This window comes from Perca flavescens, chromosome 15, assembly GCF_004354835.1.
Source record: "Perca flavescens isolate YP-PL-M2 chromosome 15, PFLA_1.0, whole genome shotgun sequence".
In the NCBI taxonomy this organism is placed as follows: Eukaryota; Metazoa; Chordata; class Actinopteri; order Perciformes; family Percidae; genus Perca; species Perca flavescens.
In genome coordinates, this window is record NC_041345.1 from 3633720 (window position 1) to 3704077 (window position 70358).

Genomic DNA, 70358 nt, shown 5'->3' on the forward strand with positions numbered 1-70358 from the left:
CGCCCTCATACTCTGCTTCTGACTGGCTAGTAGTCCTTACTTAGGTACTGTCAGGGCACGCCTTCATACTCTGCTTCTGACTGGCTAGTAGTCCTTACCTAGGTACTGTCAGGGCACGCCCTCATGCTCTGCTTCTGACTGGCTAGTAGTCCTTACCTAGCTACTGAGCATGTGCGACTCCCAACAAAGATGGAACAGAAGTGAGATGTCTCACTCTGTAGCTAAAACAGAGAGCTCAACACACAGGGTGAAAAGAGGAGCTGCAGCAATGTGCAGTATAACTAAAATATGGTGTTTTTTAAATTAAACATGTAAACCTTTTCTGATACAACCTCTAAATAAAATTATGAACCTGAAGATGAGCATAATATGAGCACTTTAATAAAAGTATGAGTCTATTTATTTACATAAAAAAAAAAAAAAAAAGTTGCTGTATGGCACAAAACCAGAAGAGGGTGCTGTTCTTCCATAACTATTCAACAGTCCCACAATGGCTGAACAAGGATGAGTAAAGGCCGGGGATGGTGTTCATGCTGGTCAGTAAAGATCTCTTGTTGCAGATAATGTAAAGGTAGTCCAACAATTGGTTCAAATATGGCTTATCTGCTAAACATATTGACAATGACATGACAGTGACAATGATCGGCTGATCTTTATAAATGTTACACAAAGGACTTTTCATTGCAAAACCTCTGGAAAAATTACACACTACCATTTTGGCAACATAAATTCAATTCACTATGTCATCAGGCTGCACCAAAGCAAGCTGTTCTTAACGGCGGAGCAGCTAAAGTAGGGCTGCAACTGATTCATGTCATTATCAATTAATAAACCAATTGTTTTCTCTATTAATCATCTACAGAATGTCAGCAAAGAGCAAAACATTCCATTACGTGAATTTGTCATTTTTGATTAAAAAAGGATTCATCAGCTAGGGTGGCAACTAACGATTATTTTCATTGTCGATTAATCTGTCAATTATTTTCTCAATTAATCGATTAGTTGTTTCGTCTACAAAATGTCCAAAGCAAAATGTCTTATTTTGTCTCAAAGACATTCAGTTTACTGTCACAGAGGAGAGAAGAAACTAGAACATATTCACATTTAACGAGCTGGGAATCAGAGAATTGTTTTTGTGACTCAAACCGATAAATCGATTATCAAAAAAGGTGGCGATTCATTTAATAGTTGACAACTAATCGATTAATCTTTGCAGCTCTATAATCAGCAGACATTTTCTGTCAATAGACCATTAATCAACTATTCATTCCAGATCTAAAAAAAAAATTAATTTGGAGAATTGATTTCTATTTACAAAACAGGCCTTATTGTTATTATAAACCATTTATCAAATATGTGTGGACAAAGAGAGGCAGAGCATGGTACGTGTGCAACACTGTACCTCTGTCATCAAAAATATTACAGTTCAGTGTATAACATTATACTACAGGTGGAAATTAGCAATTGTTGCTATAACCTGGCCCAAGACATATTCTCTTGTTTAACAAGTTTAATCTTTATTTGTGCATTGTCCCGGTTTCAAATAAATCTATTTCCAATTGATGCTAATGCCTCAGCCCAAGAGCTCAGCGGAAAAATGTTAACACATTTAACACCGAGTGAATGAGTGAGAGTCAGTCAGTGTCTGTAGCTTTACCTGACTCATCTGGCCATGAAGAGGGATAGCGGTGATGCCAAGGTTCCTTAACAACAGCGCCACCCGTTGGGCATTGTTACACGTGCTGCAGAAAATAATAAAGGAGTTGCCGGCCAGCTCGTTGAGGATGGACACCAGGTAACAGTCCTGCCACGGAACACACACACACACACACACACACACACACACACACACACACACACACACACACACACACACACACACACACACACACACACACACACACACACACACACACACACACACACACACACACACACACACACACACACACACACACACACACACACACACACACACACACAGTGTGAGAAACTCCAACTACACGCCATTACAAAGGGATTGCGGTTAGCAGAGAATATGCGTCTGGTTTCAGAGAACGTGCCCTACCTTGTACTTGGATGGTATGAAGACGTAGTACTGCTGGAGTTTGTCTACTGTTGAGTATTTGGTGGACACCGCACACATGACGGGGTCTTTCAGAGCGGCTCTCTGTAGTTTCTGGACCTGTAACCAAAACAAAATAATGTCAGCGAAAGAAGAAAAGCGCGTCGGCTCTACAAGTGGTCATTTCCCGGGTAAAGCTGCCGCGGTAGCAACCAGTAACAGCGAACAAAGTGAGACTAGAAACACTACAGGTCACCTACTGCGACAACTATGCCTGGTTAAAAGCCTTCTCGGTACGGTTACGCGTTTCTCTACCTTTTTGGTCATGGTGGCAGAGAACAAGAAGGTGCGCCTCTCTCTGGGAATCACCTTCAAGATTTTATCCACCTGGCAAAAACAAAGAAAACTCATACTGTCAGACGTTTAATCATTTTTGTTGCAATGTTCCAAGTTAAAAAGGTATAATACAAATCAGACAATCTGATTGGTCCGAACAGCTCTGGTTCGAGCATAGTGGCTCCACAATGGATCAAGTCCAGACCGAACTTCCCGACCTCAAATGTTGTGGGCGGGGCTAAGTTTGGCTGGCATCCAGGCTAACATATTCTACCTTGAAATAAAAGGTATATTTCCACTCAAGTTCCTTAATACTAAATACATTACAAGTACATTACAAAGAGAAGCAAAATAGAAGCGTAAACTGATAATCAATAATTGAAGAGTTTCCAACTGCCCACCTCCGTCTCAAAGTCCATGTTGAGGATTCTGTCGGCTTCGTCCATGACCAGGAACTTCAGAGCTCGTAGGGAGAAGCCCTTTGTGTTCTCCATGTGGTCTATCAACCGACCGGGTGTGGCTGGAAACACATTTTATTCACTTCATCACGGTAATGCAAAAAAGTAAATAAAAAGATCACACCGGTTCAGCACTAGCGAATTTACATACACATGCAGAGGACCATGAATTGACTGTTAATGTGATACAGTTTAAGATACCGGTATATAAATACATAAATACTGATCATAGTTTGACTTATGGTCTTACCAATAACAATGTGTGGTTTTTTAGCCAACACCAAGGACTGGGACATCATATCGATTCCTCCAACTATGACAGCTGCAGAAGAGATGAGACAAGTTTTAGGAACAGAACCATAAAAATAAAAAAAATCATCTGCATCACTGTAAACCAGTAAACCTTTAGTTGACACTTACCACACTTAATGCCAATGCTGGAACCCAGGGCCTCAAACTGCTCAGAGATCTGAAAAGCCAACTCCCTGGTAGGGGTGAGGATGAGAGTGTGGAGCCTCTGGGGCGAGGCCAGCAGCGACTGCAGGATGGGCAGCGCAAAGGCCCCAGTCTTCCCTGAACCCGTCTCTGCCAGGCCGATAACATCCCTCCCTACAGATCAAGAAGAAAGGATTGTTGGGTCTTTGTAAATGATTGAGCGGGGTCTAGACCTACTCCAAGTGTTCCGGGAAAACTCCCGTTGTGATTTGACACTATAAATAAAATTAAATTGATGTCACGAGAATCCATGCTTCGCCACCACGCAGGTGCCAAAATTCTGAAAACATGGCGGTACTCGCTTTTCTACAGAAATAACAAAAGTAAACAGATGCAATTCTTCTTCCGGAACCTGACGGGGTGCAATCATTGTGAAATATAAAGTCTACTTGTGATACTTTGGGCGGTTAAAGAACACAACAGGACGTTAAGTGAAACTCCAAATGCTGCACAACCCGGTTGCTTTTTCTGGTCTGGGCCCTTATCCTGAAATACACATCATAAAGCAGTGCTTTATGTTGAAGTTCATGGGATTTTTTATTTTTTCAATGTGGGATCAAATTGGTATCAAGAACCTTGGAATTTCACTGGTATTGGTATCAACAAAACATTTCTGATATCGTGCATCCCTAGTATTGAGCAGTGGAGGGGAGTACATACATACATTTTTCTTTTTTTTTTTTTTTTCTTTATTGTATGTCTACTACATGGGAAAAGTAACTTCATTTACATACTGTGAATCGTTTTTTGAATGAAAAATCGATTCTGAATCGAATCGTGACATTTTCTGAATTGTGTACCCCTAATACATACTGTATTTCAGTACAATTTATTGCACTTTACTTGAGAATTTCCATTCATTTTTCTTTCTAATTCTACTCCATTACTTTTCAGAGAGCCCCCTGAGGATGAATAAAGTGATTTGAATTGAATTGAGAGCTGTGTACTTTTTCACACACGTATTTGGATCATTATGTTATTATTAAAGATCTGAATGCTTCTCCCACCACAGTTGTTTAGCGTAAGCTGCACAAAAGACACAGTTAGGACTGGGCGATATGGAGAAAATCTGATATGGCAATATTCTTGTCCTAAAGTCGATATTGTACTGATATTATAGGGTTGACAATTGGTGCATTAACAAAATATCTTCACAATGAGATTTAAGATAAATAATCAGTAATGTAGATATAATGACTAAGGGGGTAAAGGTACAAATAATAGAAGATCTAGAACAGTCTGGTAACAGAAAATGACATCACTTTACTGTAATGAAGCATTTAATACCAGGAAAAGACACCACTTTAGCCATTTACGATATTACGATTTCCAAAATCAAAGACGATATCTAGTCTCATATCACGATATCAATATAATATCGATATATCGCCCAGCCCTAGACACAGTGTCAGCGATCACTCACCTTGCAGGGCTACTGGAACAGCTTCTATCTGGATCTTTGTTGGACTCTTCCATCCCAGCTGATCACAAGCCTCACAGAGAACCTCGGTAACACCCTGGGAACGGCAAAGACACCAGGTACAGACAGGTTGGAAGTTGCTGATCATGTTTTGCTACCAGGTCACACAGTCGTCAGCGTATTTCATATTTAAAAATACAGATGAATTTAGCCTAGCGTTAGACTAGCTAGCTTAAACTGCTATGCTGCTGCTTGTTTATGTTGCTAAAATGACGCCTCTTCTTCGTCCTGTTAGATAAACTTACCAAATCCTTGAAGGTCTTTACTGCCTCCTCGTTTTCTACGCTATCTAAGTGACTGTTATCACAGTCACTACTCAAACCTTCGAGGGTTTCGTCTGTGTTTGGCTTCACGCTTTCCACAACGTCGTCCGCCATGTTTTCGCCCCAACGTGTCTTCAGCTGAGCTCCGGAATGCGCAGATGCGGTAACGAGTTCGAGCATAAGCCGCAATGGTTGACGGGAATTGTTGTTTATGTGCAGTTCAAATAGTTGGCCAACTAAAATAAAGGAATATGCCGTTGAATTAGTTAAACTTGGCCAAATTAAAGTTATCCTAAACAATGGCCAGTTTAAAGTGTATGGATAATATTGAAAATAAAATGTATGAAACACATTGTGAATAGTGTTGAATAATATCCAGTTAATGATAAATTAAAATGAATACATTTGGATTTGTTAATCAAGAGATACTTCAGTTCAACTGATAGAGGTGCAGGGGTAGATCTTAAAGAACTAAGGTTGGGAACCAATGCCCCATTAAACTTAAAACACCTACTTAAAAAAAAAAAGAGGACACAAAAATGAAATAATAAAACAAGTGGTTTTTGAATTTAGAAAAACATTTTTCTAACCTTAACCCGGGCAAAAAGCACCCAGACACAAATTGATACAATATGGATTGAATTATTTTGGCCGTGTGTTGCTCATATTGTCTCCTGTATTACAGCACACTGAAATATGAGGTAAAAAGTATTTATTTAGCTGCAGATCAAATAGTTTCAGACATGTATATTGTCAGTGGTTGACTTTCAACAACTTTATTTTGATGTCCAACATGTTTAGGAGATGGAGATCACTGATAAAATAATCATACGAAAAGCTTTTCTTGGTCATGGTAAATCACAATAGTTGGCCGGAGGAAAAACACAGTTTAAAAAAAAAAAAAAAAAAAGAAAAAAAAAACATACTGGAGGACAAAAAAAAAAAAAAACTTGGGTTGTCTCTAACAAAAAACTTTTTATAGCGTTATTTTTTTTTTATTGAGTTGCCTCCTCATAGCAACCAATCTTTACGTACATCAAATTCACATTCTCTTTGATACAACAAATAAAAGTCCAGATCAAATGAAAATGAACCTGGTGAGACCAGTGCTGAGGGTGGCAGCCTTTCCTTATTAAAGAGAAACTGATCTAGTCGACTGTCTTGAACACAGCTACCTACAGAACTCTGCACAGAAAACAAATAACACTCCTTTTGTTTAGAGCGCCCCTCTGAACATCTGCCCCGAATACCCTCTCGAGTCTCAGAGGAGCCCTTCCATCTCCCTCATGAAGGCTTCATACATCTGGTCCTTAGTCTTCATGTTGGGCTGAGACACAGCACCCATCTGCGTTTGGTGAACCAAACCCATCGGGTAAGCTGCCGACTGCTGTTTCTGCCCCTGTCCCCCTCCCATGCCTTCATCTCCCCTCCTTCCTCCGACACCACCCCGTCCCTTCTCCATTGGCCCCGGTGCTGCCCCGGGCATCGCTCCTCCTTTGTCCCTCCGCACCCTCAGCGCTGTGGGCACGAAGCGGGTGACCTCCGTCTTTGGATTGATGATCTGAGGTTTGGCCGAGATGGTGGCCCCCCCAGAGCCGGCGCCCGCTGCCAGGCCGCCTCCGGCTGCTGCGACAGAGGTGATGTTGGGCCGCTTTTCGATGGTGGCTGCGTGGTGGTGGCTGGGAGGGTTGCCACCCGAGGAGGCGGCGGCCGTCCCTGGGGGAGGAGGCATCTGCATGACGCCCTGTCGCATGGACATGGGCATGGCGGGGGGCGGCATGTTGCTCTGTGGACCATCCTGGTTGGATCCCGAGCCTTTTTGTCGCTGGACAATGTTGGGAGGAGCACTGAGCACGTTGGAGTTGAGAGGTGGAGGAAAAAGGGAAAGTGGTGGGGCAAGTGGACGTGGGGGCCCTCCTGCTCTTGGGGGAGGAGGGGGAATACCTGTAAAGAGACACAAGATGTATTTTGATGAAAAATGTATGAGACATTCCTACTAGGGCTGCTCGATTATGGAAAAAAATATCACGATTATTTCGGTCAATATTGAAATCACGATAATTTAACACGATTACTCGTTGACTTCTGGAAAGATGTTGCAATTATTGAAGTTAAAAAAAAAAAAAGTGGAAAAAGTTAAATAAATCAAAAGTAAAAAAAAAAAAAAAAAAAAAAACTCAATACTTTTCCTATTTAAACTTGATTTTTTTTCATTCAGAACACAAGAGAAAATAAGAGTTTACTTGCAAACGGAATGAGCTAATTAAATTTTTTTCTTGATTATTCTTTTTTTGTGATCGTGGGGAGCCAAAATCATAATAGCGATTAAATTTCGATTAATTGCACAGCCCTAATTCCTACTTCACCACTCCATAGATTTGGTTGAAACAAAGTATGCTACCATATATTTAATGCGGTATAGAAATATATCAAAGCTAAAGACTTATCTTTTTGATGTTGCCTTTCTTTAAATAACTGTTCATTTGTTATACTGAAGTTGCATTGATGACACTGTATGACACTCGATAACTGCTCTTTAATGTTTAATTTCTTATACTGCATTGTAACTTTTATTCACACATTTTATCTCTGTTCTTTAAATTTTTATACAGCACTATCAATTTTATTCTTGTCTTAATGTTTTAATTAGTTTTTTTAATCGTTTTCTAACTGCTCTTTAATGTTTAATGTAAAGCACTTGGAATTGCCTTGTTGCTGAAATGTGCTATACAAATAAAGCTGCCTTGCCTTGCCTATAGAAGTCTATAGATCATTTTGGCATTTGTAAATAATGACGTTTTTGTGCGCGGGGCTTAACTGGTGGCAGAAAAGCGACAGTTGTGGTGGGATCTATCGATTTCCCAACCCACTTTAGATGAAAACACGGCCACTTAAGCCCTGACAGCTAGCTACTTTTTTTTATTAATTTACCGTTTATCATACTAAAATTTAGACTGAAGTAGTAGAGCTGAGAGATTTGTTGGCTGATTTTATTTAGCTAATTTAAACGTTAACGATCACAGCCGCCGCTGGTATTAAAAGAAAGTTGTCCATGAAAAACCATGGATGTATTGTGATATATATTCACCATTGTTTCGGCTGTTTTTCTGCCACCACAACTGCAGTGACGTAACTGTGACGTCCACTCGAAATTTGAGTTTCACTATATTTATACATACATGCTACAAGCCGTTAGCGGAGTGAGACTTTGTATGCAAATTAACCTACATACCAACATGCGTAGCACACACACACACACACACACACACACACACACACACACACACACACACACACACACACACACACACCTGGTGGTGCTGGGGGTGGAAGTCTGGGAGGGGGTCCCCGTGGTGGGGGGCCTGGCGGGAGGCCAGGAGGGGGGCCTGGTGGGGGCCTGGGGGCCGACCTGGCGGAGGTCCAGGAGGCAGAAGACGAGGCATTGGACCCCTCATGCCTCCAGGCATACCAGGAGGCCTCAGGAACGGAGGAGCACCTACAGATGACAGAATATATCCTCTAAATGATGAACAGTGTACGTGTGGATGATGAGGGCAACCAGCACATCTTTAAAGCAACAGGTCCAGGAATTTGTTCAGAGCTGGAGCAAAGTATTCCAGCTAATTAATGTTGTAAACTAACCTGGTGGTGGGCCTGGAGGCGGGCCAGAGGGTGGGCCAGGAGGTCTCATGGGAGGAGCAGGGGGAGGGCCCAGTGGTGGGGGGCCAGTCATCGGTGGACCTTGCAAGTGTGGAGGCCCTTGCTGTCCACCTGGCCCAGCAGGAGGGGGTAGACGCTGATTAGCCATCAGGTGGGGCTGGTTTTCCCCTGGTGGTCCCCTGTCTTCGATGTCTGAGCTGTCTGATTCATCTGTGTATTCCTCCTCTACCTCTTCTTCTTCCTCGTCTTCAGGAATGGACTGACCTGAAGACCAAAAAAGTACCGTACCATGTCATCAGAAAAAGAAATTAGGATGCACTAGCTTAGCAGGTATGAAGCAAAGACAGTGGTGTACTACAGTACCTGCCATCCTTAACATCATGGCCTGCAGAGGGGTAATGGCCTTGGTCTTCTTCACCACCCTCTTTTTCTTTCTCTTTCCATCACGGGGTGCCTCTGGAGGCATGTCCGCGAAACGTACACTGCGACCTGAAGATAAGATAAGATGAGATAGACTTTATTAATCCCACACTGGGGAAATTCCTATGCTACAGCAGCTCAAAAGAAAAATAATGTACACACATCACAATAACACAAATGCACATAAAAAAAAAATATACAGAAAGAATATGAACAAGAAAAATAGAATGAGTAGTGTGACATCAAAATATTCATCAAAAGAATATATTAGTGGTAGAACACAAATTCTAAACTGTATAATTTTTCATGGATAACGGTTGTGCATTGCAAACACATCCCAAAAAAGACAAAAAACAAATCACTCTGTTTCCTCCCAGAAGATGATCATCTTTAGTGCTTTTGCCAAATAACAGAATCATTCTCTGTGATATCCCAAATTAAATTGTTTGGAAATTGCACCTAAACTGTCGTGATAATAGTGCAGTTTCACTTAATTTGACCTAAACCTATAATATAATAAATACAATACAATACAGGAGAACAGAAGCCACTAGTACATAAATACAATTAAATAAACCCTTTTAATCTGAAAATGTATATTGAAATATGTTGAAGCACTTTTGAAACACTCACCAGCATTTCTTTCATTTCGGTCTCTCTCCTCCTCCCTTTCCCTCTCATCATCCTGCCTGTCCACACTCATTCTCTGGTCACCGTCTCCCCCTTCATCTCTTTCTTCTTCGCTGTCCTCCTCAGAATCGCTTTCGTCGTCGTCCAGATCATCCCGATCTCTGTCGCTCTCACTGCCGCTATCCCGATCTCTTCCCAACTTCATTGCAGAGTCCTTGTCTAAGCCAGGAATGGAAGGCTCTGTTCAGGTTGGAAAAAAAAATAAAAAATAAAAATAAAAAAAGAGTAAGAGCAACCACTTGCAACACAATTATGAAAGCAAAGTCTTATTATTATTATTAAAAAGGAAATTAAGCATTCAAAAATGTAGTTATTAAGGGTTTGTGTGTTACCTGTGTCCATGCTGTGAGCTCGTCGAGCAAGAATGCCGTACAGTGCCAGGACCTGTGGAGGGGGGGGCCCAGGTGGGGGGCCAGGGGGCTTCTTCCCTGGAGGTAAACGTGGCACAGCTGGCACTGTCGGCAAAACGGGTCCAGAAGATGCCAAAAGAGGTCCTTTACTGAGAGATACATAAAAAGATTACCTCAAAAAAGACTTACCTCAGTTGCACAGTTATACTCAGTCACATCATGTACTTAAGTTTATCCAGAAAAACCTCTAACAGACACAGGTTCATGCCTACCCAAAAGAGGTGTTCTTCTTCAGTATGGAGGGAGGCTGAGCTCCTGGTAGTGGGATGTCCTGGATGTGGATGTTGGAGGGGGCATGAGGCATATCTGGTAAAGGGATACTGTCGACCTCCACAGACTCTGCATTCTGAAAAAGAGGACATAAAAACACATGATAGTAAATAGAGAGTCACCACAAAGCATAAGCAATGTAAATAAACTAATATTGAGAGTTGAAGCTCAGCAAACAAACGAAAAGACACAAAACAAGCAAGTGTTTCCCAATAAATAATTCCCTGGATTTCATGCCAATGATTCAACCTCAATTAGTCGAAAGTGATCAAAATCTAAATTTACCACTACAGGGCTTCATGTCTGCAACCAAATTCATTTCCATATTGCTGCATTGAGTCCAACCAGAGGTAAACAAACACACTTTTATCAAAGTGTGCATATTACAGCCCCTCATTCAAACATACATGTATACAAATCTCTGACTTGTAATACAGCAAATAAAATACATGCATATGAATCCAAACAAAGACACACATAAACACACCTTGACTGAGTCAAAATATAGAGCCAGCTGCCCTCGTTTGGTCTCATAGTCTAATTCCAGTTTGCGTAGCTCCTTGTATGTGTCGGGATTCTCTCTCTCGTACAGACGGACAATGCGCTCAAATGTCTCGCGTAGCTTCTTTCTCTTGTCCCTCAACACTTTCTCATTCAGCAAGGGCTGCTGAACTGGGTTAAACTCTGTTGAAGATGTTACAGAAACGCTTATTTATTTGTGTTAAGCAAAAGCTATACAAAAAATGGAGTGTTGAAATTAGAGCTGCACGAAATAAGGAAAACGTGATTACGTTGTTATTACTTGCTAAGATATTAAAATGTACTCAAAAACAATATAATGTGCAGCCCCAGTTTGAATAGTTCAAAAGTCTTAAATCTTGAAAGAATAGTAACTTTAATTTTACAGTAAAATAACTATGGATAGTTAACATGTGTACGGTAATTTTTTAAAATGCACAAAAGCCATTTCAACAGCAACATAGAAATTCAGCTCTTACCCATCTCATCCAGCTTCTCCATGTCCCTGATGATCTGCCTGGGATCCTTCATCTTGAGCACCGCTGCTCTCACCATCATTCTCTGCTTCTTGTTCTATCAGGAGTGTTAACAAACCAAGCAACATGTTATCAACACAATACCATTACTGTTGTATTTAAGATGAAAGGGTACAGTAAAAGGAATTGTGTTCCAAGACCACAAATACCTTTTTCAACTCTCTTTTCCTGGCCTCCTTTCCTGTGAGGGAGGTAGAAAACGAGTATACACTAGTTATCATTCTGACACCTGGCAGCAAAAGACTCTATTCTTTAGGTGCTATCCAGCAGGCAGGTGTCATGCCAAAAAATTATTGCTGCCCGTGGAAGCGTGCGCAGCCTGTTAAAGCTGTATCGCCCAGTGTATAAATGTCCCCAGCAGCTCACTTGGAAAACTGTTCTACTGGATGTACTGGCCCTCTAAAAAGGTGTTTCGACAGGTAAAAAGTTGAATTATACCAAGTCATTTTGAGGCAGAAACAACCTTCCAAACACAAGGTAGGATCTGTAATCACTTTTAGGCAAATGCAAAAGTGCATTTTAAAGGTTGCATTACCCACTTAAAAAGGCATTTCAACAGGTAAGAAGTACTGGGTGGGCTATAATCTGTCAGATATAAGCCTCATGAATGAAATCAAGTCATTTTAAGGCATAAACAACTGAATCACAAAGTAGAAGCTGTAATCAATTTTGGGCAAGTGGAAAAAGGATAGGATTGGTTATAATCTAGGCACAGGGCTTTCCCTCCCACATTTTGACAGACAAATCACTTTTTGGCACAACACCTGTCCCAGGGGAACCAGCTCTTGATAAATCGGTCGGTACTTACTGGCCTGGTCGGTGGGGTTCATAAACTTTCCACTCTTGGTGGAGGAGGTTGAACGTCGCCCCATTGTGCCGGTGCGTCTCCTTCACCCTGCCAAGTATAACAATGCCAACAATGACAGGTGAAATGAAATTAACCATCTGGGTCTGCTGAAAGGCTTTTCTCCAGATTACATGTAAATCACACTCTCGTGCCCTCAAAACCCTTCAACAGTGACAAAAATGAAAAACTGAGATGGGGAAACACTGCAACGTGACTTTGATTAATAATCTGGGTATGCCAGGCCTGATTTAAATAGGGCTGCTCCCTCTTAGTCGATTAGTCAACTAATCGGTCGTTTTGGTCTTAGTCGACTAAGATTTCTTTAGTCGATTAGTCATGTTTGATGCTTTTTTCATGCTGAATGACTTATTTCCAAGAAACGTACGAGCATATCTCTGGTAAACACAAGAATTAAAGTGGTGCTTTTGCATGACTCTTTGCAGAGAAACTCAGATTTACAGATCTATAGTTACCCCATGTTTCTCAAATTCCCTAAAATAATGACCTCTTTTAGATTCTTTAAAATCGATTCGATCAGAAAATGCTTTTCATCATTAGGAGTTTGTCAGACCTTTCATTTAACCTGACCCCAGACAGAAATCATTTTATTCTTATTTTAGGCAGTTATTCTTTTTTGTTATGGTTTGTTTATGATACACTGTAATACTGACTTTTCAAACTATCTATGTGAGAAATGTTTTATGCTTATATTTGTATTCTGAAAAAAACCAATTAAAAAACACTGCAACGTATTCAAACGCAACGTTTTATGTGGCTAGTCATCATTATAAAGCCAGTAAAAGTCCTTGCGATAGATATCTAAATGTTAGCGGATTATGCAGCATTTGGCTGGCAACGTCCAGCTACGTTAGCTAGCTAACTGTTAGCTTGCACTTGTAGCTAGGGCCGCGTTAGCATCGAGAGCAGCAAAGGAGGCAAAACGTGACTATACCTTTTATCCAAGTAAAACCCGCAGAGCGTAACGCTCTACAAACGCACCTCTGAGTTAACAGAAAAATAAAGTAAAATGTATTGCGAACGCTCTGGGAGAGAAATTAAAAAGGCTTCAGGATGGAATACAAGAAAGGTCTTCGTTAGCCGGTCGCCATGTTTACTGCCGCGAGCACGAGCGGACGCGAGAACGAGGCTAATTCGACGTCATCAAAACGCGTTCTATCCACCGATGGGAGGCCAGGCAGCTTTTTTTTGTAGAGAATAAAAAGCTGTATTTTAAATCTTTACATTTTCCCGGAAAGCATTAATAGTTGATTTTAGATCTTGAATGCTTTTATGTGTATTGGAAAGTATACAGTCTACGTAACAATATAAATATGCCTATCCATGGCACTGTGTACATTTAAATAGCCGTGAACTATTTTTATTTCGTGTTTTCGTTGATATTACGTCCACTTTCACCGCGTGTTTTCAGTTGATAAAAGTTAATTTAAACATTTCGGTTGCCTCAAAATGTCCTGTTCAGCGTTCTGTTGTAAAAATACACAAAGCAAGGACGCGAGTGTTCTGTTTTTTAGGTAAGTACATACTGTTTTTGACTAGCCAAATTACGATTAGGCGTAACTTTTCTCATTTAATTTTATCCCTGCTGAGTCAACACACACGTACTGTATGTAGGCATGATTTGATTGCTGGTTGCAAGGGACTTCTTATCTGCTCTTGTTGCGTGCTGTTTTTTTTGCATAGTTTTACAATTTGTCTGTGCTTATGTATGTTTTAAATGTGTCTTTTACAAGTCATCAACTTGCAAGGGACTCCAGAAGAACAGTAGCATGTACGGGCTATATCTGTGACATTTACATGATTTACAAGTGCTCATGTTTACTAGTGGGCATAGAGCTGGGCAATATATGGATATTATATCAATATCGTGATATGAGACTAGATATCGTCTTAGATTTTGGATATTGTAATATAATATGGCATAAGTGTTGTCTTTTCCTGGTTTTAAAGACTACATTACAGTAAAGTGATGTCATTTTCTGAACTTACCAGACTGTTGTAACTGTTCTATTATTTGCCTTTACCCACTTAGTCATTATATCCACATTACTGATGATTATTCATCAAAAATCTCGTTGTGTAAATATTTTGTGAAAGCACCAATAGTCAACACTACAATATCGTTGCGGTATCGAGGTATTTGGTCAAAAATATCGTGATATTTTATTTCACCATATCGCCCAGCCCTAAGTGGGCATGTCGCCTCTTATATTATAAACCTAAACCATTCTTATTTTCATTGCAGATGTGGGGCCTTGTTTGTGTCAACAGACATCATTCTGATAGGGAGAGTCTGAATGCTCAACAGTAAACGCTTCCCTTTTTTGTCAAACAGATTTCCTTTATGTGATCCAGTCCGGCTGAAACAATGGCTGACGAACATGGGGAGAAATAAATGGATCCCATCTGCATCGTCACATCTGTGCAGTATGCACTTTGAGGAGGATCAGTTCTTGTCAGACAGAAAGGTACACAGACACCAGTTATGTACCAGTTACACAGTACATTTAAATGTACCAATACTTAGTGGTGATGTTTGCTCAAATAGAAAACTTAACATGGGGTAACTTTTCAGTAAAAAAATTCATCTGAATGTGTGGCTAGCAACATACTGATACTTTCTGTATTTACCGTTAGGTCAACAAGAGGCTGAAGACCACCGCTGTGCCTACTATTTTCATCAAACTACCACATTTTGCCACACAGACCAGGGCCACACAGACCATGGCCACAAAGACCAAGGCCACGGCGACCAGGGCCACGCAGACCAGGGCCACAAAGAGCAGGTCGACACAGACCATTGCCACACAGACCATGGACTCACACATCATTTCCACACAGACCATTGCCACACAGACCGAGTGGGTTAGTGTAAAAATGGAGGAAAGTGAAAGTATGGTTTCTAGTTTAGTCTCTTCTTGTTCTTCACCCAGTTATCTTGCTGAGCTTCACAGGGGGTCTGGTCCGGTTGCACATTTGTGTCCTGTGTTGGATAGTGAGCCTGTTACCAGCATTGACATACAAGATAGTGGTAGCATTCCTTCTGCTGATTATAGCGACGTGAGCGTCGGACTTGGGGTGGAAAGGGGACTGAGTACCCAGGGCCCTCATGTGAGGAGGGCCCCAAAACTTGCTAGAATGAATAGCTGTGGATACGGTGAGGGGCCCATAGACAATGCCTTTCTACAGGGCCCAGAATTTCATGCTACGCCCCTGTATAGCGACGTCAGTGTGAAACTAGAGCCTGCCGAGGAGTCCGAAGTCGTTGTGAAACTAGAGCCTGCTGAGGAGTCCGAAGTCGTTGTGAAACTAGAGCCTGCTGAGGAGTCCGAAGTCGTTGTGAAACTAGAGCCTGCTGAGGAGTCCGAAGTCGTTGTGAAACTAGAGCCTGCTGAGGAGACCGAAGTCATTGTGAAGCAAGAGCCTGCCGAGGAGACCGATTTCGTTGACAGTGTCCTTCCTGATTACATTTTTAAGCTTGTCATCAAAGCTGATGTTAATGAGGCCGCCGCTGAGGACAATGCTGACGTTGATGAGGTCGCTGCTGATGACATAACCGAGTGTACCACAAGCGGAGATTCAAAAACAGCTATTCTTGATCACGACTACTTGTCCAAAAAACAAAAGGAAATCCGCATGTGCTCCGATCACACGTACGGGATTTCGGAGTCTCCCGTAATACTCAAACGTAGAGTGAATGAACTATGTGGTAATCTTGTTGAAGATCGTAAAAAGTTCCGGTTGAAGTGTCAGGAGATGAGTAGAATGAAATCCAGACTGATGTCCTTAAAAAGTCTGAAAAAGGGTCTTCAGAAGAAGTTGAATTTGTTGCAGAAAAAGTTTAATGCGTTGCAGAAATGCAGACCTTACAGAGGTATGGTGCAAAATGTCCAGGAGCCATTTTACCTCTGGGTTCCTTGTGTGTGAGAGAGTTTAGATAGCTTACAGCTAGGGCTGGGCAATATGGAGAAAATCAATTATCACGATATTTTTGACCAAACGCCTCGATATCGTTACCGCAACAATATTGTAGTGTTGACTATTGGTGCTTTCACAAAATAGTTACACAATGAGATTTTTGAGAAATAATCACCAGTAATATGGATAAAATGACTAAGTGGGTAAAGGCAAATAATAGAACAGTTACAACAAACTGGTAAGTTCAGAAAATGACTTCACTGTAACGCAGCCTTTAAAACCAGGAAAAGACAACACTTATGCCATATTACGATGTCCAAAATCTCAGACGATTTCTAGTCTCTTATCACAATATCAATATAATATCAATATATTTCCCAGCTCTACTCCCAGCACTCAGTAATGTTACTTTTTCTGGAAAAGAGAGAGAGAATGATTCCAATAGATGTTTTTGATGCCGTCCTCAACAATGGAGCGAACAGGACCTGCAAAAAATAGCATAAAAAAACAAACCAAAGAACATTAATCCCTATGGGCCATTTTTTTTAATTACTTTTTTTTACATTTTACTCAGTGGTGGCCTCGTTTTTCCACAGCAATATGTATGTCCTACAACTCTACGAAAACAGAATAATCATTATTTAAAGTTAAATAGTTTGATTACACTGTGTCACTTTGGATACCAGAAAGTAAAGCTACAGTGTTAAAAAAAAAATAAATAAATAAAATAAATCAGTGTGTCCTTCCTCTCAGTCAGAAAAGAAACCCACACACACATGAAAGTGACCGTGAGACTGAAAGCATGCAGGTGGATATGGAGATTATTTTATGAATATCGGAGCATTTGTTTGTTTATAGTGGAATATTTTCCCCAGATTTGAAACGGTTCAACGTCTCAGTCAGACTTCTAATGAAGACCACAGAGAGCATTAGGCAGCCCACTTTCATTTCCGTTTAACTCTTGTGTTGTCTTTCCATTGCCCACGTAACTTTTTGTTTTTCTGCGTCAACATTTCAACTTTTGCACATTTTTTTCGACACTTTTGTTGCTTTTCCACCGATGTTTTTGTCCCTTTTTTTTCATGTTTTTTTTTCTGCACCTTCTTGACGTTTTTGTGTGTTTTTTTTCCCCCACGTTTTTGAAACTTTTCACAACATTTTTGTCACTTTTTTCTAACGTTCTTTTATAAAAACTAATTTCAAATGCTATGAAATTGAATGCAACTTATGAAGAGTGTTGTAGGGAGCCCTCCAAGTTATTTCTTTTGAAAATTTGGTTGAAAGAAACTCAAATTTCTGATGTAATAACTTTTTGAAAATGGGTCAAATTTGACCCGAGGACAAACAGGACGGTTTAAAAAAAAATATATACTGCAGAAGGGTTAGGGCACATATTGCAGACGGTGAATATTTTTTTAATGTTTTTTTTTTTTCTTCTTCAGAACCAGCTTTTATTGTTTATATACCAACAATGTTTGACATACATATGGGTTCATTAGGCATAAATGGTTCAAGAGAGGATGTAAGAAGACCTTTACTGTTTAGTTTGATTAAGTCTAAGAAGTTAAATGTTACTTTTCTTCAGTAAAGGCCCAGAACTGCTGACCGTGAAACTGAATGGTGACAAGTTAACACGTTTGTGTCTTTTATTCATGTAAATGTCAATGACAACTGTCCTTTTTGCACACAAAGGAAACGTGGTTGACTGTTTTTCTCTGTTTCAACAGTTAAATCACTGACAAATCTTTTTAGTTTAGTGAGACTTTTTCAGATCAGCGGTTTATTTTGGGTTATTGATAACCAAAAAAAAAAAGGAAACTTTGTCTCAGGTCAAGCAAAGGCAGCCATTTACCTCAGTAGGAGAAATAAAATGGAAGATTATCTGGACTGTGATGCAAAGATCGTTTTGATTTGAATGTTAGTAGACTGAAAACTGATCACAGCTTTTATAGTTTGACAAATGTTGTAAAACAGTTCAGAAACACATGGTGCATTAAAATGTGTTATGCTCTGTGGTGAAAGATGATTTTGTTTATTTCAGTTAACTTTGAAAATATTGTCATGAGCAAATAAAGTGGTTTTAAAAATTTTAATTTTCTCTCTGACGAATCAAATAGGTAGAATATACTGAGGTACTGTTAAGTACAAATTTGATGGACTTAACTGAGTTCCATGTTATGCAGCTTTATACTTCTCCACTTTCTTATACAAATATTGTGCTTAACAAATCACAAAAAAAATTCTAGCCTTTCCTGTCCAGTTAAAACCATGCATCTCCAAATTTGGTGATTTTGAATGTCAATATTTCTATAAAACTGAAGGAAACCATGTTCCTTTATGTCTGGGATAAGGTCAAGTACTTTGAATAGTCTTCAGCATCCTTCAGCCCTTGTCAATGTCAATCCACGCCCTAAAGAATACTCTGCTTTATCAACTGTTATACTCTAAATGGGACCATCATTTACCAAATGAATACCATGCTGTATTAATGAAGACTTGAAATTAGCGATTGGGATCATAAACTAATTATGAAAATGTTTACTGGGGGTATGAATTAATTGAGAAATAGGGTCATTTTCTCATAGACTTCCATACAATCGGACTTCTTTTTGCAACCAGTGGAGTCCCCCTTTGCTGCCGCTGGTTAGAAAGAATGCAGGTTTAAAGCACTTCCGTTTCCGCATTGGCTTCACTTTTCAGAAACGGAGGACCCGTTATTTTTTCAGTTCATGGACGTTAATGTAACATTTTGGTCGCCTAAATGTCTTGTTCAGCGTTCGGTTGCAAACAAAGACAATATCAGGGGTGTTCTATTAATTTCTTCCGGTAAGTACACCTTTTTTTAGCTAGCCAAAATTAGCACCCCAAAAGTTAACGTGAATTAGGCTACGGATGCATCTTGCTAACCGAGCTAGCTAGGTAGCGCCAGAGCCATAGAGATGTCTTTCTCTATCACTCTGGGTAGCGCTAGCTTTCAGCGCTTTTAGCGTTAGCTATGCTAACGGTACTCTTCACTGGGGTTAACGTAGCTATGCGTCAAAGCCTGATTAAAAAAAGGTACATTTAACCAACGTTAAGCTACGTTTATGAACAGGTTAGGGTAAATTGTGTTATAACCTGTGCTTGGAAAAGACCACTTGGCAACGAAGTTTCCTCAGAAAACGTTAGCAAAGGCTGGCAACTTAAATGGTGTCACAGACACTTAGCTTGTTCGCGCTCTCCTCACAGGGATTTATTATGATGCTGTCCTCTCGTGACCCGGATATAGTTTATCTTCCCCCCCCCGCCCCACTAAAGAGAGTTCACCAGTAAACACAATACAAGAGATTTGCCCTTGATTTTTGATTCTCTATATTTTGCACGTACAAACGAGAACATATCAGAGAGAGAAAAAACTATGAGGAGGATCTTCCAATCCTTGGATACATACATCCATGATTACATGCAGGTGTTTCCTACAAGGAAGTCTTTCATCAATGCGGCAACTCCTTTTTTAATCTTTATTTTAAACTGTCATCAGAATCACGCACAAATCCAGATGAAGCATTGAGAAAATAAGACCAAAAGCAGTGCTACATAAAACGACAACAATACATGAATGTAAAATAAGGAACGTTGAAATAAATACACGAGTGTATGACAAAAAGTTCTTGTAGGAACATTAAAGATACTGCATACATCCATTGTTTCTATAGCTTTTTTTATTTTGTGAGAAAAAAATGGTTGGCATGTAGACTTCCATTTCCTTCATCAATAAAAGGAAATGTGTTTATAAATTTATATTTGTAAATGTGGAATTTGGCAAGAAGTACAATTAGATTAATAAGGAAAATACAATAAATATTCCTAGGGTCTTTTTTTTTTTTTTTTTTTTTTTTTTTTTGCTAATGGTTGCTAGTTTCATTATTTAGCCCTGCTTTTGGGCTGTTTTATATAAATATTTTTTATAAGCAATTATCCTACCAGAGACTGTAGATGAAAATCAGCCTGAATGACTATATCTGGCACAAAACTTAAACTTCTTAATGAAAATTTTAATTTTCATTGCAGATTTGGGGCCTTGTTAGTGTAAATTGTTAACAGCATTCTGGACTGTGGAGTCTGAATGTTTAACAGTCAATACTTTATTTTTTCCCGAACAGATTTCCTTTACGTGACCGCCGCAGGCTGAAACAATGGGTGATGAACGTGAGGAGACAGAACTGGACCCCAACTCCAGCCTCACGTCTGTGCAGTATGCACTTTGAGGAGGATCAGTTCCTCATAGACAACATGGTACCGAGACACACATTTGGCACAGATTGACACGCCAACTTATTGAGACTTTAGCTTATTCACCGTATCCCCCAGAGTTAGATAAGTCCATACATACCCTTCTCATCTCTGTGCGTGTCATAACTCTGTAGCACCTGAGAAGCCCCGTGTTGAGGAGCAGAGAGTAACAACGGTGTTTTCTGTTGCACGACTAAAACTACTTTTGAATGTACACATGTTCCACCAAAACAAGTTCCTTCCTGAGATTATTTAGCAGAAGCGCCATGGCTCTGTCCGGAGCTTAGCGGCACCCAAGACGATTGTGATTGGTTTAAAGAAACGCCAATAAACCAGAGCACGTTTCTCTCCCATCCCGGAATGCTGTGTGGACTAGTCAGACCCTCCTCCGCAGCGCTGTGGAGGAAGGTCTGGCAATGCAAGACTATTTTTGAGCTAAATGGCTCGTGTGGTTTGTAATGACGCATTTTGGTACGGTTGGATTTTTGTATAAATCGAAACCGAACCAAGGGGAAGCTGCTCCAAGTTTACAAACTCATCAACGGATTTGGACCGGAGCAAACGGAACTATCGGTGTGAAAACGCCCTAAATCACAAAACACTAGAGGTCGACCGATAGTGGATTTTACCGATACCAATAGTTAGGTTGGGCCGTATTTGCCGATAACCGATTAATCGACCGATAGTATTTACAATTGATGCTGGATAAAACAGTTGACAAAATACATAAATTTTTTTCAAAAAAGTCCAGATGCTTTTGCCAATAATCAAAATAATAATGTCATATTTATTGATATTACACCCACAGCAATGCTACACAAGCATGTGTGTTGTCTAAAACAGTTCTCCTACATATTTGGAGTCATCCAGTGCAAAAATAAACATAATGAGCATTATAAATCATATAAAAGGACAAACTATTTATATTTCTTCAAAAAAGACCCAAATGTATGCCAAATCTCAAAAAAGTGACGCCATTCTTCACTGTAGAACGGTTTAGGCCTAGCCTGACGTGGTCCTACTCAGATTCTAGTCTGAAACCTCTCCATTGGGCTGTGATTATGTGGCGTGATCCAACCGAACAAGGAAAAAAAATGCCTCTGCATTCATTGGATAGACCTCCAACCAATCAGAGCAACGGAACTCAACACTGTGTATCGTCTCCATAGCAACCACTCTGTGCACAATGCATTCGTTCTAACTTCCGACTTTTAGACTTTTTTGAAGCTGGATATATAATTTGTTGCGTGTAAATATAAATGTGGATAACGTTAGTTAACGTTCGCTACAGTCGCATTTCTAGAGATGGATCGGCGAAAACACGTTTTATATCTCTGATTCACGGCTTTGTTCTAGCGCCGGCGCTCCCTCTCTTCAGTCTCTCTCTATGTCTCTCCACCATATAACTCTCTCTCTCTCTTCAGTCTCTCTCTATGTCTCTCCACCATATAACGCTCTCTCTCTTCACTCTATCTCGCTCCACCATATAATAATACCGTCCTTTCGGGCAGTTGTTGATGCTCCTCCGCTGAGGATTTTAAAATGAATGCGCTGTAGATTCTACACATCTCAATTCTCCAGCGGACACTAGACGGATCGTGGAGGATTTGGGTCGGACTTGCGTTCATTTTTGTCAGTGTTTTAACCGCTTGAGGTTAGTTAGCCTAATGCTAATGTTTAGCGTCATCTCAGCCTCGAAAGCAAACAAACACACATACTGTTGTGTTGTTCTTTCTCTACTAATGCAGCATCTATTCAACAAATGAATAACTTTATAATGATATAACAAACCTTTTTTGCTGTCGATGCTTTAAACGCGCATTTAAACGCGCCTTCTCCGCACAGCATGTGCTCTCCGTGCAGCGCGCAGTAACACGTGTCGAAAATAAACAACACGACGCATCAGTAATAGTTTTTATTTCGCCTCTAGAGGCCGCTATTGTAATGCATGATGCCAGCAGACCCTTCTCAGCTCTGTGTACTGTGTAATAAATGACAGCGTGCCAAAACTATCGGCATGGATTTTTGCCGATAACAATAGTTCCACCAATCAACTATCGGTGCCGATTAATCGGCAAAACCAATGAATCGGTCGACCTCTAAAACACACCATAAATGTTAAAGAAAATCCTATTTCATGGCATCACAATCTACCTACTGATGTTTTCCGTATTCCCCTTTAGTTCAGAAGGAGGCTGAAGGACACCGCTGTGCCGACTATTTTCAACTTTCCGCCACATTTGAGGAAAAAGGATCCCCCTCCCAGGCCCACGCTGAACAGCTCTACTGGGGGGGTAAACAACCCTTTGGTTTCTCCTGCTGATCATTACATTGTGGTTATGAAGCAAGAACCTGCAGAGGAGACTAATGTCGATGTGAAGCAAGAGCCTGCTGAGGGGACCAATTTCGTTGAATATGGCGACATTGTTAGAATCACAGTCGGTGAGGTCATCACTGATGACATGAGTGAGTACACCACAAACGGAGATTTAAAAACCGTTATGCATGATCATATATACTTTGGCCAAGAAGAGGAGGACATCTCTTTGAGCTCTGAGCACATCTACGTTTCTGAGCCTCCCACGACACTCGGACATAAAGCAAATATAGAACAATCCGCTGTAGCCGTTTCTGAGGCTCCCCCGACACTCACAAGTCAAGCAAACGTATTACGTGGTCGGCTAGTTTTAGCTGTCTCTGAGTCCCATACAACACTCCCAAGTCAAGAAAATGTATTCCATGGTCAGCTTGTTTTAGCTGTTTCTGAGTCCCCCACATCGCTCACAAGTCAAGCAAACGCGGCCCACAATCAGCCTGTTGTAGCTGTTTCCGAGTCTCCCACAACACTCGCACATAAAGCAAGTGCAGAACACGATCACCTTTCGTTAGCTCTCTCCGATTCTCCCGCAAAACTCAAACATCAAGTAAGGGTCCTACACGAGAAGCTTGTCGTAGCCCGCAAAAAGTTTAAGCTGAAGTGTCAGCAGACGAGGAGAATGCAATCAAAACTCGTGTCCTTGAAAGAGGAGACAAAGGCTCTTCAGACAAAGTTGGACGACGCTGAAAAGCAGATGGCTGCGCTATCGCAGCAGTCCAACAATGGAGGTAAACGCAGGAAAGCAAAAGCACTCCCAAAAGAAGCAAAGCATCCACTTAAGCAGCAACTGCTTCCTACTGCCCTGATCGAAATCACTTTCCCTGCGCCAACTTCCACACAACAGGACTTAAAGTGACCTAGATGAACAAAATGAACAACAACATGATGGGGATCGTTGGACTGTCAGCAGGAAGCGCACAGAGATCAGGCTGGGGTAAAAGGACCAGTCAGACAAACAGTAGCAGAGTCTGTTTGAGACTATGAGGGAGACACTGTTATTGCCACTCATTTCAGAGTGATCAGTTAAGAGGGAAAGTCCATGAGGTAAAGCTAACTGTGTGCAAGCTAACAAAAGTGTCAAAAGAAAACCGTGTCCTTCCTCTGTCACATAAATAAAGAGGAATAAAGGGACTGAGTTTAGTTTTGAAGTGGAATTTATTTCCCAGATTTTAAACTGTTGTAATGTCTGTCACAATTTTCCTGAAAAACACAGAAGACATTGGGCAGCCGACTTTCATTCATCAGCAGATTTTAGACCACAAGTTGCAGTTTTTGCGTTTTGTTAATTTGCTGATTGTTCAGAAGCAGCTTTATGTTGACACATATGCTCAACGTCAGGATTGGGCATCGAGAACCGATTCCTACTTGGAATCGTTTCAAAAATTACGATTCCAGTGGGATCGTTTCTTCATTGGAATCATTTAGAGGATTCGATTTCCAATCCGATCGTTGCCACCCAGTTTAACGTGCCCAAGTTTTGGTTTCTGAAGCAGCCAGGCGCTTGTTGTGTTGCAGCCTTGGAGCACGGTAAGCAGCGTTCTAGTGTGGCTTTATTTTACACTGAAAAAGCTGTAAAACTGCAAACCACCATTGAATCAAAATAAAACGTTCCTCTTATTTGTAAAAATAGGCACCAGACCCGTTTCAACTCCACCACTCAATCGAGAATCGATAAGAACCGGAATCGAAAGGAAGAATCTGAATTGTAATCAGAATTGTTAAAATCCAAACGATGCCCAACCCTTCTCAACGTTTGACGTATAAAAAGGCTAGTTGAGGCGTATGAGTTTAGGCGTACGAGTTGTGTGACGTTTAGAGACACTTTGATCAAAGTCGACAACACTACTCGTATGGGTTCACACCGAAGATAATTCTTTATCCATGGCCAGACTTGATGAGTTCTCAAAGGTTGTTTGATAAACCCAGTTGGTATATCAGATCATTCTCTTGTACAGTGTTTAGATTTAGTGTCCAGTGATGCTTGTTTTTTTTAGTTCTTTAGGAAAACCCACAGGAAAACAAAGTCTGAATACAGTTCAATAGTAGACTGTTGTAAAGGGTAAAATAAATCAGTTTGCATGCAATTGTATTGCATTTATTTTATTTTGACATAAATTTAACTGGTAGCACTTTAAAATAACCATCACTAATAAATGCTAATTTGCTAAGTTATTAAACTTAAGTAAATAGTTATTTAACTGCTAACAAACAAATCATAATAATGTTTACTAATGACTAGTAATGCTATTTTATGTTTTTACTTAAGGCCAACAGAACAGAAGGAGAACAGAACTTTCTAATTTTCCAATGAACACTAGAGGCAAACCCAGATGAGTTTTTACCCTCCAGTGACCTACAGGTTACAGTTACTTTTTTGCAACATATTTACAGCATCGTACTTTATTTTTTTTGTTAAATAATATTTTGGGGGTACATTTTAGGCCTTTATTTTTCATAGGACAGATGAAGACATGAAAGGGGGGGAGAGAGAAGGGGAATGATAAGCAACAAAGGTCGGAGTCGAACCCTCAGCCGCTGCGTCGTGGAGTAAACCTCTATATATTAGGGCTTTGACTTTTGCCCAAAAATCACATTCGAAGTTCGTTTTTATTGTTTTATATATTCGAATATTTATTAATAAAATTTTGACCATTAAATGCCTTCAGTAGGACCTATATTTTTATCAACCTTAAGTTGTACATGTTCTGTCCACCAGAGGGCAGTGTATTAATCAATGTCAATAGGCAGGCAATGATGTTTTCAGAAGAAAAACACACTGCCACGTCTGTTTTAAAAAAAATTAAAAGTCAGACCCTGGATTAAACATAAACAGTATGCTTTCGACAGGAAGTTCTGAGCTTTCACCTGTGTGCGTGTGCGTGTGTGTGTGTGTGTGTGTGTGTGTGTGTGTCTCTCAATATATCATATCTGCACCTATTGCATTAACGATGGCAATTACAACGGGTGTGGTTGTTTAGATTTTACGAAAACGGCAGCCCTGTTGTTAACCCGCACACCACCTGCAACCTGCCGCCATCTTGGTGATTTACACCAACATCAACAACAACAACACTGGACCGGACTGAGACTTCAGGGGAAACTTGCATGTCTTCCCTCTGTTGATCACTCTGTGTCCCACTCATTTCTCAAGAATTCTGCAATGAGGACATTCTCACATTCACAGTAAAAGCCAGATTACAAGTCCTCCCTACCAGACTCAACCTCTCTATCTGGTTTCCCACAATTCAGGTCCCTCATTGCTTGCACCATACCTCGGAACATATCACTGAAACTCTGTCTCACATCCTAAATGGCTGTCATGCCTACAAAGGTATGTACATAGCACGTCATGACAGACTAGTAGACCTCATAGTGAAAGACATATCAAACAGCTTCCCTCCCTCAGTAAGAATGTTCAAACATCATCAGGTAAAACCATCCATGTTCCCCCACTGCAGTAGTAATCCTAGTACTCTCTTACACCTGGTGGCCAACACACCAGCTGTAGTTATTATCAACGAGGAGTCCAGGGAGGTGCATGTTTTAGAGGTAGGCTGCAGCTTTGATTCCAGCATGGAGGAGTCTTTTTACACCAAGGTAGTTAAATACCAACCACTCCTAAACACCATCTCAGAGCTGGGTTATAGGTGCACACTACTAGTTTTCATATTTGGTAGCCTAGGAAACACACACAGTCTGGTAGTAAGAGGGCTGCAACAACTTGGGATGACCAAAAAGAGGCGAAACGGCTTGCAAGGTACTGCGCCATATCTGCTATTATTGGCAGCCGCCACATATGGCGGAGACGTTGCTACTTATATCCTTAAGAACTGAGTATTGTGCTACTTATACCCTTAAGAACTGAGTATTGTGCTACTTAGATCCTCGTGATGTGAGTTTTGTGCTTGTTGAGTGATATTGTGAAAATATGCTGCACTGGTCCATGAGTTGTGTCTTGTATTGTACTGCATCTGTAATATTTGTGTCCCTGTACTATTTTTCTTTATGTGGACATAAATAAATGGTCAAAATGTGTGTGTGTGTGAGATTACCGGTAGCTTCAGAGTGAGTGGTGACTAGAGTCAGTGAATCTGAATTGAAAGCAACGTTTATAAGCAAACACATTTACAAAAAGCAATGCCCATAACAGGTTCATTATAATATTAAGGGCCGCCTAATTTTAGTTCGAATATATATATATATATATGTGTGTGTGTATGTGTGTGTGTTTTTTTAAATATTCAAATTATATTTGAATAACGAAATTTGGCGTCAAAGCCCTACCATATATGTGCGCCGGCTCTACCAGGTGAGCTACCCAGGCGACAAGCATCATACTTTATTTTGACCAAATAAAGGGATTAAATATAAAGACATGAACTCAATTTACAATATTTTTTCTCCCATTTATATTTCTTGTTACTCCCCCTTTTTTTATAGATTATTGTGAAGATGTGTTTCAGTTGTAACGTAAAGTTGTACTTGTTAAATCTGTCTGTTTTTCAGGTATAAGGACGAACATTGGAAACTTTTGAGGGAAACTTCCGCATTGTGACACATTGCCAGTACACAGACTTGAGACAAAGACTCGAGCGGATTACTGTTACTCTAGATCGTATGTCATGATTACATACTCAACACCTGCATTTTGCACCATCACTGGCAGTGCTCCAGTTGCCCAACACACACCAGGGAAGGTTAAACAATGCATTATATAAACCAACTACTCACAGTGTTTATTAGGTTTTGTTTTGCAGTTCACATAGGTAGATTAATAAGATAAATAAGAAGTAAATGGGCCACATTTCCTTGTTCCGTGTGAGAAGTCAAACAGGTGTGACACTCCCTTCAAAGAAATGACTCACCAAAATAAGACATAATTTGGCATTGTTACAGTTGTCTAATGTTAGAAGTCAAATAATACCTCTATGAAATGTTATCCATGTGGTATGTTTGCCACATATGCACTTTCATGACTTCAGGCAATCCCAGTTTGGTTTAACAACATTCAACAGGAGTCTTTTTTACTGGAAACTACCACACCTCTCTATTACTGACAAATCCAACAGAAAAACCCTTAATAGCTCTCCACCTCACAAAACCACACAGGTTTGCCACATAAATAAATTCACCCTCATAGATCTGTAAATGTTGCAGTAGTAGCATGAGGAAATACACCATGGAAAAAGCCAACATTTCTGCCACAGTTTGACAAATTATCTTATTGTTGAGTGGAACAGTAGGCCTAGCATTATAAAACCGCAACAAAGCATTTTTTAAAACTTTTTAAATTTAAAATTACATTTAAGCATAATTCCTTATATTTTTATGTTTTATTTCTACTTTAATTCTCTCACAAATGCTGAAAGAGTCTATCTTATTTCCCACATGTAGATTTTGATTCTAACTTTGTGAGTCATCCAGTCTGGAACATAATATGAGCACTGTTTGCCTGAACCGATAAAGGTACAAGGTGTAGATGTAAGATGTAACTGGGGGGTGAAAGTCATACAGGGAGGAGGAGGTGAGATGGCTCCAAGATGTCTCTTGCATTTCTCTGATTGTCTTCATGTGTATCAGATTGCCTGTCAAAATTGTAGCGTCATAATAATCCAAGTGCGTGTGTGCTGTCACTCTGAAGATGTATAAAAGCCTGGTGTTCTATTCACTCATTTGAGAAACTGACTACACACTGGGCTGCGGCCTTTTGTGAAATCATGTTGCTCCTATATTTGCAAATATATGTTTTTAATAAAATACAAAACACCAACTTGGTTTTAGTCTCAGTCTGTCTTATTTGTTTCAATTTACTAAACTCTGAAACTCTACCCCCTGCTGCAAAGGAAACTTCCACAACAATGTAATTTCAGTCCGCTGTCACCTGCAGTGTATCATTTTGTTTTTGTCATGTCGTTTTCATCATGTTCTCGTTAAACCTTTTGTTTAACTTTCAATTCGACCCAAGCCTCTCCTTCCTCCTCAGAAATCAAACGAACATGTCTTTTAGTTGATTTCTTAACATTAGCTAGAGCAACATCAACGCCAACATTGTTCTGAATCAGCCAACTACAGGTTGCTGCTGTAAATAAACACAGAGACACAGTAACTAAACTTTACCTAGCTATTAGGCCTTAGCTTAACAAGGCTACTCGTGCTACCTAGCTAGCTAGGCTGGCTTGTGAGATTATATTACTCTGCATCGAAGTGACTCTTTGTTAGCATTAATAGCTAGCTCTTGTTAGCTTGAGCAACCACATAGGCCTATAGTAGTTTCTATTTCTGTGTACAGTGTATATTTACAGCAGCAGCTACACCGTTGATTTAGAATGACTGACATAGCTGTTGCTCTAGTTCACTGGTTCTCAAACTTTTTTCAATAATGTAACTCTTTTGAATAGTTTCTTCAAGCCAAGTACCCCCCTGACCAGCGCTAATCATTTTTGGCAGAAAAAAAAAGTGTAGCCTATATAAAGAGGAACAGTACAGCGCTGTCAGTGATAGATTTACTAAACAGATTGTAACTGAAAAAAAAAACATTTAAATGCTAATGAGAAAAAGAGACAAAAACTGTAAAAAAAGGCAAACTTCAAAAACAGTGACATAAGAAGAAAAAAGTGAGAAACTTGTAAAAAAGTACAAGGACAATAGAAGAAAGGATAGATTAGGTCCAAAGAAGGCGACACAAATGTCACATTTTTGGTAGGAAAAACCATAAGAGGAACAATGTTCTGGACAACAGCCTTGTAACTATTAAACATTTAGTTAAATATCTAACATACCCCCTGCAGTCCTCCAAAGTACCCCCATTTGAGAAACACCGCTCTAGCTAACAGGAGCTAACTGTGATAGCAGTTGTTGAGCTTGCTAGCTGAAAAGAGTATGGGATGCTATTGTCATGAAGAGTGGCATAAAATAAAAGAAGAAAAAATAACATGTCCCAACATGACTCTCACTGCTCAAATCAACACAGACACAAATCCTTCAGCTGTTTTGAGCTTTATTGTTTTACAATCATTTTCAAAGCAAAATGAACGAGTGCATATGACATTTTTTTTATATATATCTATATATAAACAGTGATTGTACAAAGGCCCTAAATAAACTGTTCTCAACATCCCCTGACATCAAATAACAATAACACTCGGAGAAGATAAAGGTGCTTTTTGACTTGAAGCCTCCCAGTGTAAAAAGTGCATGGTGGCAGGTGCAAATACAACACACAATTTCATTTTTAAGGATAACTTTTAAACAAATTTTTAAGGCAATACTCATTTCATTGTTAAATACAATACTTAATGATGCTAAATGATGGTAAACGTTGGCTACATCTGAGTAGTCCAGCGTTGCCAACTCTTTTCCAATGAAAGCAAGTTCAGTGGCTGTGTTGGCCGACTGCCTGTTGCTCACACCACAAGCGGAGTGAGAGAGACCCTGTGCTTTTGGCACAAGAGCCGTGGACTGTGATTACTCTGAACTGCATGCATGGGAATGAGTTACAATATAATACATATAAGTGCCACTTTTCATCACTCTAGCATCAACTGCTATAATTACAATGAATCATATTTACCTATATCTGTATTAGTTTCTGTATCTAAACCGGCAGTGACAGATGCCGCCCACAAAGAGCCTGGGTCTGTCTAGGTTTCTGCCTAAAGGAAGTTTTGCCTCGCCACTGTTGCACCAAATGCTAGTTCGTGGGAAATTGAAATATACAATATAATATATCTTACTTTTTTCCTGATGGTCGAAAGTCACATAATTTGTTGCTAATTGCTTTTTAGAAATAAAGTTGCTAGTGAGTAATGCCTACCATATGCTAGAAGACTCTGACAAGTCTTTGAAAAGACTACAGTTTGACACCATCTCACATCATGATGTCACTGAGTTTTAAGAATTTACCACAGCGCTGACATCGGATGCGTCTTTCCCATGCCAGATGTCCCTCCCCTCTTGCTATCAGTGATTGTTATTGGTTAAAAAGTAATAATATCTGAGAATAGATAGGCAGTGCAGCCAGAGCATTCTCCATCACTGTGGAGATAGGTCTGGCAATGTGAGACTACGTCTGACAGACTGTCGCAGTGTTGTTGTGGTTATGTTACACTGGGGCCCGCTCATGCATTGGCCTCGGGTAAACATAGACGCCCATCCCGTCCAGCCAGCTGCTGGAACCGTAGCTCGGATTTGTCTCCTCCTCCTCTTCCTCCTTCTCTTCGCTGGATGCTGCCTCATCGTCCTCCTCTGAGCTACTCTTTTCAGTGCTGTCTCCCCTCACGCGAGAATGCTCCTCTTTCTCATTCCTAATGTAGCAGAGGCTGCAGACCCTCAGCCTCTTTGTGGGGTGAATATGGTGTATCACGGCTCGATACTTGGAGCATGCTTTGCAGACCAAAAAGCCACATTTTCGGCAGTGATGTCGACGCTTGGTCGTAGTGAACTTGTCTAAGCAGCGCATGCATTTATAGGCGGCCTTGTCGGGGATCCAGGTAACAGCAAAGGTGGAACCTGGTTGGCTGCTGCCGCCCTGCAGGTTTGACTGGCAGTCTTGGATGTGCTCCATCCAGGCCCGCTTCTCCTCGATTGAAAGGGCGGACACATAAAAGGACTTGCGTGGTGTACGCATCAGCCATTGGTTTTTCAGTCCCTCACCATCCTCCATGTCCTCTAACTGGATGTCCGCTGAAATGACAGTGAAGATGGCATATTAAAAATAAACTATATGATATAGTCCAAATGCTTGTCAATTTCAAGTGCTTTCCTACCCGTGAACTCGCCATTTCTGCAAAACACGATTATAAGCACACATTAGAGTTGAATGCAGTTAAATGAACAACAATCAACAAATCAGAACTTCTTTAGCAGCATCCATAAAATGAAGGTGAACGGTATTTCATTTTGCCGTGTTTGAAGCATTAAAAATGACATCGAACAAACTCAAAAATAATTCCACTACAGTCTGTGAAACAGTTTTTTTTAAAGATAATCTACAGAACTGTTTGCTCAGTTGAAAGTAGTTTAAGTGGTATATGAATATGACATTCCATTTTTGTCCATTGTAATGCTGTAGCAGATATCTTGAAACTTCTGCACATGAATTCAAAGTCGTAAAAAGGTAACACCAAAGCAGTAACAACTACTTGGTCTCTATAGCTTGTATGGAGCTATAGATACACATTTTAGTTTGATCATGATCCTTCTCTTTAGAGGACATTTTCTGTCTGATGGATGTAATGTAATGTAATATAATTGTATTCATACAGGGGCAGAGCACAATTAAACCTTAACCTTAACAGAAGAGATGCATTGCACCAGGTTATATTACAATTGTTATTTTCGGCCCATAGTCCCGCCGGTAGGTAAAACAGTAAATATAAAATGCAAGTGGAATACAAAACATCAGATCACCTAATTTTACAGACCTAATCATTCACATTCTTACCTTATTACAATAATTCACAAACAGGGTTCAAAATTAGCACCATCTACCAGCCAAATGCTGGTAAAATATGCAAAACATTACTTCCCTCACCAATGGTAGCCAACTCTATTGAGTGGCTGGTCAAACGTGAACATCCACTAGCCATTTGGCTGGTGGATGAAAAAGGTTCATTTTGAACTCTGTTCACAAAGTTGCAGCGATGAAATGAATCAGTCATTCCCAGCAGTCTTGTATAATTTATGCAATAATATATAAAATATTCAATACTTACTTACACTTGCAATACTTGGGTAAAAGTACCTAAGTATCTTACTAGAAAATGACTTTGGTAGGAGTTGACGTCACCTTTTGGAGCATTACTTGAGTAAAAGTATCTGGTATTTAGGCTCCTGTAGGTCTACTTTAGTATCAAAAGTAATTTTATGATATTACATGTACTTAACAGAAGTAAAAGTAAAAAAAAAAAAAACTTTGATTATGAACTTTATAGTGGCTTTCCTTTAATATTCAGTGTCACCACACCAACATTCAATTCAATGTGACATCAATAAAGAGAAAAACAAACAGAATTAAACATTTTTTGTTCACTCGAACGTACAAAAACATTTCTTGCAAGTGACGAGTAACGAAGTCTACTTAGGGGAAATGTAGTGGAGTAAAAGTATAGCCTACATTTTATGAAGAATATGTAGTGGAGTAAAAGTGAAAATTCCCAGAAATATAAATAGCCTAATGAAGTAAAACACAGATACGTGAAAATTAAGTAGCTTACAATAACAAAGTATTTGTTCCCAGATCAGGATCTAGTGGAGCAGAGACGGGTTTCTCACCTAGAGGGACCACTTTCTGCTTTCGGTGCCAGCGGCCGTTGAGGAAGACGCTGCCGTACACCAGCACATCGTTGAAGAGGAAGAAATCCTTCGGCTCGGGCTTCCGACGGCCCTGCTTCATCAGACGGCCCTGTCCCATCAGAACCCGACCCGGAATGGATAGGGGCGTCCCTGCTGGACCAAAGGAATTCTCCACGGCCTGGATGCGCTCCCGGTTATCCCTCTCAAACGTTAACGTGTCCATGCTGGAGACCTAACATGAACCACGGCGGCAGGCCTCTTATAAAGGCTGGTTTCTGATGACGCAGTGGGAGTCCCCGAGGTGAGATCGAAAATAAACACGTTAGAGAGGTGTGGGCCAGCATGTTGAAGCATATTATTTATAATTCTATTTCTAGGCCCGTAGCAGTGGTGTAGTCTTATGCACTGGTTCTCAAACTTTTTTCAATAATGTTCCCCCTTTGAACAGTTTTTTTTTAAGCCATGTAGGCCTAGGCCTACCCCCTAACCAGCGCGAATATTTTTTGGTAGGAAAAAAAGTCTATATAAGAGGAAGAATACAGCATGTAAGCGATGGATTGTACCTAGAAAACATTTAAATGCTGATGAAAAAAGGTGAAAAACTTGGGAAAAGACACAAACTTCGAAAAACAAAAAAACACAGTAGAAAGAAGTAAGGCAACACTAGGGCGACTAAAAATTCCAAAAAGCGACAAACCTCGAAAAAAATGGCAAAAAGGCAAGAATAGGTCAAAACAAACGACAAAACCTTCAAAAAAGGTGACAAACTTAATATGATATTAACCATATATATATATATATTTGGGCTTTTTCACTTTTTAAACCTATTACATGCCCAAAAAACATATAGCCTATAACACAGTTAAGAAAAGGGAAAAATATTTGCTCTTTAAAAAAAAAAAATATATATATATATATATATATATATATATATATATATACAGTGGGGGAAATAAGTATTTGACCCCTTGCTGATTTTGCAGGTTTGCCCACTTACAAAGAATGCAAAAATCTACAATTTTAATCATATGTACATTCTAACAGTGAAAGACAGAATCCCAAAGAAAATTCCAGAAAATCACATCATATGAATTTATTAAAATTGATAACCATCTGATGAGGAAAAACAAGTATTTGACCCCCTGGACAAACAGCAAGTATTCTGGCTCCTACAAGCCAGTTAGTCTTTCTTTAAGACACAGCCCCAATCCGAACCAATTATCTACATCAAATATACCTGCCTCACCTCGTTACCTGTATAAAAGACACCTGTGAACACCCAAACAACCAGCATCCAACATCACCACCATGGGCAAGACCAAAGAGCTTTCTACGGACATCAGGGACAAGATTGTTGATCTGCACAAGGCTGGGATGGGCTACAAGAGAATCGGAAAGCAACTTGGAGAGAAAAGATCAACTGTCGGTGCAGTTATCAGGAAATGGAAGAAGCACCACACCATCGCCAACCTCCCTCGGTCTGGGCCTCCACACAAGATCTTGCCTCGTGGGGTGTCCCTGATCATGCGAACGGTGAGGAATCATCCCAAAACCACAAGGGGGAACTGATGAATCAACTGAAGGCAGCTGGGACCACAGTTATAAAAGAAACGGTTGGTAACACACTACGCCGTCATGGATTGAAATCCTGCAGCGCACGCAAGGTCCCCTGCTCAAGAAGAAACATGTACAGGCCCGCATGAAGTTCGCCATTCACCACCTGGACGACTCAGAAGAGGCCTGGAAGAAGGTGATGTGGTCAGATGAGACCAAAATAGAACTTTTGGCCTCAACTCAACTCGTCGTGTTTGGAGGGCAAAGAACACCGAGTACAACCCAAAGAACACCATCCCCACCGTCAAGCATGGTGGTGGCAACATCATGCTTTGGGGGTGCTTTTCAGCCAAGGGGACGGGACAACTCCATCGTATTGAGGGGAGGATGGACGGGGCCATGTATCGTGGAATTCTGGACCGACATCTCCTTCCCTCAGTGAGAGAGCTGAAGATGGGTCGAGGATGGGTGTTTCAGCACGACAACAACCCTAAGCACACCGCCAAAGCAACAAAAGAGTGGCTGAAGAAGAAGCACATCAAGGTTCTGGAGTGGCCTAGCCAGTCTCCAGACCTGAATCGATTGAAAATCTTTGGAGGGAGCTTAAAATTGAGTTGCCAGGCGACAACCTCGGAACCTGAATGATTTGGAGGCTGTCTGCAGGGAGGTGGGCCAACATCCCTGCCGAAATGTGCACAAACCTTGTCACCAACTATAAAAACCGTTTGACATCTGTGCTGGCCAATAATGGCTTTTCTACAAAATATTAACATGGTGTTTGTCCAGGGGGTCAAATACTTGTTTTTCCTCATCAGATGGTTATCAATTTTAATAAATTCATATGATGTGATTTTCTGGAATTTTCTTTGGGATTCTGTCTTTCACTGTTAGAATGTACATATGATTAAAATTGTAGATTTTTGCATTCTTTGTAAGTGGGCAAACCTGCAAAATCAGCAAGGGGTCAAATACTTATTTCCCCCACTGTATATATATATATATACACACACACATCAATGACTAAATTTCCTGTATTTGGATACACTTTTATTCATCAATTTACGGTAGAAATCCCTTTATTTAGCCTATATGAAGAATAAAAACACAGATGACAATTCAAAATATATAAAAAATATAATGGAAAGTATGTTGTTGCGTGTCATTGGGCATTTTTAAGTGGGTATATGGAAATCCTGGAGATTTAGTGGGTATACTGCCTATACCTGCGTATCACGTAGACTACACCACTGGCCCGTAGCCAGCCTAGTGGAAGGGCAGAGGTTCCTTTTTGCAGTTTTCTCCTCATTTTGTATTTAATTATGAGATTCAAATACTTCATTTTGATGTCCTTGGCCTCACAGACTTTGCTTTGAGGGCAGAAAGTTAGTTGAGTGGATTGTTGATCCATTAGACGTTCGATTGTCCCATGTTGGGAGCCAGTTAACACATTCACAGAAATGGGCTTTTAAAGCTTTAGTGCGTAACTTTTTGATATGAATGAACGTCCGTTACATTCAAGCCGTTGCCAAATGAGTTGCTACAAAGTTAATTAAGACTATCAGCTCCACACAACTCTCTCTGGATTTCTCAGTATGGCTATGTTCAGAAGATAGTTACTTCTTCTGAAGAGTCCATCATGTTATTTTAATCCTCCGTGTCCTCCTTGGCTACTAGCAACTGCGTGGAGGAGCGGTGGGGGTGGGGGCGATCACAGAAGGCTTGTGTCATGTGGACGCGACAACAGTTTTGTTGTCATTACTTAGAATTCGTCATGGCAGAGACAGAAACTATGCACAATGGGCCCTATTTTAACAATCTAAGTGCAGGGCGTGGATTGCCTGGCGCAGGTGCGTTTAGGGCGCGTAAAGGCCTTTTTATAGTCGCTGTTCGACCTGATATTTCACCAGGTCGTGCACCACTCACACAAAGCACACGACAAAGCGGAAGCAGGACGCATGGACGAGTTCTCTCTTGTAAACTTCCTGGGTTAAGATGAGTTCTTTTATGTTGAAAAAAAGGCTTGATCTGACCAAGTAGGTCATCGATTCATTGTGCAGACATTCTGAAGTATTCAGAGTGCTTCTCTTCGTCTATCATCCACATTTTTTCACAAGGATATTGAACTCACTGTATTTATGTCTGGCGTTATTCAAAGGACGAACATTCCACCTTCTTTTTCTTTGTTTCTTTGCAAGCAGGCTCAAAAGCAGCTGTTCTTCCTCATCCATTCACTTCTTCATCATCTTAGCCACTGTTGACATTGACATTAATGCTGCTGCCAGTTCTGCCGTTGTTTACCTTTTTTTTCTTCTTCTTCTAGTCCGTAGAAATAGCAAAGTTGGTAGCCTTTCCTCAGTTCCTCCAGTCCAGTTTCCTCACCTCTGTTCAGGAGAAGACTGCAACTAGTGCCACGACCACCACGCGATGGAGCAGTATCAGACTTATATTCTGACTAGAACCTGAGTATGACCACGTCAGGCTAGGAAACACCCTTAATGGTCCTTCATCACAGCAGACATTTGGACTTGTCATAGTAGGAAAAGCACAGCTGAAATTGATAACCTTAACGATGACTCAATTCCATCAAGTGTCCCAGTAAGATATTTCAGTGAGTCAGCATGCACAATACCAAGCCTCTCCTAAGTGGAATGCAGCCATCATTAATGGGTTTGAATACACCTAAATTGAGAAGAAAACACGAGAAAGGAGAAAAAAAAATGCGTAACAGGTTGAGATAGCTGAAATCTGTCCACTATTCAAATCAGTTTAAAGGGGGCTTTATTGCCATGCAAGTTCAAATAACAATGTTGCCAAACATCAACATACAATTTGTCCAAATATTCGGACAAAACTCAATAAATAGTTATATGAACATCAACACAATATTAGGATGGCTTTATATTGATTATATAAATCTATTTGTATGGCTTATATTCATATTATCTCACACAGCCACTAATACCTAGGCTGACACGTACGCAGACATTGTTATGATATGATATATCTTGTTGTCTCATTGGTTTCATTTGTTTGTTTATTCTCAGTTGACTTGATCTGTGAATCTTATCTCCGTTTCTTTCCCGGTTATCTCTGTCGCATCCTTATTGCACTTGTGCAGAGAACCAAAACCAAAATGACAGAGATATGGAGACTGGAATGTAGGATATAGCGAAGTAGTTTCATCATCTGTGATTGAGTCCATGATAGACTTGTCAGACTGGAAACTCCAGCTGAGAACATCGAGGCCAAGATGGCACAGAGCCTCGCTGCACCGCTGATAGCTGCAACAAAACAGATACACACTTCACAAGAAGCAGCGTGTCAGGCAAGAAACAAATCAAATCAACACAAAATGTGCTGCGGAGGCTTGTTGTTGGGCTGCCAAACGTAGCAGCCACTTTCAGTATCTGCCTTCTATGTGGGGCCATTGTGAGAATACAAGAGCTCCAGTTGGGCTGGTGTGTTATTTTTTAATTTCATTTTTTTCAAAGATTTTTTTGTATGGCATTTGTAGGCCTTTATTGGATAGGAAGGTTAGAAATGAAAGGGAAGAAAAGAGGGGGAATGACATGCAACAAAGGGCTGCAAAGTGGTCTTTTTTTTACAACAAAGACCACTTTATCTTTGCTAATAAAGTGTTTGATTCATGCTGATGTATGGTTTCAGACATTTGAAGTATTGAAGGAAAACAAAAGAGTAATTTGGTGCCCCCCGCAGTAACTCCCTGTTGAAGATCTCTGAGCTAAACCTTTTTATATTTTATTCTTATGTTCAACAACAGGGACGTCTAGTGGCCACAACTTGTCAGAGCAGTTGCATTAGTAAGTGAAGGTTATGATAATATATCCAGAGTCGCAGGTTATAAAAGAGCACACACAGCAGAGTTTGATTTATGTGTATTTTAATGTCATCGCACTACTCTACAGGCAAACAGCAATTATAGAATTATAGAGAGAATTGTGTAGGTCTGTATGCAGGATGGGAAAATACATTCACATGTTATTCCTCTCACACATCTGCTTCCATCTTTAACCCCACATTTCTCACTTTTTAATGTTTGTCAAAACTTTGAAACGCTTTTTTGCAAAAGTTTTCTCGTGCTTATTTTGGAAGTGGCTTAACTGCAAAGAAAATCGGTCGTCGCGGTTTGGCTTCTAATAGGGAATGGGTCCGTAGTAGGCGGTGTAGGCGGCGATGATTCCCTGCGTGTCCATCATGTCCTCGCAAGCCAAGTTGGCCTCACACACTTCTCTCAGGCTGAGTGGAGAGACAGAGAGATAGAGAAGGAGGGAGGGAGGAGAGAGAGAGAGAGAGAGAGAGAGAGAGAGAGAGAGAGAGAGACCACACAGGAGTAAACCACCACTCGTAACACCTAAACACCCACCTAGATCAATAGCTTCCTGTAATCATGTACATATGTTAGAGTTAGATTGTGAGAAAAGTTGTAAAATGTGCTAAGTTGTGTAATGATTTGGCTGGACCATTGTACTCGTGCCTTTATCACTTTATGTTTAAGTTGGTGTTCATGTTATAGGCTATGTTGTGCCAGGTATTATTATTTCCCTTTTATTTATATTATGTTTCGTGTGTTATCAGCTTTGGCAATATAAGCAATGTCTTCTCATGCCAATAAAGCTCTGTAAATTGAACAATATTAAAAATTGAGAGAGGGAGAGAGAGACAGAGAGTGAGAGAGTGAGTGAGAGACAGAGAGAGTGAGAGAGAGTGAGCGAAAGAGAGAGAGTGAGAGAGTGTGAGAGAGCGAGTGAGAGAAAGAGAGAGAGTGAATAAAAGAGAGACTGAGTGAGAAAGAGAGAGAGAGAGGGAGAGAGAGAAAGAGAGAGTGAGTGAGTGAGTGAGAGAGTGTGAGAGAGAGCGAGTGAGAGAAAAAGAGAGAGAGAGAGAGAGAGAGGTCTAAAAAGTGACACTAAAGTTGTGTTTTATCTTAAATAACAAAAAATAAAATACAAAATGAATGATAAGAGTTTAAAAACAAATCCTACATCAGTAGAAAAAATATCTTCAAATAAATAAACTAAGATCACGTAGTGACGTGTGAAGTTAAACAAGTGAAATCTAAAGCATCACAATGCATTTTTTATGTCAACCGGTTGTAATAGTTTTACACATTTATATCCATTTTTAACCGATTCACGATACGTCGGTACATCCCTACTATTAGGACCTCAGTGGACTGCGTTAGATAAAAACACTCATACTCTACATGTACATGTTCTTATAGTTGTATTAGGTGATGTGTAATACCTCTCCAGCTGGGTCAAGGTTAACTCTCCAGCAGCTCTCTTCTGCCTCACCACAGCCGAGGCCTGCTCCCTCTCCACAAACAAACCTGCACATCATCGTTACCGTCACTTTTTTTAAATTAAAGTATAAATACGATATGTCTAACGATCAACCGAAATCAGATGCATGCGCAAGATCCAACTCATAAATAGAAACTCAGCAGAAATCCAGAACTGTTTTTTGTGTTTTAACATGATTCCAACATATTATTAGCAAATATAAATCCCCACTGATGATAGGTTTACTGGCCAATAATGTAGTCACTAAGATAGCCATCCACAGATCCCAAAGGATCGACTGTTCCACATGTGCGTTTAACATTAAAACATGATTTATAAAACCATGCCAACAATTTTAAGGCTTTTTGAATAGCTTAGTATTATATGCAAAAAACGTTAATTGCCTAAAAGTTATTGTAGGACCAGATAAATATGCAACTTCATTTTATACAATATGTGTAGTAGGGGGTCCCTGATCCATCTCTATTTCAGTTAAGGGGTCCTTGGCTTAAAAAACGTTGAAGACCCCTGCTTTAGAGCGTAACGTTGTTAACCCTTGTATTGTCCTTGCGTCAAATTTGACCCTTTTCCAAAGTTTTTTATATCAGAAATATGGGTTTCTTTCAACAAAATTGCCCAAAAATAACACGGATGCATCCATGTATGTCGCATTAATGTTGAATTCAACAGTTCTAACAATCTATTAAATTAAAATAGTTACAGGTTTTTCATGTTCTTTTACCATAGACATACAAATTCACCGTCAATATTTGTAATTGTTTTTGATATTTTTTTTTAAATACAGGAAAAATCTGACAGAATAATAATAATTTTTTTTTTTTTACAGTGTATATATAAATGTAACAATGATCATACAGTCAAAAACTATATTGCTGAATCATGATCTTACCCTTCTGAGCAGGGTTGTCAGCAGGCTGGGAGCCAGTGGAGGCATCTGTCAAGCATGAGGGAAAAATTATAAATAATTCTCATGTCTATTTTATTATTTTCAATACAAAAAGCGTTTTAATGCAACTATCTGTCTTTACTTAAGCCAGTAAAAAACATCAAATCAGTTGGCCAGACCTTTAGTTGTAATAGCAGCTTTTAAACTTTTCTTTGCAGAGCAACGCATACTTGAAATAATATAATAACATACTATAATAGAGTTTTTCTAACATAACTCTTGTGCAGCTCCTACCTGAAGTCAGACAGACGACAGCCAGGGAGCAGAGAACCAGGACGGCCAAAGTCTTCATCTTTCAGCTTCTCTTTTCTTCAACAGCTCTGTCACTCTTCTCTCTCTCTCTCTTTCTCTTACACACATAAATGCCCTCTGGGTTTATACATGTGGCCCTCGCTATGGCATGGGTATGTGATTGGTTAGGGAATCATGTATCACACACCCACCCGAACGCAGAGATGCACACCTCCACAAGAAATCATGTGTGTTTATGTTTGCATAAATGGACACACAGCAAGTAAACGTATGCTGCCAAAGAGTGGCAGGGGCGGAGCAGAAGGGGGGTGGCTTCTGGGCCTCCAGCCCCAAATGTTTTCTCGAAAGAACCAAATCTTTTAGGGTTTTACTTTTTTTTTTTTCCCCTCAGTCTCTCTGACTGGGTCGGCAAATCAATGGTGCAAAAAGTTATCTTACTGGGAAATACCTCCATTTATTGAACTGTGACCTCTAACAAAAATAGGTTTGAAGATTAGTAATGCTGTACAAGCCACATTCCTACCCAACCTATCTTATGTTCTGTTCCAACGTGATATCACGACTTGATATAAACGTAAACATACACTTAAACATACACTTAAACATACACTTTCTAAAGCCAAGTGGCGCGTGTTATCTGTATGCATTATGAGCTATCCGCGTGTAATGTATGTCTACGCCACAATGGGACGTTGCATTTGGAGCTCGGGTTGGGTTTAGGAAAAGAAAAACTGGTTGGCTTTAGTAAAAGAAGAAAGCAACTTCATGAGATCAGTCTGTCAGTTCAATTTATTTATATAGCAGGTTTAAAAACAACCATAGTTTACCAAAGTGCTTAACAAGCTCAAAAAACCTGAAATGGATAATATATACACAAACAATACACAATACAAAATAGCCAAAAGTAAAAAAAGGTCAAGGTGTCAAAGCTAAACGTGAATCCAAAGCCAACAAATAGAAGTGGGTCTTAAGCAAGGACTTGATAGTTTCAGCCGCCCGAGCAGTTGTTATATGAATAGACGTTTTTTTTTAATGTTTAATTTTTTAATTTTTTTAAAGGATCTGGGACATCAAGGAGCATCTGATTGGAAGACCTCCTCAATAGCTACAGACACAGAAATGGCACATGCTAATGAAAGCTCATTGTGGGACTGGCTCTAGTGGCTGTAATTCTGCACCAAGGCTGAATTTGGGGAAAGAGACTTCAGATACAGTATTAGGGGACCATTAAGGTCTATATAAAAAAGACTTCAGATACAGTATTAGGGGACCACTAAGGTCTATATAAAAAAGACTTCAGATACAGTATTAGGGGACCACTAAGGTCTATATAAAAGAGACTTCAGATACAGTATTAGGGGACCACTAAGGTCTATATAAAAGAGACTTCAGATACAGTATTAGGGGACCACTAAGGTCTATATAAAAGAGACTTCAGATACAGTATTAGGGGACCACTAAGGCCTACATACAGTACAGGCCACAAGTTTGGACACACTTTCTCATTCAATGCGTTTCCTTTTTATTTTCATGACTATTTACATTGTAGATTCTCACTGAAGGCATCAAAACTATGAATGAACACATATGGAATTATGTACTTAACAAAAAAGTGTGAAATAACTGAAAACATGTCTTATATTTTAGATTCTTCAAAGTAGCCACCCTTTGCTTTTTTATTAATAAGGGACAAAATTCCACTAATTAACCCTGACAAAGCACACCTGTGAAGGTAAAACCATTTCAGGTGACTACCTCATGAAGCTCATTGAGAGAACACCAAGGGTTTGCAGAGTTATCAAAAAAAGCAAAGGGTGGCTACTTTGAATAATCTAAAATATAAGACATGTTTTCAGTTATTTCACACTTTTTTGTTAAGTATATAATTCCATATGTGTTCATTCATAGTTTTGATACCTTCAGTGAGAATCTACGATGTAAAAAGTCATGAAAATAAAGAAACACATTGAATGAGAAGGTGTGTCCAAACTTCTGGCCTGTACTGTAAAAGAGACTTCAGATACAGTATTAGGGGACCACTAAGGCCTTTATAAAAGCATCCAGGACCTTTAAGTATTTTGGTGCTGCAGAGACATCTCATATTACAAATCCTATCCTACAAAGTAGAGAATGTATTTGTTTGGTACAGATCCTTGCAAAAATGACACTATGATCATTTTAATTCTTGTGATTATAATATTTTTCAGAGGCAATGAGAATAACGATACAAGAATGATCATTCCCTCCAATATCACAAATCATATCGCAATCGCAATATCATTCAAAATAATCGCAATTAGACATTTTCCTCATATCGTGCAGCCCTATTGACAACCCATTTAAAATCTTCAAAACAAGCAATATAATTAAACAAATCAATCCTGAAATGGACAGGAAGCCATAGGAGTGAACTAGGGTTACGTGGTCACACTTTTTAGTCAGTTAAAAGCCGAGCTGCTGCGTTCTGGACTAACTGTACCCGACGAAGCTCAAAAATAGTAATATTATTATAATTATTGCACCTTTTGTAGGTGACAGGAGTGAAAATGAGTCATCCTCAACATGTGTTGTGTTCTGGTTTCAGAATGATGAAGACAGCTAGAGAACAGTTGGATACAAAATAGGATGTTTTCTTTACAGCAATGCTTTTTCGAACAATTTTTCAATAATGTACCCCCTTTGAATTGGTTTGTTTTTTCAAGCCAAGTAAGACCAGCAAAAAACATTTTTGGTAGGAAAATAAGTAAAAGTAAAACATTTCAATGCTACATTTAAAAGTTAGAATCCATCACTTAATTAATTCATTATAAAAGTATAATTATTTTAGCAATTATGCATGACGTATTTTTAAAGGTGCAGTAGGTAAGACTTATAAAACTAACTTTCTGTCATATTTGCTGAAACTGACCCTATGTTCCAGTAGAACTACATGAAGCAGGTCATTTAAAAAATAAATCCAGCTCCTCTGGCTCCACCCAGCCTGTAGTGTGATCTGCGAAAATCCACAGCTCCCTGTTCAGATGCACCAATCAGGGCCAGAGGGGGGGGGGAGTGTCTAACTGCGTGTCAATAACTGCTCATGCACACGACTTCATTCTCCCGTGTGGGGGGAGGGGTTTAGGAGACCGTTTTGGGCTTTAGCCAAAAGAGGGGGAGGGACTGAGAAGTTGTCGATGTTCAAATTTTTTGGCTAAGTCCTGGATTTTTGCAATCCTACCTACAGCACCTTTAAATTAGCATTATGCAAAAATCTCACGTACCCCTTGCAGTACTCCAAAGTACCTCTAGGGGTAAGCGTACCCCCATTTGAGAAACATGGCTCTACAGGATCATTGTTTTCCATGGCAACTATGAAATTTTACGAAATGATGTACAGATTGTTAGGCATTTTTAATCTATTATCAAACACAGAAAATAATAAAATGTTTACTGGCATCTGGGAGTCTTGTTGGAGCATCAAATAGCTTCTGTAAATAGAGCATGCATGTAGAAGGATGTAGAACAATGTGAAATCACATCAGCGGACTACTTGGTGTCAGTAAGAAAACATTGAATGAACTCTTAGGAATGCAATGCCAGCTGGCAGCCTGGAGAGGTCAGAATCTTATAGGGAACCCACACACTTCTACATATAGGTCACTAAGTGCACACACAGCAGAGAAAAGCATGTAATACAAACTGAAATGGAAAAACCGCCGTTCCACATTATGCAACATGATTTTCATCCGAGGGCCCTCTCTTTTATTGCAAACCGCGGCGATTTCCTACATAAAGGAAGCAACTTTTAGAGACAAACCCAGTGTGTTTGAAGATGTGTGGAAGGGTGATTTAAAATGTGGAAAGATGACAAAAATGATCAAATGACAAAAACAAGTGGGTGGTTTGCCAATAAAGGGGCCGAACACTTCATATAGCGGCGCGGAGCATGTTAATTAAAACACAACTCTTTGTAATCTTTGACCATTTTTAAATCTTTTTGTATTTTATTGGTTAATTAGAAAGAAGCCGTACCTGATGTAGTGCAGAAACAGCATATTATTACATTTCCAAAAACTTAAGAACTTCCCAAATTTATGATATGAAAATGTCCTTGTCAGTTTTACTTTTTTTTCTTCTCTTCTGCGTTTTCTTGATGCTTTTTCTGACTGGATATGTTTAGATTCTGGAACGGTTCTGACAGTATGATATGGGGTGTAATTTGACCGTCTGGGTCAATTTGAGTGCCTTGTCTCGTTTCAGAGACAAACTTCAAGGATTCAACCTCAGGACAACTTTAATTGTGTACATCTGCAGCCTTGTGGCAACATGGAAAAAACCAACATCCAGTATGACTGTGCCATGCTGAGATCTACTGCATGCTGAGCTGTCTTTGTTTGTGCGACTGTCTGCAGCAGCAGCATTAGGCGCCGATACCGTGGGTGCTCCGGAGCTCGAGCACCCACGGAAAATACTGAGCACCCACGTGTGCCAGACTGCCAGTAGGCTCCATTCATTTAAAATTAAACATTGCAGTTGGTGCTAAGTGGAGCGTCTGTCATAGTGTGATTGGTTATGTCGCTCTCGGTCCCCTGCTCCATATCCTATCTACCAATTATTATTATTATTATTATTATTATAATTATTATCATAACTTCCCATGAAGCTGATTGTGGTTACGTGTCAGTTCAACTTCTCATCTCCAAACCTATCTGTATTTGTGAGAAGTGGCGCTGTCCTGAGTTGAAAGCCTACTTTACGGCTTTATTATCGAGTTAATAGGCGTGTGTGTTTGTGTCGGCCGCTGTCCATTTCCTAAGTGCAAAACATTTTTTGACTACTTTTTTTTTTAAAGGGCGTGCGCCCGTGAGCACCCACGGAGGAAAACATAAATCGGCGCCTATGCGTTGCACAGATTCCTCCTGAAATTACAAGAAACCAGATCTTAGCTACACATTTTGAAATCTTTGTGAAGCTGATGGGGAAATGTCTTGTTTTAAGGCTCAGACCCAGTCTGTTAACACAAAATGGAAGTTATTACAATCTAAATGGTTGATGCGTACATGATTACACATGGTAGGTTAAATCAAATATTCCATAGTCTCGCATTGCAAGACCTTCCTCCACAGCGCTGCGGAGGAGTCCACACAGCATTCTGGGATTGGAGGAAAAACGTGCTCTGGTTTAATGGCATTTCTTTAAACCAATCACAATCGGCATGGGTGGCGCAAAGCAGCGGGCGGAGCCACGGTGCCGCTGCAAAATAGCCTCGGGAAGAAACTTGTTTTGGTGGAACATGTGTACGTTTAAAAGTAGTTTTAGTCGTGCAACAGAAAACTCAGATAGGACAGATAGTCTAGCTAGCTGTCTGGATTTACCCTGCAGAGATCTGAGGAGCAGTTAACCATAGTCCTCACAAATCCACCGGGGGTTAGAACGCCAACGCAGAGAAAGCGGAAAGTAACCGGCCGAGAAGATTGAAATCCAAAATTTCCAAGCAATCAGAGCAATCCCGGAAGTGGAACGTTGTGTATATAGACTAGTTTAAAGGGTATGAGAACGCAGATTTTAGCTAGGGTAAGGTTTACATGGTGTTTGAAAAACTAGAGTAGTGCCTTAACCCGAATATAATCAGGTTTTTTAACTGGATGTAAATGCACTTCCTGTTTATCATCTCGTTACCCCTCACATTTATCTTGCGACCCTTTGGATAAAAACAAATGCTGCTCATGCATTGTGAACAATCTAATAATGTCATATTTAAATTGAAAGATCAATCACATTTGCCTGGCGTTTCTCATACGCCTTTATGTTAATCTTCTAAAACAAATAAGGAAATATATATTTGCACTATTCTTGGTGTAGCCTTTATAACCCATGGAGCTGTAATGTTATCTTGAGCAGTCACAGAAATTGGACCGATACTATCATTCCAACATCTGCCATGCATTGCAGCCACTGACACCAAACACCAAATGTTCTCATACACCCATTTGGCAAAGAAATCGATCATCAACAGGATTAAGACAAACCCCAAAAAAGGGAATTTTATTCATTTTTTTAAAAGCAATGTTAAGAATCACTGACAGCAGTGCTGGCCTGGATAAATAAGTGGATACTGTAAGAAATGGTTAGTGGATAGTGAGCAAAACACTTTATTCGTGCATATCACATGAAGCTCACAAATGCTGCAAAGGTTTGATAATAGTGGATAAAAGTTATCCTGAGATTACACAAGAAATGAGCCATGAATTTGTATGTAATGATGGGTTGGGAGGCACAATGGATGCCTCTGTGTTTATAAAAAAAATGTGTTTTCTTCTCGGATTCATTTCACATCCAGAAGAAGCCACAAAACCAACCACATAAATTATATAAAAAGTCGTGATATGTGGAGTGAAGGAACGGGCATTCATTCCCAGACGATAATGATAATTCTGCATTTGACTGACAGGTCATTTTCTGTTTAGTACCGGTGAGTCACAGCCGGTCTCTGGGGTTGATTTCGGGAGCCAAAGTATCTCTTGTAAGCCTGCTGGGAGCCGTGGAGATAGGCGTAGTAGCGACACGGAGAGTAGTCCTCACAAGTCTCTGCTCGCCTCTCCGCTGGAGACTTTATCTTCCTGGACAAGAGGGAGGGGAGGGCAGATACACAAAGGCAGACAGAAGTAGTTAGAGGGAAGAATGGTGAAAAAAAAGGAAGAGGGTTGTAATCAGAAACAGCTTGTGTCTTTGTTTGGATGCTTTTCTTCTTGAATTCTTGCATTGTAGCGTTTAGTTTCCGTCTCAAGACGTTTAATAGTCTAATTAGGTTTCACCTTAATGGCCTGCTATGATGTGTGTGTCTGTCTCTGTGGGATGTGTGGTTTTACATATGTACAACATAAAGGAAGTGTTATGTGCTGTGTATGCACGCCTGTGGTTGTGTCTTCTACCTCATGAAGTTGTAATGGTTGTGGCCGTTCCCTCTGGGCGGGTTGTATACGTTTCCCCTCTGTGGCGAGATGAACGAGTTGGCTCGGTTTGGAGGCACAAACAGATCTGGAACCACAAGCGTTTAGTCGACAAAAAGAATCCCTGTTTTAATCAGGTAAGGCATGCACATCGTGCAACTGATGTGGGTCAGCTGGAATGAAGGGTAGGGGTACGTTAGTAAAGGGTTAAATACATTATACTGTATACCAGGCGGTGTCATGTTTGTTAGAATTGCATGCATGTTTTTCCATGAACGAGAAACACAACATTTGATCACCTTCTTCGGATTCTGTGCTTTCATTAGAATCTACGGGAAAAACATGGAATCGGGTTAATCATAAAATGATGATAAATGGGATATATTATATGTTATGAATAAATAACGGCTGCTGAATGATGGGATGTCGGGGAGGATCTGTACCATAGCAGACGCAGAAAGAAACCGCAGCACAGAGTGCCAGACACTGAAGGAGGCTCCTCATCCTGGGGCTTGTTTATCTGCCTGTCTGCTGGAAGAGAGGAGAAAGAGCTGTTTCAGTGAGTCATGTCAGCGCCAAAGTAAGAGTAAGATAGGAAAAGAAGGAGAAAAATGAGAGTAACAGAAAGGAATAGAAGGAAAAATTGGCTCAGATTTTGAAACTGTGGGTAAGAACCACATCGGTGGCTGAAAGAGTTTCCAAATCTGTGCTTGACATTTTGTACATATATATCTATACATGCTGGTACGTTGCTGCAGAATTTCTGCATGAAACCAAAGTTATGCATATTCAAAAGACCAGATTTTTAATTAGATAAACATGAGTCCAGAGATCTTGTCACTTAAGTCAGGGCCGATCTAACAACGCTCAATGGCTGGAACCTCAGTTTGTAGGGAACAACCACAAGAGACTCGCTGTCTAACTTCTCACTAACTCACTCACTCACTCACTCACTCACTCTCACACACACACACACACACATCTGCACTCAATCACAAGCATAAGTGACATAAGGTAAGGAGTATGTGACACCTGTACAAACAGAACGGCCAGATGTGTGCAATACCCCAAAGTACCCTTACACGCAAACAGAGACACACACACACAGACACACACAGAGACACACACACAATTGTGGGATTTGGACAGGATTTTGTTTCAGCAGCCCTCCTTCTCACCATCAATAGCAGCTTTTATTTTACATAAACCATGCACACACACACACGGACACGCACGTGGACACAACTCATGTACACATACTCACACACACACACACACACACACACACACACACACACACACACACACACACACACACACACACAGAGCTCTTGACATCATCCCCTCAGGCATAACTTGGCTTACAGTTGTACCCAGACTCAGTGGGCACAAAGCAGAGAGCCTCGGGCCCAAAGTTCACAAAGACTGGCAAAGACATCTAGACGAGAGAGTGTGTGTGTGTGTATGTGTGTGTGTGTTGTGTGTGTGTGTGTGAGTGTGTGTGTATGTGTGTCTACACAGTTGTATGCCTGTCTGAGTCTTAGCAGGGGTCCTGGTGGGTTCATATTCCCTGGGGGCAGAATGTGCCCATCTCACTGGAAACAACCACAGGCATGATGCTGGGCATCACGCTGAGGCTACATATTAAGTACTCTTTACCCAAACAGAGGAGAACTGTAGGCCTATTGTACTATGAGGATTGCATAATACTAAAAACATCACAAAAAATGCAACAGCTAATAAATAAAATGTGCAAAAGTTTGGATTAGTTTTAAGATTATTTGTTTTAATGTACTTACCGTGAAAGATAATTATGGAGCGAGAAGTCTTGGGAATATCTCTCTGTGTGTATTTTCTCCCGAGGAATATTTCCTAATTCCTCACAGCAAGGCTTTTATACTCATCTCCTTCCCCCCCCCCCTTCAATTCTACCCACCGACTCCCTCCCCTTAGCCCTCGCCCACTCTCTCCTCCCTTACAACCCGGGTATTAGCTCACTCTATCCCCAACTCCCACCCCCTCACCGAAAAATACAGTAGGTGTCGGAAAGGCAAGAAGAAAGAAGGGAGAAAAACAAGCTGGGGTAAACAGAGAGGAGGGGGAGGGGAAGGCTGGCACAGGGACATCTAACCTGCCTCATGGCAGGTACCTGATAATATTCACTGCTGTTTGCCAACATAAAAAGACCATTCATACAGAAACAACATGGGCTGACTCCACCTTTTGACCCCCATATGTCTCTGACAAACATTTACAGCAAAACTTCCAGAGAGCTCACGACACTGATCATTGTTTAAAGGCAGATTTGGGGGAGAACTATCTCTTTAACATTCATGAATGGAAGCAGTGATCTCATATCGGCCATGGACTGTGTGTGTGTGAGTATAAAAACATCAGTCCCCAGTATTACTGCTGCTATTCTAGCAACATAACACAGCACCAATTGGGCATTTTACTCTCTGGCATGTATTAACCCTTTAATATCTCCACAGCGCTGTGGAGGAAGGTCTGGCTACACCACAGACACATTCTGGGATAGGAGGGGAAAAAAACAAACTGAGTTGTTTGCATTTCTTTAAACCAATCACAATCATCTGGGGCGCTAAGCCGCAGGACGCAGCGACAACCGCTCTGCAAAATAGTCTCGGGAAGGAACTGCACCCTGCAAAATAAAACGCTACATACAATATTAAAGGTCCCATGGCATGACAATTTCACTTTATGAGGTTTTTTAACATTAATATGAGTTCCCCCAGCCTGCCTATGGTCCCCCAGTGGCTAGAAATGGTGATGGGTATCAGAGCATATGAGCGGAGTGGAGCGGTGAGAATCTCCGCTAATCGCTCACGGAACTGTTCACCCCTCCGCTCCCCCGCTCAAAGCTACATCAGGCCGCTCCGCTCATTATCGCTCAGCGCTCAACGCAGTTTGCTTCCCGCTCCACTCCACCCCGCTCGCTCCAAAAAAGGAAAAAATCTACATGTTTATCACTTTTAGCTTAGACCACAGCCTTACCTCCTAAAGAACTAATGAGCAACAACAACATTTTTCAAATAGAAACGTTTTATTTCAAATTACAAATTAGTCACAAAAATTCCTGTAAAATTAAACGAATAAATGGGCCTAATAATATAAATAAAAATTATATAAACAAAAATATACATTAGGCCAACATTCTTACAACTGAACTTTTACGCGGCGCGCAGGATTAAAATTTAAATTGGCTTATATCAATTGTACAAAAAAATCTGCTGTAAAATTAAACGAATTAATGGGCCTACTTATATAAATAAAAATATACAGGCTATAGGCATACATCAAAGTTTTAAAATTAACTATTTGGCCAAAATTCTTAACTGAACTTTTGCGCAGAGTGCACGTGGATTTCAATTTAAATTGGCTTATGTTGTCAAACTAAAAAAAAGAAAAAAATGAATTGCTTTCCTTATCTACAGTTCTTTTGAGTTCACCTTCAAGAACACAAGTTTGGACAATGTCTGAGGCTTCAGACTCATGCGGTGGTTTCTTGTGAGCAGGCCAGCAGCGGAGAAAACCCTCTCTGCGCTCGCAGACCCGCTTGGGATGCTGAACACAATGCGAGCCACTTTAGACAGGCGGGGAACATCTGCGTCCGGGTTCTGTCTCGGAGATGAGAGGTAAGTTTCAACTTCACCTTTGGCGTCGCCGGTAATGCGTTGCTGCTCGCTGAAGTATGACCCAAACAGGCGAGCTCTTTTTGGTTCAGGCTCGGGATTCAGGTCAGCGGTGGGTAATGTGTCGGTCTCAGGTGTCCCACTGGGAGCGTTAATTTCCTCCGCTTCTTTTATGAGGAGGTCACGGATCTCCCCGAGTTTGCTGCATACAGACTCATCTCGGATTATCCATTCTGTGCTAAAATGAGATGTTTATCAGTATAGTATATTCCATAGCGAGTTGACACGTTGTTTGCCAATGTTTCTGCAAAAGCAGCGATGCCCATTGGAAGTGCAGCGTGAGTGTCATCGGTGAGCAGGGATTTTATTTCTGTGACAGCAGGGAGGATCATCCCCAGGTTCCCCAGCTCCTTCTGCATTTTATATGTGAGGTCTGCCAGAGGTGTCAGCACACTGACAAGGTGCGTCAGCTGGCGTACTTGATTCAGGGTGATGTTAGCAACATTAGACTTGAATTTGTTTTGCCGTAACGGGTCTCTTTGGAACAACCCAATGACCGACTGAATCATCCGAAGCTGGCTGCTCCATCGAGTGGCGCAGGCATTTGTGGGGCGGAGCCCTAATTGGTCTGTTTCCTCTGTGTTCAGGATGCTCTTGCGTACACTTTCACTAACAGCCTATTAATGTTGTCGTGCTTGTTAACGGCATCTTTGATCGCCAGCTGAAGCATGTGAACGGGGCATCTCAGATGTAAATTTGACACAGTAAAGTACTGATTTATCATAGTTTCTACATTAGTTGTTATCACTTCCACTTGGACTTGCGAGGGCGCCGGTGGTTCCTCATCCTCCTCTTCATGTTCTGCGCTGCTGCTGCTGCTGCTGCTGCTGCTGCTGCTGCTGCATCCGCGGTCCCTTCACCCCCCCGCCTCCTCTTCAGAGCCAGGGAGGAGGTTAAACGCCTCGATCATGTTGCTGCCGCTGTCAGTGACGACCCGAATCACACGTCGTTGCACGTTCCAATATTTCAGTACACTTTCATACTTTTGATAAATATGATCTGCGGTGTGGTGCCCTTGTATGTGCTCACAGCCCAACAAAACCGTGTGCCCCCAGAACGTCCCATCACTGAAACTGGCCACGATGCCCAGGAAGCTGTGCCCTCTTCTACTGGTCCAAATGTCCGCTGACAGAACGAGCCCATCACCATTTTGCAGTAGGTCTTGCAGTTTGGCTTCCATCTCTTCCAGAGCATGTGGCATGAGCGTGTCCCGTACGGTGTTGTAGCATGGGGGGGGGTGTAGCCCTGTTGGGCTGTGCTGGCGAAGTGTTGCATCCCTTCGCGTTCTCCTTTACTCAGCGGTTCATAGTCCATGTAAATCATTTTAAAAAATGCTTCATCCAGCTCTCTTTTTCTCTCCCTTGTTATGGTTGGGCCTTTGCGTGCAGTGAAGAAACTTTTGAATTCCTCAACCGTTTTGTCTTGTTGCTGCTGCTCCTCCTCTCGCTCTATCAAATACAAATTCACGGACGACACAAATGAAATAAAACAAACTACTTTAGGCCTACTTTAATGACAAAACGAATTTGTTTGAATATTACGCTATATTTAATTTACACTCTGTTACAAGTTACCGTATTCAATTTGCTAACCTTTTGCTTTCTTCCCAGCATGTTCACGTAGCACACTTTCATGCTTTCGGGAGATGTGCCTTTTTAGATTCCAAAAGGAATCTTTACTTACTGAAACGATGTCTCCACATTCGTCTTCTTGTACCACATTATCACTGTTAGTTTGTTAATAGTACACCTGTATGATTTCTCGTTTTCTTTTTTGAAGTACTTTTTGAACTCCATTATTGAGCAGAGTTTTGAATGAAAATAGTCTGTTGATGACAGCGCAAGACCACTAAGGTCTATATAAAAGAGACTTCAGATACAGTATTAGGAGACCACTAAGGTCTATATAAAAGAGACTTCAGATACAGTATTAGGAGACCACTAAGGTCTATATAAAAGAGACTTCAGATACAGTATTAGAGGACCACTAAGGCCTATATAAAAGCATCCAAAGAGCACCATGTCATGGGACCTTTAAATTAAGTTAACTGTATGTAAGTGTTGAGTTAACTGTAACCTCATTTGCTCTAACCAGTGTATCGCTGTGTGTACTTCGTCCACAAATTATTTCATGATCCAAACTTTCTTCAAAATTTGCCATTTTCAGCGCGTAGCTTGCTAGCTCGAAGGTTGTTGTTTCCCATAGCGAAGGGATTTTGAGATGAGCATGAGCTATGCGCTGTATGTCGGGCTATATACTGGAAATGTTCCGCCAGTGTTCCAGACTTACTTCTCAGCGAGTCTTTAGCTCAATGTTGTAAAGTTCACGTAGTCACACAGAACAACCTCCCCATGGTGTATATCTAAGAGTTACCTAACACCACATCACATTTGGCTCAGCGGGAAACATCTGTGAATAGCTTTGTGGAAGCAGACCCTCGCCAACAGTAAACAAACCAGAATAGAAGGAACGGCTATGCTAGGAACCAGTGGGACTTAGACAGACAGATAAACATTGAGACAGATATAAAGATGGAGATAAACCCCGCCGACAGATAAGAAAGGAATTCAGATGGAGCACAGAGACAGAAAGCACATGTTTCTAAGATGTTTTTGGCGCTGGAACTGCAGACATATTCAGAGATGTGGTCATATTAGGCTGTTAAATCTGGAACCACTGAGCAACAATTTGGTCTCAGAGATATTAAATGTCCCATTTCCACAGGCAAATACCAACACAAGAGATCTGAATGAGAGAGACTGTTTTCTTCTTGATTTTAATGAGTGCACTTTGCATTTGTTCCTAAACTTAGAGAGAGGCAAGAGGAGAGGCGAATGAGAAAAGGTGGAGTGGGTGATTGCATGGAAAGAAGTGGTCAAATAGAGATTTATTTTTTCCACCCGTCTCCTCCCAAATGTTCTTTCTTATTTACGCCATCTCTAAAGTCATATTTCTGATGTTCTCCTCATGTGCATCCCCCTCTCTCATGCAGTTATTGTCCTGCTTTGACCAGCTTCAGCCTTTCCGTGTCCGTGCGGTGCAACAAAATATCCAGGTCCTTGAGAAATGTTCTGAATGCACGTAAAAGAGGGCCAGAACAGAATCTTGTTTTTTTTTTTTTGGTAAGTGTGCCAGAGGCTTCGATAAAAGATAAATGAAAAACAGAAGGTAAGTGGAAAAACAGGATGGGATACGCCCGGCGGAGCTGAGCATGATGGTTGTGACTAACAGAGTTCACCTGTGCAGTACATCTGGGCTTTGGCTGAAGAGAGACGTCATTACGGGAATAAGAGGCGGTAAAAGGCCCATTCAAGTCATGCAGGTACTGTAGGAGGAAGCAACAGACGCAATGTAACATTGGAGGGGTAATATAACTGGGTCAGACTCTATTGAGGCTAAACATTATGGTAGCAAAATAAGGAGGAATGGAAGGAAAGAATGAGCATTTGGCAGGAGAATGAATGCAGAAGTGAAAAACAGAAGAAAAGTGCATGAATTCTGATCATTAGGGCATGACCACAGATGTGCTAGCTATCCAAATAATGTCTGCAAAAACACACATTTGAACCTGTCTGGGCAGGCTCAGTGGTTGAGCAGGTGTACCTGTGGCTGACAGGGAAAAACACTTACTCAACAACTCCCAAATAGTCGTAGTTTGGCCCTTAACTGCGAGCACCAGATATTTCCTCTTCTTTTTTTACGTCTTATTTTGTTATTGCTCATTGATGTGATTCACTTTAAAATAAAAAATAAAAATCTTTTTGAAAACAGTAGACACGTTAAGTGAGTCAGAGAGAAGACATGATGTGAGGTAAAGCTTGTTCCCTGGCTCTGTCTGTGTGTCTGTAGGATGGAGGGGCATGGCCAGACTGGATGAAGGACAGACATTACTCAGGACTGTCCTGTCCTCTGATGGCCCTGTTGTCCTGCGGCTGTGAATTATGCCATATGAACGTCAACATGTCATTGTGCAGATTTATGGCTGTCGCATAACCATGCAGGACACACGGATCTTCAAGTGTGGTTTATTGGTATTGACTGATTTGATCTTAATCTAAATCTTTGCACGTGCACAGGTAAATTGTTTTACTATCGTTCTTTTTGGGAAGTCATTTGTAATGAAAGGCATTGGAGGATTTTCTTCCCCTGTCAGTTCTTTTTTTTTGTTCTGTCGTCTCTCCCAGGCCTTAGCACCTATTAACAAATTCCAGGGCATTGACTTAAACTTTGTTTTAGTGGCATTGCAGCCCTGGTGCAGAAGGGACACGGGGGAAACCCGAAGCATGAATGCATTGTGCTTATGTAAAAAAAACACAAGGTGCCTCGTTTATAATTCCATCTGCTAGCAATCAACAAAAATGCCTTAAAGCTGCTGTGTGGTGAGATGCACGAACAACAGGGTAAAGAACCCAGAACTAAGTTTCTATGCCAAACTCGAAAAACTGAGCTAGATCCAATAAGTAGTGAGGCTTCAGCAGGAAGGAAAGGGGGGAGGGACCAATAATCAGTCAGGGGAGTATTTTTAGTTTCACTTGTTTTCATTTAAAAAAATAGTATATCCAAATACAACACACATTTTCTATAGGCTCAGTCTGCCACTTTAAAAACTAAAACAATTCCAGTGCTGGTTCAATGGTATCAGAATTTTGGATAGTCACCATGGAAACATTAATTGGTAATGTGACAAGGGCTGGGAAGATTGGCAAAACAGGCTGCCAAGTAACAGTACTCTGATCCAATGGAAATCACAATTTTCAGATTGACAGCACTCTAGCCCAATGGATTGGGGGGGTCAGTGCCATTTTCTAGCCCCGCATTTGAGTATACAGCATGTATTATAGTAGAATGAAGATCACTCATAAAGTTATGCAGTATTTTGTTTGCAAGAGTCTTAGCTTGCTAACACATAGCTAACATTAGCTTACTAACCGCTAACCTGTCCTCTCTGGTAGACATAGGTTGCTAAAATAATCAGTTGACATCTAATGTGGCATTTTGTAAGCGATTCAGCCCTTGGTTGCATATTGCGAGGCCAATTGTTTTCCCCTCCGCTGGCGCTGGGCGTGGCTTTCAGAGTGTGACGCGTTGCGCTCTGTCTCTATGCTTGGACACCAAAACTGACCTCTTAAGCTTAGCTGTATAGTGTTACATTTCCTAGGTGTTAGACTTTAAACATTTTTTTAAAGAAATGCTGCATAGAGTTAAAATAATAGTTCAACATTATAAGCTTTGGTGCTTTCATTTTGTTACCTTTGAACAGACCTGTTGGCAGTCTTTATGTTAAGCTAGGCTAACCGGCTGTATCTTCATATTTCCTGTACTGTACCGGATTTAAGCATAACGTAGCAAGAAAATGAATAAGCATAGTTTCTAAAATGTTAAACTATTCCTTTACATTTACATTGTTTTGTTTTTATTCATGCACCCTTGCAACGTGCCCATCAGTCCAAAAAATAACCATATTTTTTCATGTTCCTTTAAAGTCTTAATGTGCAAAGGGCATGCAGGGCTGACCAGTACATGTTTCTGATAAAGAACAGCTTCTTCTCCAGCGACCATTTCATTAAAGTAATTCCTGCTGTTGCATGACTTTATAGAAGTATATTTGGACTGCTACTTCCTCTGGCCTAATCAATGTTTAGAGGTGGATTTCAGATCTTGAGCTACAAATGACTCATAATATATTAACACTCTCTTCATCCAGAGTATGCTTCTCTCCAAACAAATCTGGTCATCGTCAAGATGATGGCTGGTGGAGGATAAGTGAGCGAGCTGGCTGGCTGAACGCTGCGCCGTGTCTCACCGCTTTCCCTCCATCTCATGTAATCTCTCGCAGCTGCAGCAAACCTTTTATTACAGAGAGATCACATAAGTACATATAATTCCAATTAGGAAAAAGTTTATGAAATAATGATGAATTGCGCCCTGCATGATTTGGGGTTTAATCTTCAGCGAGAGGTGGTTTCACGAGATTGTACTACGTTCATCTGTAGCCCACGCATATGTAACAAATAAACTTCACGTCTATCTAGAAGTCTTGATATACAGTGCCTTGCCAAAGTATTCGGCCCCCTTGAACTTTGACCTTTTGCCACATTTCAGGCTTCAAACATAAAGATATAAAACTGTAATTTTTTGTGAAGAATCAACAAGTGGGACACAATCATGAAGTGGAACGAAATTTATTGGATATTTCAAACCTTTTTAACAAATAAAAAACTGAAAAATTGGGCGTGCAAAATTATTCAGTCCCCTTAAGTAAATACTTTGTAGCGCCACCTTTTGCTGCGATTACAGCTGTAAGTCGCTCGGGGTATGTCTCTATCAGTTTTGCACATCCAGAGACTGACATTTTTTTTCGCAAGGCACTGTAAATCTGCAGGCTGTTCTCAGGAACCATTCGTACAGATAGCTACACAACGTAAAACACTGTAATAAGTAAACATGTATTTGTCTTTGTTTTGTATTATCTGTCTGTATTTTCTTGTGAGTTTTGCATTTTAAGGTATGTATCTATTGATGAGTTTGTGTTCTCTACTGTCATTTATGTAAGTGTTTAGTTATTGTATTTAAAAAAAGGGTCCATCTAGGGATGTGCATTGCAAATTAGCTTCAGTTATAAATGCTGTGGTGTGTGGCATAGGTCTATGCTACATATATTGTCCCTATACAAATAAACATTAAAAGAAAGTATGTATTCCACGTATTTATTACTGTATGCTCCACGTTGATTATTGATGTATAAGAACGCTCTTGACTGCATAGGGTGGAGGTCGGATGGATGGGTCTGAGCCATAAAACAGAGGACTTTCACCCAGAAAACGCATGTTTCTGTCTCATGAGAGTTTTAATTTAAACCCTTAAGTCATTGCTGCATGGGGTTGACTTTTTTAGTCGGCTAAACTCAACTGCACTGGCCTCTGAAACGGCCAACAGATCACAGTGCTCTGTAGCCGGCTCTCAGTAACCTTTCTGTCGGCTAAATTTCACTATTAAGACTGCTATGCTTAACTGTCACGTCAATTTTGTAGGATATCACACAAATTGGTGTGCATATGTTTTCATATGATATCATACAAACCCGTTCTGGAGAATGCATTATAATCTGCAATAACCAGGTTTTGAATTTGAGCTGTTAAATTTTAAAACGACTAAATTATATGTATGTGTTTTATTATATATTATATGTATGTCTAAAGTATGTCTTCAAAAGTGTCAATAATTGGGGTCAGTTCAGGAGACATTGCACATGTGTGAGTGTGTGTGTGTGTTGTGTGTGTGTGTGTTAACGTGTACGTGTTTCTGTTGCTGCATAGCTCAATATAATCGGCCACTATTTCTCATAAGAGCACTATCCAACTTTTTTCCTTTTATGGGCTGTTTACTTGGGTGCCCTAGCTGCTCTTCGGTGGTGCCAACTTTAACAAACTGACCTGCAGGGCATGCGGATAGCACACACCTATTCCTGTCAGAAATCACACACACATACACACACACACACACACACACACACACACACACACACAGACACACACACATAGACACGCAATCACGCACGCACGCACAGCATCAGATAGCATTCACAAACAAGCAATCACAGACGGCTGCTCTGTTTATGAAAGGTCGACGAGTGCAGTCATTTGAAAGCGCAGCAGATTGCTCGGCTCTGTGTAGTCTGCTGTGAAGGAATTTCCTCGAACCCCACAATGATTGTTATGCACGACCGCAAACACACTGACCGTCGCAATGTGTTCATCTATAAATACGAATCAGCTAAGCACCTTCGCTTCTCTTCTTCCTTCTGTATCTTTCCATCTCTTTCTTAAAACCAGTCCCTCATTTATTTTCCCTATCTTTTTTTTATCATCTTACAACTTTCACCCTCTCTCCATCCCTCCATTTAAAAAATAAATTCTTGATTGCTGTTCTGCATCCTTTCCTCTTGGCTATGTATTCCTGCTCATTATACAAAGCTTAAGTCAAAAGTCTTGGAATCTACATTTGTTATTTTCAGGATTCTAAACTTAAATGTTACAGCTGTATTTCAAGCGGAGCTTTGTCTGCCTGCCAGAGAAATACAGCTATATAAAAGGGTATAAAAGGGTATATATGGCTGTAAAATGTATGGATGTGTATATAAAATGCTTTCCTGGGACTTTTATTTTGAAGGCCTGAATTAAGCTGAATACATTTTTCGTGTCAAGTTCAGAATTAGTTAGTTATCTGTCTTGACAGTGAGTCCAAAGTGGGGTAAGCTATCGTAGCTTATTAGCTGTGTCACACTATTTCTTTTGTTTAACCTCCTCTATCGATTACGGTATCAACTGCTCCACAAAACAGGAATGGTTTACAGACAGTTACCCTAACCCAAGTCAATGGAACAAGTATTGTCCTGTTAGTGACTGAGCTCATCTAACAAGCTTGGTTATAGCTTTATTTTATTCTTTATTTTCCTCTAAAACGGCCTACTATAGATGAAATAGAGAAACACTAGCATGTTAGCGGTTAGCTCGCCATCTATCGTTACAGCAGTTCACCAACTATCCCAGCGAGTCACTACGCCACCAGAACTGTACTTTCAGGCCTTCATACTGCCATATCTAAAGGCTGCTAGGTATCTGTCCTAAACAATTTGTAATTGTGTTCTTTTTTTGTCACATTGTCAATATTCTGACACTGAAATGTCAGTTTGTCATCCACATTTGATGGCTTCTCATCCCGTTTGTTGCATTTCCACTGCATGGTATGACACAGCTCTACTCAACTCGAGTCGCTCTTTTTTTGGTTTTTCAATGGGAAAAGTTGTGGATAACAGCTGATACCTGGTACTTTTTTGGTAAGCAAGCTGAGCCAAGACTAGAAGGTGCAGTTAAAACACTGCAGAGAATCATCACTAGTGTTACACAGAACATCCTGCACAAACCAATCATTTTTACATAGTCAAGCTACCATTTTTTATTCACTTGCCCCACAATATGAAATATTGCAGCCCCCCAAAAGAAGTCCAGACATTGTTACACTGAGGGGTTACTATTTGCAGTGGCAAAGAAATAGAGAAAGCACCTGGTACCAACGTGAATCGAACCACACTGGAAATGAGGCATTTGTGTGTCGCCCTCTCTTTATGTATCTTTTTTTTTTTTTGTTCCATCTTTCTTTTACCCCAGCCCTCTATCTTTTCTGTCCCTCTGGTTTTTAAAAGTGGTCAGGGAAATCACACGAATGCGGCCGCTAACACAACATGCCAACCAGTGAACCAACACATCGTCTGCAACGAGTTGTGACACGCAGTCAGCCAGTGGTACGGAGTGACAGGATGCCACGGGGCCTCGCAGTTGCACCCAACAACCCCTTCAGCTTCCTTCAGACTCACATTCTCTCAGCTGTACATCTTATTTTAGGATAGCACTGTCTCATAGAAAAAACGTGCTAGAGCTGTGTCCCTGAATGACCAGGGCAGAATAAAGTTCCATAATCTTGAGTGCTGAGTAGCCATGTTCCTTAACAGTAAGTGTGAGAGATGAAGTTTTATTGATTTAAAGTTTTCATTTTCAGACACATTTCAGAACTTGTCTGTGAAGGCTCTCATCAAGGGCAACTGGACTTGGTTGAAGGTGCCACGAAGACGTTTTGTCTCTCATCTGAGAGACTTCTTCAGTTCTGACTGAACGGTAGGGAAACCCAGCTAGTGCTGACCTTTCATCTCTTCCCAGGCAACTAAACAAACGCCCACTTTTGCCCTCATGTGAGAATGCCAACAATGGTGGTTTAGACTTTGCCTCGCATGTCTCCGACGACCATAATTACTGTCGTTACAACAGCCAGTGGCACTAATGAACAAAGCGGTATCAACCATCTTGACAACAACCCCAGACAGGATAAATAGCTGGGTTTCCCTATGTTCAGTTAAAAAAAAATAATCATAATTTTTCATATATTGTCTCTGTCTGAAACGCTCCGTTTTAGTGCCTGTCTCTTAAATCCCCCTCCCAAAAAAGCCCAGCCTTCTCTAAATGTCTGCAACATCTGCACCTTTGAGTCTCTGCTCCATCATTGCAGCTGAGGGAATGATGATAACGGCACGGTAGCAACACTTTCTATATATATATATATATATATATATATATATATATTTGTGACATCACAACAGCCAAATAGAAGTTCTGACGGCTGGTTTAGAGCCACAGTTTCTTAATACGGGCTATGTGCATTTTTTTGTGGATTAAGCGTTTTGATACTTTCACAGTATTTTTATGGCACCAAAAAAAGCCATTGGAATCTAGCTTTTTGAAATATAGGATCTTTAAGAAGTTAAACTAGCTTGCAAAGTTTTACACTGTAGATCTGACCTTGAAGTCATGATTTGATTAGTCTACTGTATATCCTTGACGTTTCACTTCCGGTATTGTTCTGTTGCCGCTGGATAATCCGCCGGATTTCATTCATTTAGTCCCGATATCCGTTGTCTTGAGCTTCCTTTATGTTGGCATTTTAAACTCAGGTTGATTTCTGAGGACTATGGTTAACCTTTTCTCCGATCTCTGCAGGGTAAATCCAGACAGCTAGCTAGACTATCTGTCCAATCTGAGTTTTCTGTTGCACGACTAAAATAACTTTTGAATGTACACATGTTCCACCAAAACAAGTTCAATCTGAGCCTATTTTGTAATGGGACCGCGGCTTTTCTCTGGTGCTTGGCACCGCCCAAGACGATTGTGATTGGTTTAAAGAAATGCCATTAAACCAGAGCACGAATGCTGTGTGGAATAGCCAGACCCTCCTCCAGCGCGCTTTGGAGGAGGGTCTGGCAAAGCGAGACTATAATTTGATGTACCAAACCAGAGTTGAAACACAATAAATAATAAATATTGGCCTTACATTAGCCAGGTACAAAACACAGCACATAAAAACTTGATAAGCAGATGATATATATTAATGTTCTGTTGCTGTGAGGTTGTTGTTTGTTTGTCCTCTTGTGGTCAAAGATATAACAACTAGATATTACTGTTGACCAGATGTAGCATAAATCATAGACTGTATGTTGTAAATCAATTAGAGATTTGCACAGTGGAATATAACATGCCAGGGTCTGTACCAATGTGTATTGGTATACTGTCTGTTAAGCAATTATGCATAAACTCAGGCCTTAGCAGAGGAGCGCATCTACCGCAGTTAAAGCCCCATGTAGTGGCAATCTGACCACAAAAAATTCCACTGGAGGGAAGTTGAAAACATTTCCAACTCTTGGCTGGCGCAAATAATGAGGTCCGCCATCGTCTAAAGGTTAATCCTTTATTTTATAAATGCATTTAAAGACACTTACAAAAAGCACTGACTGTGCAAGATTAACAACGAGCAGACGAGATCTAAAAACATCACTCGCACACAGCTGAGGCTGCAAAACCTGTGTGGCTTCCCAGATCCTAATTCATCAATCCCCCTTCACACCTGTGATTCCCTTTATAACCTCTGATTAGCACACATACACACAGGTGCGCAGGTGACGTAACAAACACACACACACACACTGTACACACACACACTGTACACACACACAACACACGCACGTAGCACATGTCTAAACACCCCGATCACATAGAGGATTAGAAGTCAACTCGCCAAGAGAACCACCCACACACATAACCACATGCTTTATTCAAAGCTGACTCTGGTATGCATGAAGTGTGTGTGATGCTGAGCTGTGGTCAGATACACAGCAGTGTGAAACCAAAGTAATCTGTCCTCTTTCACCCTCTCCCACACAGTGACTGACCGAACTCTAAAGTAGGGCTGCAACTTCCGATTTTTTTCATAGTTAGTCTGTTGATTATTTTCTCGATTAATCGATTAGTTGTTTGGTCTATAACATGTCAGAAAATGAGGGAAAATGTCAATCGGTGTTTCCCAAAGCCCAAGATTACGTCCTCAAATGTCGTTGTTTTGCTGTTGTCCACAACTCAAAGATATTCAGTTTACTGTCACAGAGGAGTGAAGAAACTAGAACATATTCACATTTAAGAAGCTGGAATCAGAAATTATTTTCATGAATATGACTCAAACAAAAAAATAGTTGCCGTTTAATTTAATAGCTGACAACTAATCAATTAACCTTTGCAGCTGTACACTAAAGTATAGGATTTCACCTGCAGGAGGGCTGCTGTAACACTGCTCTGCTGAGTGAGACTCATCTGCCCCCTGCAGGTATAAAGGAGCGACTACCAGTTGTAATGACATAACATGATTGCATCAACAAACCCATTGTTTGCATCATGGAGTGAAAAGTGTATTAAACATACAAAATAAAGCATCAATTTAATATATTTAAAAAGATATGGCCCTTATCCAAATGAGAGAGTTCCCACTTTATGAGGGCAACTCATTTTTCTTTTGATTTTTGGGCTTCTCTGTTTGTCTCTTTCTAATGCTTGTGGTCTGATGCCAATCCTGTAATTCTTCACTTAAAGCTCCATTTCATGTATACTTTCTCCACTTACTTTCTCAAGCAAAATAAATATCACACATTTCCCTTGGACTAAGACGGACATTGGTGGGCATGAGAAGTCTACATTTTTTGACACATTTTGGCTTCTCCGCTCACTTTAAAACATATGAATTGGAATATTCATGCGAGCGTTACATATACTTCAGTTCCCACAATTGGCTGTATGAAAGCACCTCCTCATGAATCCTCTTCTGAGACCACTCCTCAGAGTCTTTCCATGTCTCTGGACTGTTATGCTATAAAGCCCAATGAGAGCTTCCCTGTTAGCCTGTCTCTCTGGAGCTTTCCTGACCTCTCCCTGACTGCATGGGAGCCGCCAGCTAAGACTGGTAATGAGAAATTAGCCCTGACAGTGGTAACAGGGGAGAGCTAGAAAGTGCTCTTCCCTTATCTCGCCTACTCTCTTCTCTCTGAGCACCGTCTGAAGAATTACCTCCTTTCAACTCTTGCAGGGAGCTGTAGCATCACTTCTTTATTCCCCATCTCGCTCTTTCCTCCTAAGTATTCTCTTTCCCTCCAATCGTGTCTATTCTTTCTCCCTGGTTTTCTGAAGGACCTCTTTCTCACACCATCTTTCTTTGTGTCTGCACATTGTTAAGGCTGTTTTATGCTTCTGCGTCGAATCGACGGTGTACCCCTGCAGACCCCTCTACGTTGCCGCGAACTCCAGTCTGAGCCTTCCGCCAAAATGTTTCAAGCAGCCTACTGTGGGGAGTAGCAACATTCTAGTTCACTGACATAAGCTTTGCAAATAAACTCAGACATACACTCACCTAAAGGATTATTAGGAACACCTGTAAGATTTCTCGTTAATGCAATTATCTAATCAACCAATCACATGGCAGCTGCTTCAATGCATTTAGGGGTGTCGTCCAGGTGTACACAATCTCCTGAACTCCAAACTTAATGTCAGAATGGGAACGAAAGGAGATCTAAGCAACTCTGAGCGTGGCATGGTTGTTGGTGCCAGACGGGCTGGTTTGAGTATTTCACAATCTGCTCAGTTACTGGGATATTCACACACAGCCATTTCTGGGGTTTACAAAGAATGGTCTGAAAAAGGAAAAACATCCAGTGTGCGTCAGTCCTCTGGGCGAAAATGCCTTGTTGATGCTAGAGGTCAGAGGAGAATGGGCCGACTGATTCCAGCTGATAGAAGATCAACTTTGACTCAAATAACCACTCGTTACAACCGAGGTATGCAGCAAAGCATTTGTGAAGCCACAACATGCAAGACCCCACCGGGTACCACTCATCTCCACTAAAAATAGGAAAATGAGGCTACATTTTGCACAAGCTCACCAAAATTGGACAGTTGAAGACTGTAAAAAGGTTGCCTTGTCTGATGAGTCTCGATTTCAGTCAGAATTTGGTGTAAACAGAATGAGAACATGGATCAGTCATGCCTTGTTACCACTGGGCAAGCTGGTGGTGGGGGTGTAATGATGTGGGGAATGTTTTCTTGGCACACTTTAGGCCCCTTTGGGCATCGTTTAAATGCCACAGCCTACCTGAGCATTATTTCTGACCATGTCCATCCCTTTATGACCACCATGTACCCATCCTCTGATGGCTACTTCCAGCAGGATGATGCACCATGTCACAAAGCTCCAATCATTTCAAATTGGTTTCTTGAACATGACAATGAGTTCACTGTACTAAAATGGCCCCCACAGTCACCAGATCTCAACCCAATAGAACATCTTTGGGATGTGGTGGAGGGGGTTTCGTGCCCTGGATGTGCATCCCACAAATCTCCATCAACTGCAAGATGCTCTCCTCTCAATATGGGCCAACATTTCTAAAGAATGCTTCCAGCACCTTGTTGAATCAACGCCACCAAGAATTAAGGCAGTTCTGAAGGTGAAAGGGGGTCAAACATGGTATTAGTAGGGTGTTCCTAATAATCCTTTTATTAGAGTGTATTTTGGTTACAATGACGGGGTTATCTGTTTGTAAAGTGTCTACATGTCAGTAACATTTTGAAATTAGCACTTTGCCAGCAAGCAGTACTTTGTGGACAGTTGTGCAAAAGTTTGCTTGCTAACTTAACAACATAAACTAGTTGGCAGACACCTCGCAAATAACCTCAGACTTATTTCAAGGTTTAAAAAAACAAAAAACAACAACAATAAAACAGCCTTAACAGTCAGGGACTCTACAGCTACCTTGGCTCCACATGCCTACAGCTGATCTGGGGGCAGAGGAGGCTGTTGAAGTTGTAGCTGAAGTGTATGGAACGTGTGTGTGTCTTTTGTAGTCGTTTTGTGTCCAATTGTTGTTGTTTTGTGTATTTTTGTTGTCTTTTTGTTGTCTTTTTTGTATCTTTGTTGTCATTTTGTGTCACTTTGTTGTAGTTTTGTGTATCTTTGTTTTCATTTTGTGTCTCTGTTGTCTTTTTTTTGTCTCTTTGTTTTCATTTTGTGTCTCTTTGTAGTTGTTTTGTCCCTTTGTTGTCGTCTTGTATCTCTGTTGTCATTTTGTGTCTCTTTGTTGTCACTTTGTGTCGCTTTGTAGTAGTTTTGTGTATCTTTGTTTTCACTTTGTGTCTCTGTAGTCGTTTTGTCTCTTTGTAGTCGTTACATGTCTCATTGTTGTAATTTGTTGTCTCTTTGTAGTCGTTTTGTGTCTTGTAGTCATTTTAGGTCTCTTTGTAGTGGTTTTGTGTCTCGTATTTGTTTTGTGTCCATTTCTTTTTCAGTGACATTTTGCAGGTTCGGCCACAGCAGATTCACACATACCTTCCTCTGCACTAAATACTATCATCAAAAAAAGACAGGGACGCAGGTTTTATTTTCATAAAGCAGCGCTTAAAAACAAATATTGGATTGGATTTGGTTGACACACACTTAATAATAAAGGACTCTTCACATTGCTAGCATCTAGCATTGGATTTCTACTAGGCAGAGCTTTTTATTGAGCTAGAGAGACACGTTCATGGACCAGACTCCAAGTGTGCTTTACGAGGTCACAGGGTTTGTTTTCTGTTTTAAAATGCTCGGCACAAGGTCGATTTTATTATTTCACAGCCTCTCACAACATATAGGATCTATAATGTGTATTCCCCCGGCTCCCTCAGGTTTTAATGACTGCCTAAAAGCGGCAATCGCAGCATCGCATTGTTATAGACTCAGTTAAGTATTAATGAGTACAGTACTACACTGTGAGCTGGAATGGGATGTTTAGATAGCCAAAGGCGTATTCTGCCTTGTACACACATGGGGCTGAATAATGAAGCTCAACAGATTGTGAATTTATGGGCTACGAGCAAAGACATAAACATATAAATAGACTATAATCTTGCTCATTAACAGTATATCAAGTTATGCAGCAAAAACAGGCACTGTGAGCCATCCAAACGTGTGTGTGTGTGTGTGTGTGTGTGTAGTTAGACAGCTATTCTCTTTTGGTTGTTCTCTACAAACTGAGGTTCCAGCTATTGAGTGTTGTTTGTGGATCGGCCTTGACTTATATCCAGCGCACTGAAAAGACGTGTACAGATCACTAATGAAACAGACCTGGAACATCAGTTTACTCATTCTTTTTTTTCCTTTCCATATTTTTATAATCTAGTAAATATGTGGCTGTTGGAAAGAGAAAAAAAGAAAAACATGAATGAGCTTTTTCTTTTCATGTACCATTCCTTTTTATTCCAATCCAGAAATGAATGCCGCATTTATTAGGTCTGCAGGCAAACGCAGGAAACATGTGCACAATATAAAATTCAAGGCAACAGAGACGCAGGGAGCTGCTCCAGTCTCACTACGTGTGATTATAAGACTGAAAACATGAGTGCGTGACACGGCCGAATATAAAATCACATCACATCAGCTCAGAGGACTAATTTCCCCCTGGTGTGCAAAGCCTTAAGAGGAGGGATGCCTCGATCTGAGCACTTGCTACACTGAATAACCTTTTGCTTCCTCATTTCTCCTCAATTCAACCTGCTATCTTTAATCTTCTATCGCTCCTTTCTGCATTCAGACACTTTCTCTGTCTGTTCTGCCCTTTTGCTCTCACATTTCTTTCTCCTGGTTGCCTCACAGCTTTTCGCAGCAGCATAGTGGACTGATTTGCAGGCAATGCTTGAGATTTGGGTGATATGCAGGCAGTGAGGAATCTAATTACAGCAAAGGCATTCGTTTCCCTGACGTGTTACGCATGCCAACTCACAGAGACGCACAGTAATCCCTGAACATGTTCCTCCTTTTCCTCCCTTGGTATAATGTGTGTATGTGAACTTGATGCAGCACTTGGCTACGTATACATAAGTGTGCGTGCATGTTAGTGTGCGTTTCTGTTTCTGGGTTGCCTCGGCCTCTTTTAATTGCTATTAATGCCGTTTCCATTGCTTTTGAGCCTGTGCGAGCGTCATCCACCTCGTCTTTCCTGTCCTGTGTCATGACAACGTGAGCATCTCTGATTTAGTGATATCCAATTAGTCTCTCCCTCTGAGGAGAAACCGCTCACCGCTCCAATCTAATAAGTGTTTTCCCTTAATACTGAAGCCTTTAAACCCAGATTACAGCCTCACCCAATCTACCCGCCCCTTTCCTTTCAACTTTACGTTCACTGTTTTGCTCTCCTGTCTTTCTAAACCTCTCTCTGTTGCTCTACACCCACGCTGAGCAGTTGGCTCGACTACTATAACAACGTGGGCATCCCAAAGTGGGAAAGAGTTTTTTTTCAGGAGGATGAAAAAAACCAAACGCTTCCCTCATCAGGTCAAGTTTATTCTCAGTGATTGTCTCTCTTATCTCTGAACATATTTTGGCCCTCTGTGAGTCTCACACACCATGCGAGTGATGCGGATGTTCTTCAACATTATGTGTAAATGGGTTTTTATGTTTCTCACTGCAGCTACATTCCGCTGTGTGCTCAGGGAGTGATCAATTGTAATGCAACTAATGAGGAAAACACATGAAATATCATTTATTTGTTATGGTGGTAACGTCATGACAAATGCATAGGAGGTGGAAGCTTTTGAGGAAGACAGATGAAGCAGCCTTTACTCATATAATGATGGTTTTGTTATTTGCTAAGCGTTAACAAGAAATATATCCCCTCATCCAACTATCTTCGTTTCTGCTCTGTAAATGATTTCATCTTTAAACAAAGAGCAGGGCAGGGTAAGCCTCTTTCTGTCTTGTTCTCTCTGTTTGTTCATCTTTCTGGTGTGATTCTCTCCTCAGTGACTCTTGAACTGTATAGAGCCCTCCTCAATCTTATGTTCGTGTGTATGGAATTTGATGAGGCCAAGATATCTGCAGAAAGGTCTGTTTCTCTCTCTGTTGTTGGACTGAATTCTTCTGTTTTCACTTGAATTTCCAGTGTTTGCTGTGTAGTCAGGTTATAACTTGTCTTGCTTCTGCTTTTAATTTAGGCTTGGATTTTTACACTTAAAATGTGACGGCAACTAATGTTCATTGTAAACTGTAAATTGTTACAATACATAACAAATCATTTAAATAATACTACACCAATTTAGCATTGTGCTTCTAAAACAGTTACAGACTCATAATGTGCATTTGAAAAAGGATAAGAATCGAAACAGCAGAAAAAGAGATATTCGCCTATTCATACATTCTCTTTACTTATCAAAACCTACATTACCCACAGCGCAACTCAACCTCCGACTGTTCGCTCAGAGACGTAGTAGTGGCTAATGTAGCCTCGGGCTGCTAGCCTCAAGCAGAGACAACCTTTCTACCTCCACGCCTCCCAGATTTTATTTGTTTTCAAACTTGTAGTCTTCTGGCCCAACCTCCGCTGACTCAAGTGACATCACTTGAGGACATTTTTCAGATATTG

General features: G+C 40.6%; 7 protein-coding genes across 9 annotated transcripts in view; 2 read left to right on the top strand and 5 right to left on the bottom strand.

The window, feature by feature from the left end:
• Positions 1–5295, bottom strand: part of ddx47 (DEAD (Asp-Glu-Ala-Asp) box polypeptide 47) — an 8109-nt gene extending 2814 nt beyond the window's left edge. Inside the window, exons 1-8 of the mRNA XM_028599919.1 lie at positions 5080–5295; positions 4778–4871; positions 3280–3468; positions 3110–3181; positions 2803–2921; positions 2381–2452; positions 2069–2185; positions 1658–1804 (exon numbers count right to left, since the gene is read on the bottom strand). Coding sequence (XP_028455720.1) covers positions 1658–1804; positions 2069–2185; positions 2381–2452; positions 2803–2921; positions 3110–3181; positions 3280–3468; positions 4778–4871; positions 5080–5277 — 1008 coding nt within the window. The 5' untranslated portion in view covers positions 5278–5295. The remainder of the gene's footprint in view (positions 1–1657; positions 1805–2068; positions 2186–2380; positions 2453–2802; positions 2922–3109; positions 3182–3279; positions 3469–4777; positions 4872–5079) is intronic.
• A 499-nt stretch (positions 5296–5794) lies between these two features.
• Positions 5795–22469, bottom strand: wbp11 (WW domain binding protein 11). The gene is given in 13 exon segments (XM_028598861.1): positions 5795–7041; positions 8409–8495; positions 8498–8593; positions 8740–9021; positions 9121–9246; positions 9811–10047; positions 10200–10366; positions 10490–10623; positions 11035–11231; positions 11546–11639; positions 11752–11783; positions 12411–12497; positions 22449–22469. Coding segments are annotated over 12 exon segments (2199 nt in total). The 5' UTR covers positions 12475–12497; positions 22449–22469; the 3' UTR covers positions 5795–6358.
• Positions 13562–16455, top strand: LOC114569061 (THAP domain-containing protein 5-like). The gene is made up of 3 exons (XM_028598862.1): positions 13562–13981; positions 14803–14935; positions 15105–16455. The coding sequence occupies exons 1-3, from the start codon at positions 13917–13919 to the stop codon at positions 16392–16394; spliced, it is 1488 nt and encodes a 495-aa protein (XP_028454663.1). The 5' UTR covers positions 13562–13916; the 3' UTR covers positions 16395–16455.
• LOC114569062 (THAP domain-containing protein 4) lies at positions 19001–24174 on the top strand. The gene is made up of 3 exons (XM_028598863.1): positions 19001–19211; positions 20528–20660; positions 22841–24174. Exons 1-3 carry the CDS (start codon positions 19147–19149, stop codon positions 23888–23890), a joined length of 1248 nt encoding a protein of 415 aa, XP_028454664.1. The 5' UTR covers positions 19001–19146; the 3' UTR covers positions 23891–24174.
• Positions 24175–30114: 5940 nt separating this feature from the next.
• plekhf1 (pleckstrin homology domain containing, family F (with FYVE domain) member 1) lies at positions 30115–37405 on the bottom strand. Of its 2 annotated transcripts, none has more exons than XM_028600197.1 (3): positions 37180–37405; positions 33307–33602; positions 30115–31716 (listed from the first exon to the last, which is right to left on the bottom strand). In XM_028600197.1, exons 2-3 carry the CDS (start codon positions 33548–33550, stop codon positions 31136–31138), a joined length of 825 nt encoding a protein of 274 aa, XP_028455998.1. In that variant the 5' UTR covers positions 33551–33602; positions 37180–37405; the 3' UTR covers positions 30115–31135. The 2 variants fall into 2 exon arrangements, with proteins under 2 accessions (XP_028455998.1, XP_028455999.1); XM_028600198.1 differs by having other exon boundaries at positions 37010–37405.
• Positions 37406–38847: 1442 nt separating this feature from the next.
• Positions 38848–41475, bottom strand: bglap (bone gamma-carboxyglutamate (gla) protein). The gene is made up of 4 exons (XM_028600514.1): positions 41386–41475; positions 41095–41139; positions 40147–40231; positions 38848–39138 (listed from the first exon to the last, which is right to left on the bottom strand). Exons 1-4 carry the CDS (start codon positions 41441–41443, stop codon positions 39036–39038), a joined length of 291 nt encoding a protein of 96 aa, XP_028456315.1. The 5' UTR covers positions 41444–41475; the 3' UTR covers positions 38848–39035.
• A 5925-nt stretch (positions 41476–47400) lies between these two features.
• Positions 47401–50204, bottom strand: mgp (matrix Gla protein). Of its 2 annotated transcripts, none has more exons than XM_028600109.1 (5): positions 50132–50204; positions 48776–48860; positions 48632–48661; positions 48315–48420; positions 47401–48002 (listed from the first exon to the last, which is right to left on the bottom strand). In XM_028600109.1, exons 2-5 carry the CDS (start codon positions 48834–48836, stop codon positions 47846–47848), a joined length of 354 nt encoding a protein of 117 aa, XP_028455910.1. In that variant the 5' UTR covers positions 48837–48860; positions 50132–50204; the 3' UTR covers positions 47401–47845. The 2 variants fall into 2 exon arrangements, with proteins under 2 accessions (XP_028455910.1, XP_028455911.1); XM_028600110.1 differs by having other exon boundaries at positions 48776–48863; positions 50132–50202.
• Between the last annotated feature and the right edge of the window lie 20154 nt (positions 50205–70358).

What these genes read in the sequence shown, in the direction of transcription:
- LOC114569061 (XM_028598862.1), top strand. Translation starts at nt 13,917, where the DNA reads ATGTCCTGTTCAGCGTTCTGTTGTAAAAATACACAAAGCAAGGACGCG. An exon ending in GCGAGTGTTCTGTTTTTTAG is followed by an intron (nt 13,982 to 14,802) that starts GTAAGTACATAC and finishes TTTGTCAAACAG; the next exon opens with ATTTCCTTTATGTGATCCAG. An exon ending in AGTTCTTGTCAGACAGAAAG is followed by an intron (nt 14,936 to 15,104) that starts GTACACAGACAC and finishes ATTTACCGTTAG; the next exon opens with GTCAACAAGAGGCTGAAGAC.
- LOC114569062 (XM_028598863.1), top strand. Translation starts at nt 19,147, where the DNA reads ATGTCTTGTTCAGCGTTCGGTTGCAAACAAAGACAATATCAGGGGTGT. An exon ending in TGTTCTATTAATTTCTTCCG is followed by an intron (nt 19,212 to 20,527) that starts GTAAGTACACCT and finishes TTTCCCGAACAG; the next exon opens with ATTTCCTTTACGTGACCGCC. An exon ending in AGTTCCTCATAGACAACATG is followed by an intron (nt 20,661 to 22,840) that starts GTACCGAGACAC and finishes ATTCCCCTTTAG; the next exon opens with TTCAGAAGGAGGCTGAAGGA.
- plekhf1 (XM_028600197.1), bottom strand. Translation starts at nt 33,550, where the DNA reads ATGGACACGTTAACGTTTGAGAGGGATAACCGGGAGCGCATCCAGGCC. An exon ending in GCAGAAAGTGGTCCCTCTAG is followed by an intron (nt 31,717 to 33,306) that starts GTGAGAAACCCG and finishes CTGTCATTTCAG; the next exon opens with CGGACATCCAGTTAGAGGAC.
- bglap (XM_028600514.1), bottom strand. Translation starts at nt 41,443, where the DNA reads ATGAAGACTTTGGCCGTCCTGGTTCTCTGCTCCCTGGCTGTCGTCTGT. An exon ending in TGACAACCCTGCTCAGAAGG is followed by an intron (nt 40,232 to 41,094) that starts GTAAGATCATGA and finishes GATGATGTGCAG; the next exon opens with GTTTGTTTGTGGAGAGGGAG. An exon ending in ACCTTGACCCAGCTGGAGAG is followed by an intron (nt 39,139 to 40,146) that starts GTATTACACATC and finishes CTCTCCACTCAG; the next exon opens with CCTGAGAGAAGTGTGTGAGG.
- mgp (XM_028600109.1), bottom strand. Translation starts at nt 48,836, where the DNA reads ATGAGGAGCCTCCTTCAGTGTCTGGCACTCTGTGCTGCGGTTTCTTTC. An exon ending in TTCTTTCTGCGTCTGCTATG is followed by an intron (nt 48,662 to 48,775) that starts GTACAGATCCTC and finishes TTTTTCCCGTAG; the next exon opens with ATTCTAATGAAAGCACAGAA. An exon ending in AAGCACAGAATCCGAAGAAG is followed by an intron (nt 48,421 to 48,631) that starts GTGATCAAATGT and finishes TTGTGGTTCCAG; the next exon opens with ATCTGTTTGTGCCTCCAAAC.